At 38.2% G+C, this 67,906-nt stretch overlaps 4 protein-coding genes across 9 annotated transcripts in view; 3 read left to right on the forward strand and 1 right to left on the reverse strand.

Annotated features, from left to right (window-relative positions):
• The window catches only part of LOC133534677 (putative odorant receptor 85d), a 6,735-nt gene extending 3,242 nt beyond the window's left edge, over window positions 1-3,493 (forward strand). For 2 of the 4 annotated variants that reach the window (XM_061873900.1, XM_061873902.1), the window contains 4 exons: window positions 1,116-1,271; window positions 1,539-1,629; window positions 1,710-1,863; window positions 2,292-3,493. In XM_061873900.1, the coding sequence (XP_061729884.1) occupies window positions 1,116-1,271; window positions 1,539-1,629; window positions 1,710-1,723 (261 nt within the window). In that variant the 3' untranslated portion in view covers window positions 1,724-1,863; window positions 2,292-3,493. The remainder of the gene's footprint in view (window positions 1-1,115; window positions 1,272-1,538; window positions 1,630-1,709; window positions 1,864-2,291) is intronic. The other 2 variants (XM_061873898.1, XM_061873901.1) reach the window with 2 other exon arrangements.
• A 5,048-nt stretch (window positions 3,494-8,541) lies between these two features.
• Window positions 8,542-12,241, forward strand: LOC133534666 (uncharacterized PE-PGRS family protein PE_PGRS54-like). Its single transcript, XM_061873880.1, has 2 exons — window positions 8,542-8,656; window positions 10,042-12,241. Exons 1-2 carry the CDS (start codon window positions 8,584-8,586, stop codon window positions 12,054-12,056), a joined length of 2,088 nt encoding a protein of 695 aa, XP_061729864.1. The 5' UTR covers window positions 8,542-8,583; the 3' UTR covers window positions 12,057-12,241.
• A 2,839-nt stretch (window positions 12,242-15,080) lies between these two features.
• On the reverse strand, window positions 15,081-16,313 carry LOC133530682 (uncharacterized). The gene has a single exon (XM_061868704.1). It carries the CDS (start codon window positions 16,311-16,313, stop codon window positions 15,081-15,083), a length of 1,233 nt encoding a protein of 410 aa, XP_061724688.1.
• Window positions 16,314-21,998: 5,685 nt separating this feature from the next.
• LOC133534665 (spidroin-1-like) lies at window positions 21,999-55,974 on the forward strand. 3 transcript variants are annotated; one of them, XM_061873878.1, is made up of 7 exons: window positions 21,999-22,759; window positions 33,027-33,161; window positions 46,226-49,219; window positions 49,283-49,405; window positions 49,790-49,834; window positions 53,324-53,394; window positions 54,994-55,974. In XM_061873878.1, exons 1-7 carry the CDS (start codon window positions 22,687-22,689, stop codon window positions 55,012-55,014), a joined length of 3,462 nt encoding a protein of 1,153 aa, XP_061729862.1. In that variant the 5' UTR covers window positions 21,999-22,686; the 3' UTR covers window positions 55,015-55,974. The 3 variants fall into 3 exon arrangements, with proteins under 3 accessions (XP_061729862.1, XP_061729861.1, XP_061729863.1); XM_061873877.1 differs by having other exon boundaries at window positions 22,004-22,759; window positions 46,226-49,405; window positions 54,994-55,973; XM_061873879.1 differs by lacking the exon at window positions 33,027-33,161 and having other exon boundaries at window positions 22,008-22,759; window positions 46,226-49,405; window positions 54,994-55,597.
• The last annotated feature ends 11,932 nt before the right edge of the window (window positions 55,975-67,906 follow it).

A 67,906-nucleotide genomic window follows, 5' to 3' on the forward strand; every position in this document is an offset into this window, starting at 1 on the left:
ATTCATGGGGCAGTTTAGAAACGTAAGTAAATAATATGTTGACTTTAAAAACATGTGTAGTTCTTCCAAACATTTTTTACATACCTACTTTTATTTAGCTTCATCACTGTGTATACTTATTTGTAGGTTTGCACTAAATATTGTAACTTTAATATGAACCACTTGGTATCTCATTCAGTTGAAATTTGGAATACTTCTGTAACTAAGACGTGAATGTGAACCCATGTCTTGTTGTGTTTTGCTGAATGTGATTCAATTCCTGCAACATATTATGCCAGCTGTCACTTATATCAAAGATAGTCGCTTTCACGATTTTTAGATTTATCGCCACCATTTTTTAATGTATATTTTATAAATTCGTTGTGAACTATTACTTATTTCTTTTCCAACTTGTTTGTTATAATAATAATGTGTATTTTTTAAATGTTTTGGTACACTGCGTGCTGCACACGCTCATGGCCCCGATGGAACGCCAGCGCTAGCCCAGCCAGGCTAGCACCATGCTGCGTCTTATATGTTACGTGTTGTTTTCTTCTTTTATTTTGCCACGAATAAACGCTCTCTATTGTCTATTCTATTCTAATTCCGATGACACTCCAATAATATAGACCTAAGTTAACATGTTATTAGTTACAACAGAACTCCTGGATGGAAAAACACACACATTGAATTTAGGCTCATTTGAAAGGGGTCAAGAAGCACTAGGTAGACATGCACATGAGAAGAAGTACAGTCAGCAATAAAAGTGTGTGCCTTAAAAACATTTTTGACACTTGTTAAACGTTGATCTATCTTATTTTAACAATAAATCCTTAAATGTAAACGTCCCACTTTGTCACTTGCCATAAGGACGCCTTGACAGGTTATTCATATAAAGATACAAGCAAATCTCGTCTTTAGGGCAAGCGACAAAGTGGGGCGTTTTGCCGGCCGCTGTCACAAATATTGGCCGATTTATAGTAACAATGCATTATATACAACTCTCAAAAGCTATATGTCGTATGGGCGTATGTACCCAGAATCCTGTTCTGCTTATTTCGAACGTCTTCAGTTTATTTTTATTCTGTTATTTATTTACTTAGCCATTCAATTCGTTGCGTTGGTCTTTGTTTTAGAGCGAGCAACTAACCCAGGCTCTCTACGATTCCAAGTGGACCTATGGCGACAGGCAAACGAGACAGTTGGTCCTCATGCTCATCATGCGCATGCAAAAACCCTTTCAGCTTACTGCTAAGGGATACATAGCCATGAATCTTGATACGTTCACCACTGTAAGTAATTGAATAGAAAAGAATAACATTAGTTGCATAGAATAAGTACATATTTCCTGTCCACAGAGGTTATCTTTTGTCAATTTGTTGCTTATTTTGCTATATATGTATGCAAATTTAACACAATCTTAATTTTAATTACCAATAATTTTAAACATAAATTTTGCTCCTGACATTTTGTTAGAAATATCTTTGAGGCAATAATGTTTTATCTAATAAATAACAAACAAGACTTCTTTTAAATGTATTAAGGCCCCGTGGATTCAGGTTCTTCTCTCACTCTCACTGAGCGTAAGCGTAAGCGAGATGGCGGCGTATGCCCGGGATCGCGGATATCATTTGTTAATTTTCATTTTATGTAAGTAACAAATGAAATTAATCATTGAATTCGATCAAAAATAAAACTGCGTATTTTTAGAAGCAATTTTCTTTTTTTAGACCTATGTTCGTGATTTTTTTCTGACGAGTGTAAATCAAGAAATCAGGTTTCGAATCGACGAAGTTACTGGAAAAAGGCCTCAAGATTAAATTTCTGGCAACCGTATAGTGATCTAAAATAACTGTGCTGCCTGAACCTACTGCACTTTAATAGGTAGCTCCTTCACGCTTTTCGGTATCTTATTAATGAGGTCCTGGGAATACTCTGTACAAAACGACCTCCATTTCCTTGTGTCCCTCGTATAAATATTTTGGCAGTCGTGAAAGCGTCCATATGATTCTTGACGAAAATGCACGACTCCAAAATATAAAAAGACGGAAGCATCAGGATCTTTAGACATTTGAACATTTCCCTACATGTCTTATAAAGGGCATGAATTACAGATTGCTCGGACACATTTTTTCTGTGCTGTTCTGTAATAAGTTGTATAGTTGTGTATATACTCGTAAAATGTCGGTTTTAGGACTTTTAGGATTCAATTATCTGTTTTACTTAATTATATACATTATTCCATAGGTATAGGCACTCCGTATTGAAAAATACGCTTAAAAAAGAGAAATTTTACCCGACCTCTGTTACAGATTTGCAGCACATCATATCAATTCTTCAATCTTCTGCGCACCATGTATGATCCTAAAGCAAATTAAATGTACATTGTACGTTTGTGTTTCAAACCTCACCAAAGTAAGCATTGTAGGATGGAGACATAAAATAAACAAAAGTCAACAAATAGACTATGCGTTTTATTTGAGAATGCATTTTCATTTTAGCAGTATTTTCTATCTTCTGACATTCATTCGTCCACGTAGAAGCATCTTCATCATCTTAGGGCTACTTGCACCAATCACTACCCTGGGGTTAAACCCGATAAACCTGGAATAATCATGGTAAGTGGGATTAGTGAAGTTATACAATATTTGAGGAATATTAATTTCCTAAGGTTATACGTCCATGAAATTGTATTTGATGAAATCCAATTTGATGCTTGCTGTATTCTGCTCGAGTCTAAGCTCTATGCGGGCCGCTGCTACATTTGGCAACAGTCCTGATGCCATCTTGTCTTTATTGCGTCAATAACAGGCAAAATTCAATATAGGAGCCATTGTCAGTTAGAAATTTCTATTGCGAAACTGGCTTCTTAAGACGAAAGTGGACGGTCGCGCGAAATCGCAAAGCTGGTTAGTGTACTTCTAATTATGCAAAAATATTTTCCATAATGTCGATTTCCAGAGAGGAAAACGGAGACTACGTTTCTTTCTGTGGAGAAGCGGTTGTCCCCTCTATTTTTTCCGACAATTATCCTTTATGTCAGTGGTAACTTTATTTCGACGTTATACATTTACCCCCTTATTCATAAACGTGTACTAAAGTTACGATGCCGCTAATAATCGTTTGTCCCTTTCCATTTTACCAATACGTCGGAAAGGGACAAACGATTATTAGCGGCATTGTAACTTTAGAACACGTTTATGAATAAAGGGGTTAAAAAATACGGACCAATTGCGTGTCAGACCACGCTTTATAGAGGATTCCGTATCTTCATATAATACAAAAAAATATTTGCTGATTTTATGCTCGCCGGTTTCAAAAGTCTGTAACTTTTTTTTTGACTTTCGAAGCGATTATTTCCAAAAGAACGTTCTGAATCAAAAAACGTTCTTTGCGGTCTTAAATGTTATTTTTAAAAACCTAACGAATGATCTGACATGCGTTGATTTTAGTAAAAAATATTTTTTTACTTCTTGCAGTATTTGGAGTGAACTCACTAAAATATATTTGTATAAATTTTAACTCCTGAACTAAATAGCGGCTAACAAAAGGCGTTATATACCTATCTTATAGATTCCGAGTAAAATTAATATTTAAAACACAAAGTTAATTTTATTGGTTTTTACCAAAAATTGGTTTTATTGGTTTTAAAATGAATTTTTAAAAGTAATTATTACAATTAATAATTGTTGATCGTGGACTTGATATATTTGTCGATAACAGTTAAGTATGTCGATATTTCATTTTGGCAAGCCTACGTTTTTTCTAGAAAAATTCTGGATATAGTAGGTAGGTAATTAATTATATTTCATATCAATTTAGTGTCACGAGTGTCACGACTTTCATGACTAAAACGAAATGTTATTGATGATTTGTCACGAATAATTTTAATGGTAAGAATAAATATATTTTTTGGATTATCTTGTATAAATATCTCTCAAGATACCAAAAGTTCCATAAGACCATATACCTGGTGTGGCCTGTAACAGCAGCGATAAACTAAATTATTTTCTGTACTCCTCAAACTGACCAACATCTATTCAGCAACTTTTGAAAATAACTTGTGTTTTGTTTTTAGTACACTTTGAAATTTATTGTAAGACGTAATGTACCTACTGTGAATCTGGGGGCACGGTAGTGTCCCCGCCAAGACGGGTCAAACGAAGCGCAAGGGCCACTACCTACCTTTTCTCGAAGGACTACGTCGCTTATTTGAGTCCTCGTAACTTGGGTTTAGATCATCCCAGATAAACAAAATTCTCGAGATATGATGTCAATAGAGAACCTATTAAACATAAAAAGTTTCAATTGCATAGCTCTTATACTTTCGATTTGTTGATATCTACAAAACCCCCATTTCTCATTTAATGATGATCGTCAATAGTCTTAGGGTAGTCCTGAAGTCCTTAAAAGCTGAATCTGGTATATAAGCTAATATTAGTACACAAACAACAAAAAAAAAATTAATACTTGGTACTTTTAAACTAGGGAATGAAACTTGTATGAGGGTTCCGTAAATTTTGATGCTAGAGGTCAGAAAATTGGTTTATGGACTACTGTTATAAATAATGAAATGCACATTCCCATTCATATTCATACACCCCCCCCCCCCCCCCCCCCCGCCCTCCTTTTTCATATAGCTCTGTAATAGGTTTTTCATATATAATGCTGCCAAGAGGCCGTTTCGCTACCATCACATGGGCGTAACGTGAAATAGTTATTTGTACAAGAGAGCAGAGTTTGAAAATTCTTCGAGTGCTTAATTTGAGTCCCGTGCAAGCGAAAGATTCTATAATAGATCTAATTTAGAATCTTGAGCGTAATAAGGGACTCAGAAACGCCCGAGATGTATATAACTTTGATCTCGTGTAGTACACAAAAAATTTCACGACAGCAGTGACAACATAATTGGAAGGTAAAAAACAACCTGAAAAAGTTTAATCCATGTTCATCTCTATTTCACTCATGTTATCTTAAGGTATTCTAACAATTAATATTGCAGCAGCATACTATTAAAAAAGAGTGTAGACATGTCAAAACGACTAAATTACATTGAGGAAATGCAAAAAGCTGATAATAAAGCTAAAACAATGTGGAGAATAATTACTGAAGTAAAGGGCAAATCGAGGGAGCGAAAAAGATGCAATCTCAAAATAAGGACTGAGTCGGAAAACATCATTACAGAGACGCCAAAAATTGTAGCAAACACTTTCAACATTTTTTTCTCTAATATAATATACATTGTCGAAAAGAGTTCAGAACTCTACATCCCCACCAGCCACGTTAGAACTCATTATACCTTGTGGCCGACAAGTCCAAAACAAGCCTACGATGTCGATGTATCTGACCCCAGTAACTGAACAGGAGATATATAAAACAATTCGCGGCCTTAAAAGTAAAATAAGTTGTGGTGCTGATGAAATACCTTCGACATTATTGAAATTCTGTGCGCGGGAGCTAGCACAACCTCTCACGTTCTTGATTAGCCAATCATTCATTGAAGGTCATGTTCCTGATAAATTGAAAATCTCAGTTGTAAAACCTTTATACAAAAAGGGGGATGTTACAGATCTAAATAATTATCGTCCCATTGCTTTGCTACCGACGATATTAAAGGTTTTCGAAAAAGTAACGTTTGAGCGTGTATACAAATTCTTAGAAAAAAATGACCTGCTAAGTAATAACCAATACGACTTTAGAAAGAACAGGTCAACCGAACTTGCCCTTTATAAATGTGCAGCAATTTCTAAATATAATAGATGGGAAAAGTAACGCCGTGGGACTGCTGCTGGATCTGAGCAAGGCCTATGATAGAGTATCTCACCAAATTTTGTTGATGAAACTAGACGGAATAGGAATTAGAGGCGTAGTGCACGACTGGTTTAAATCCTATCTAAATCAGCGAACTCAATACGTGCAAGTAGAACACCATAATCATTCCACTAAGGAAATAACAAAGGTACTATCGGACTGTATACAATTGCAGGGCTCTATACCCCAGAGTAGCGTCCTTGAATGTATTTTGTTCCTCATTTACGTAAATGATTTACCCAATATTATAAATACTACGAGCGTTCTATTTGCTGATGATGTATCCCTTTTGTTTAAGTTTGATGCTAGTGATGACTAATAGAATAAATGATTGGATGTTGGATTATAACCTCATAATAAACACTAGTAAAACTAAAATAATTCAATTTCACCCTCGTCAAAGAGCGCCCTTAAATATAGAGTTAGCCATGTATAATAAGAGAATAAAGGAAGTAGATAAATGTCCATTATTAGGATTAACTTTAGACACTTGTCTTAACTGGAAAGATCACGTTGCAAAAATTAAAACCAAAATGGCAAAATTTATTTTTGTATTAAGTACTTTGCGGAGAACAACAAGTTTAACGACAGCTACGTCAGCCTACTATGCCTACGCGCATTCTTGTTTGCGCTACGGAATCATAATGTGGGGAAACAGCACTGATGCAAATGAATTATTTGTTATGCAGAAGAAATGCATCCGTATACTGGCTAAAATGAAGTGCCCAGACAGCTGTAGGCCATATTTCAAAGAATATGAAATTTTAACACTATCTGGCTACACTAAATTCACACATATTCAGACGAATTCAAAGTCGCCGAAGAGAGCTCAACCTAGTAATACAGGCATCAAGTACACAATTATTTCGAAGCAGCCCAAACTATGCTGCGGCGATTTTATATAATAGAATCCCTGCCCATATTAAGTTAGAGAAAAACTTAGCAATATTTATTAAGAAACTTAAAAAGCACCTAATAGAAAAATGTTTTTATTCTGTCGATGAATTTGTAGCGGACAGTTGTAGGTACTTAACTTAGTTTAATTTGTAAATATGTATATTTTATGTGTATAATGTTAGGATAAGTAATTATTGTAGTTATTGCAACACCCGAATTGGGTAGCACGTATGAACCTAATATATCTTTTGTACCTCCTACAATGTAGAATAAGTTTAATTATCGCAATAAAACAAAACGAAAGAAATTCGAATCAATCGACAGTTCAACCGACAACTTTTGTTTGCAAAAAAAAAACTTTGTAAGATACGGTCCGAATTGCGGATACAACTATTTGTCAACTATAGTAGAGATCGTTAAAAGTAAAATTATTTACATTGCGTAACAATTGCGTAATTTTTTGAAGTTAATTTGATAGTACCTAGTACCTAAAATATAGATATGGTATTTTTAATAAATTTTAACTTTTATTTCATTAACGAATGAAGACTCGTAGTGTTTTGTAACGTTGCGGTCTGACTTATTTCGGGGGTCTATTATAAACCGTCAATATACCGTTGAATTACGTATGCACTTTTTTTGTCCCGTTTTTTGCTAATGATGTGAAAGGGACAAAGACAATAGAATCCAAATATTTCGAACTTGTATTAGGCCCCGCACGTTGAAATGACATTCGAATATAAAGGTCACTTGAATGTTATTTTGTCTCATTCAGTGAGCAAAATGCAATTTTGCTCACTGTTTTTAAGCAGTAAAACCCTTGTTCGAACTGCTGACGTGATAAATGTATTCACTATTCATTACCTTTCTGTTATAAATTATTTACATTGCGTAACAATTGCGTAATTTTTTGAAGTTAATTTGATAGTAACCTAAAATATAGATATGGTATTTTTAATAAATTTTAACTTTTATTTCATTAACGAATGAAGACTCGTAGTGTTTTGTAACGTTGCGGTCTGACTTATTTCGGGGGTCTATTATAAACACACAAAAACACTGTTTTTAAGCAGTAAAACCCTTGTTCGAACTGCTGACATGATAAATGTATTCACTATTCATTACCTTTCTGTTATACAATAGTTCTTGTAGTAACGAAACGGCCAAGCCACATATTTTGACAAAGGCGTAGAGTTTGTGAAGTGAGAGCTTGTAGAGTTAGTAGCTTGGCTTTCAAATCATGTGAATTTTATTTATTACAAGCTTTGTATTACATTTTTTCAGTCAAAACCTTTGTGACAGAACTTGTAACTTAAGTACGTATGCGTTTGTGGCACTTGCGATTGAGGCATTTCGGTCTTGGTTGTTAAACACCAAAAACTGGTGAAAGAAATATCACAGAAACTTATGTTAATGCCTGGCGACCCGCGGACAGGGGCGATTTTTGCCCAGAGACTAAGCCCTGCAAAGAGGTAATGTCTATAGTTTTTTAAGCTTTTTGTGTTAGATTTTACCTTGTATGTAAGAAATTTGTCTTCATTATTCTGAGGAACACTGAATAGAGTTTTGACTGTAATACAGTAGGTACCTATTGTAAAGACCAATAGTGTTTCACCAAAAAAAAATTAAATCAGCTGTTTAGAAATTTCAGAAAAGTTATTAACTTATCAATTATCTCAGTTAAGTACACGAAAAAGTCATGGTTTTTTAAAATCGTGCTGAAATCGAATTATGTAGTGGATCACGACTAAAGTTATATGTGGGTATTAATTAAGATGGCTCACGAATAATTTAATGCTACTATAAAATTATTATTGATTTTTTCATATAAATACTGGAGCTAGGCACACATCAACTACATCTTTCGGTGTTGAAGAGGATATCTACTGAACAAAGATGGCATTCAACGTAAAAAACTTGTTTATAATAACCTTATTAGTGCCATTTGTACTAGGTAAACCAGGATTAAGTAAGTATTTTTTTTTTAAATCTACATTTAATGACACATTGTAACGTATAGACAAAGTTAAGCGGAACAATGACTTTGATAATCACCGATTTATTTATACAAGGTACAGCAGTGTTTGGCGCATTGGAGTTTTCTATTAACGCTTGTCCCCTTGGCTAGGGCTCCATGAGCGACATTCAAAGTTTATACATCGTTTACATGTAATTTTTACTCATCATTTACCATATTATGCTAAAAATAGTTTATTTTTTATTTTTACATTTATCATTTTAGTGTAAAAGAACTATCAAACTAGCATATACCTTTTAATTCAGTTTGACAAAATGTTCACCAATTTTAGCGGTAAAGTCAGTGTCAAATAGATAGTGGCCAAATATACCAGTCAGCATCCTAATTCATATGGTAACAAAGGTGTGTTACGTTATACTCGTATTTGACCACTTTGCAGTTGAGTTACCCTTGAACAAGATGCATGTAACTGCGTCAAAATATTGAGAGCTCGAAAACACTATAAAAGGTAATCACGGTTTATATCCCGGTCGATTTAAGTCTAGTGAAACTAACCGTGAATAATTCAAAACTATTAACTCGGCACTAAATTTACAATGACTTATAATTTTTTCTCTTATATAATTTCGTAGATAATGCCGCGAGTTTATGTTTTCAAAACATCCTTCACAGTTTAAATCTTATTGGTATCGTCACTTGGACAAAACATCCAAGAATCATTCACATAACATACCCAAACAATCGTTATAAGTCACATAAATCGTTAGGGAGTCCATGCTAAACAGCATAGATGGCACTAGTAGCGATTTGTAAGCATCTATCAATATCTATGTTCGATTTTCAAATTGCAAACGGTCATCAACACAATAAATATTTGTAGAAACCTTTTAATGAAGCACAAGCAAGCACTTTCAATTTATAATTACAGTAGGGTCTCAAAAATCCTGTTCGGACTCACGGAGCGTTCGGATTATATTATGTTAGATATAAAACATAAGGAATTAAGTATATTATTATAAAAAATATATTCAATGAGACTCCAAAATTACATAAACAAAGTAACTAAACACTACATAATTATCATGTTAAATTTGAAATCATTTTAAAAATTCAGTTAAAATTTAGTCTGCCGGATTCTATTTATGGACGAAGCAAACGCTTTGGCCTCAAAAAAGTGGTCACTCGGCAGTTCGGATAACAACGCCATTCGAATAAGCCTGTGTACGGAATTATCGAGGCCCTACTGTAATATCCTGTAGAATTTATTTTAATTATGCAGATTTATTATACTTTAAAATAGCACCAAAACACAATATCTACACTTTATGCGCACACTTAACATAGATAACATTAACAGCATTTACATTTACGTTCAGGTGGAGTCAACAAGGGCGGAGATGACAAGGGCTCAAGTGGAAGTGTCGCCGTTGCGGCTGCTGCCTCTAGTTCAGGTGGAAACGACAAGGGCTCAGGTGGAAGTGTCGCCACTGCGGCTGCTGCCTCTAGTTCAGGTGGAGACAAAAGCGGAGATGACAATGGCTCAGGTGGAAGTGTCGCTTCTGCGCCTGCTGCCTCTCTTTCAGGCGGAGACGACGAGAGTGGAGATAACGAGGGCTCAGGTGGCAATGTCGTTGTTCCGGCTTCTGCCTCTAGTTCAGGCGGAGATGATAAGGGCGGAGATGACAAGGGCTTAGGTGGAGGTGTCATCGTTACGGTTAGGGTTCCTGTTTCTAGTTTAGGCGGAGACAATAAGGGAGATGACAAAGACTCAGGTGGAAGTGTTGTTGCGACTACTACCTCTAATTCAGGCGGAGACGACAAGGGTGGAGATGACGAGGGCTCAGGTGGAAGTGTCGCCGCTGCGGCTGCTGCCTCTAGTTCAGGCGGAGATGACAAGGGCTCAGGTGGAAGTGTCACGGTTGCGGCTGATGCCTCTAGTTCAGGCGGAGATGACAAGGGCTCAGGTGGAAGTGTCGCCATTGCGGCTGCTGCCTCTAGTTCAGGCGGAAATGACAAGGGCTCAGGTGGAAGTGTCACCGTTGCGGCTGATGCCTCTAGTTCAGGCGGAGATGACAAGGGCTCAGGTGGAAGTGTCACCGTTGCGGCTGATGCCTCTAGTTCAGACGGAGATGACAAGGGTGGAGATGATAAGGGAGGAGATGACGAGGACTCAGGTGGAAGTATCGCCGTTGTGGCTACTGCCTCTAGTTTAGGCGGAAACGACGAGGGCGGAGATAATAAGGGCGGAGGTGATAAGGGCTCAGGTGGAAGTGTCGCCGATACAGCTGATGCCTCTAGTTCAGCCGGAGACGACAAGGGTGGAGATGAAAAGAGCGGAGATGACACGGGCTCAGGTGGAAGTGTCACCGTTAAGGTTGCTGTCTCTAGTTCGGGCGGAGACGATAAGGGCGGAGACGATACAAGCGGAGACGACCAGGGAGGAGATGACAAGGGCGGAGACGATAAGGACGGAGAAAACAAGGGAGAAGATGACAAGGGCTCCGGTGGAAGTGTCGCTACTGCGGCTGCTGCCTCTAGTTCAGGCGGAGACGACGAGGGCGGAGATGATAAAGACGGAGATGACGAGGACTCAGATGGAAGTGTCACCGTTGCGGTTGCTGCCTCTAGTTCAGGCGGAGATGACGAGAGCTCAGATGGAAGTGTCGCCGTTGCGGCTACTGCCTCTAGTTCAGGCGGAGACGACGAGGGCGGAGATGGTAAAGGCGGAGACGATAAGAGCGGAGACGACAAGGGAGGAGATGACAAGAGCGGAGACGACAAGGGAGGAGATGACAAGGGCTCAGGTGGAAGTGCCGCTGCTGCGGCTGCTGCCTCTAGTTCAGGCGGAGACGGCAAGAGCGGAGATGATAAGGGCGGAGATGACGAAAGCTTAGATGGAAGTGTCGCCGTTGCGGTTGCTGCCTCTAGTTCAGGCGGAGATGACGAGAGCTCAGATGGAAGTGTCGCCGTTGCGGCTACTGCCTCTAGTTCAGGCGGAGACGACGAGGGCGGAGATGGTAAAGGCGGAGACGATAAGAGCGGAGACGACAAGGGAGGAGATGACAAGAGCGGAGACGACAAGGGAGGAGATGACAAGGGCTCAGGTGGAAGTGCCGCTGCTGCGGCTGCTGCCTCTAGTTCAGGCGGAGACGGCAAGAGCGGAGATGATAAGGGCGGAGATGACGAAAGCTTAGATGGAAGTGTCGCCGTTGCGGCTACTGACTCTAGTTTAGGCGGAGACGACAAGGGTGGAGATGATAAGGGGGGAGATGACAAGGGCTTAGGTGGAAGTGTCACCGTTACGGTTGCTGTCTCTAGTTTAGACGGAAACGACAAGGGTGGAGACGATAAGGGAAGGGATGACAAGGGCTCAGGTGGAAGTGAACATTAAATTACGCATTTTAATTAATATTAAAGTTCTAAAAAGTTCTCCAAAAAAAAGGTTCAAAGTGCATCAAAAGGGCTTATTTCTTCCTAATTACATACACAGTGTCCCTTGGCCGATATTGTTATTACACTTTAATTATACTCTGACCCAGTAACTACGTAAAATAATTTGTAAACATGTTTATTTAATATTGAGGTTTATTTGAACCATATATAGGGTGTTTTTTGACCAGTTAGCCATATTTGAATATGTCATTTGAATATGGAAAAAACGTAGTACTTAAAAAAAAAACATTTTTATCAATAAATCAAATAATATGTTGTACTCCTTTGTTTGAATTCGTGCAATACTGTGGCAAGCATAATGCTGTACAAAGGGATCGTAAAATCTTGTAGCCAATCAGGGCATCGCAAACGCATGAATGACGGCACCGTAGTTTAATGTAAGTCCACTTGCTGATCAAGCGCATCTATGACCAACGCTAAGGTAAACCAGTATGAGCGCACTCCTTAATTATGCAATGGGTGTGGGTATGGGGTTATAGTTATGACGCGCAGATTTGTCGAATCTAACCTTTAATAACATGTCATTACGAGTCAAGACACGCGTCATCGTAAATGACACGATAAGGTTTACGTTACATAAGCTAAGCAAACTACCACGTACCTGCAGTCCATCGTAATCATAATAAGGCGCAGCTTCTAAGCTGCGTGATGATACAAGTACTCTAGTATCATTCAGCTGTAAGTATAACCTAGTGCCTATGGCAACCAAGATCATTTCTGTTATTTTAAGTTGAAAACGTATAATAACAGTATTAATATACATTTTAATTAAAGATAATAAGTGTATCAGATTATGATATGACTATATTTTAGTACTCAAGTATCTAAATTCGCCACAAAAAATCATGAACATAACGTATTGTTTCACGGCAAGTTGAGTAAATCAAAAGTTTCTTATCGGAAATTGAATTACTTATACTCAGCATTTTAAAGGAAAACTATTAAAGTATTTAGTATCGTTTGAAAGTTCATTAAGTCTCCTGTAATTGAGTACAGTCAGCATCAAAAGTAGCGGATGAAACAACGCACCTGATCTGAAAAGTATCTGATATTCCGGATAAATTTTCTAAATTTAGGAAAATCTCTATAATTCACGTCGTAAAGTATATCTTTTACAATCTAAATTGTTCTACATATATGTAGAATCACCATTCTTTGTTAAGCTGTTACAAAATGGTAGATACTTTTGAAGCGTTGTTTGATCCGCTACTTTTGATGCTGACTGTAAAAAAAATATACGTTATTGCTTTAGATTTTTTATATAAAAAAACTATCTACTAAAAATCTGTTATAATTTCATTGAGTCAGTTTTACGTATTTTTAATTATTATTTTTATTATAAAAGCACATAAGTATAGTATACAATAAATTTCTTAATATTTTTATCTTTATAACATGAAAATAATCGTTGCACATGCTTTAGCAGAAACAAAGTTATCGATTTTTGAAAATTACCTCTCACGGTGCCGTTGTATCTGCAAAATGTCAGAATGGCTAATATAGGCTTGGACGACGTGGATACGGGTCTCGAGGTCATATCGCACTGGTTCGCTCGATCGCTGGATGCACCTTGAGCTCTCTCTGTATCTTAATACTATAAATAAATAAGTAAAGACCTAACGCTTAAGGCGAAGGGTAGGGCAAGCTCTTCCCATACAAACTTAGTGCGCGTTTTTCTTCGTTTGTGTTTGCGCTACAGATATTATTTTTGGTAAATTTGCTTATTTTTTTGTTAGCCAGGCTTGATATATTATTTTTTGTATATTTGTGTTTTTTATATTTTTTTATAAAAAAAAAAATTTCTACATCAAAAAAAAATATCCAAAAATAAATAATTTCCAATAATAAATAATTTGTTTATACCCAATATATACAAGCAAAAAATGAAATTAAATGCTATAGTGCCAAAACTAACGAATAAAACTTGCACAAGGTTTGAATGGAGAATGCCTAGCCCTACCCTGCGCCTTAAGCGCAACTCGAGCCACGTGCAAGACAACCTACCCTCTTTTTTATGTCTTGGTTTGGTAGTAAGTGAGATACGATAAGGGTGTCTCGTGCTACTTGATAACGTTGAATATTCGGATTTCAAAAAACGGCTAAATATTAAAAAATACAAATAAATGTGTTATATTTATGAAACTAAGATTTTTTGGGACTTATCGCAGCTTATTTAACCGTATGGCTAACTACTCCAAAAGAACACGGTACCTATATCTTCGGACTACCATTTTGTATAATAATTTTATTATACCCGAACTTAAGGTGACAATCCATTTCTGACTGCAGCTGCACTACTGCTCCGACATTACTGCAGCGGCTTGAACGCGTTGGTGTTATTGTCAATTTCCATAATAAAATCTATGACAATACCGACTGCACGTAATATGGTAATTTTAACGTATTTCCGACCGCAGCTGCACTACTGCTCCGACAGTACTGCAGCGGCCTGAATGCGTCGGTGTTATTGTCAAATTCCATAGTAAAATGATGACAAGACCGACTGCACGTAGCATGGCGATTTTTAGTGTTTGGAGCGCAACTGCAGCTGCGTGCCGCACGTCAAATCTTTCACCTGTACAGAAATGTCTTTGGTCACAGACTTACTTCTTATATCTATGGTCACAGATATTAGTAGCTCTAAGCAAAGAGGATGTAACCACTACATTCTAAGGAGTTTATTACACCAGATTCAGATTCAGATTCAGATTTTTTATTGGTAAAAAAAAAATACAGATTTTTACACGTCAAATAAAAATACCATATTCTTAATTTAAGATAGACTTAAATGTGCGGTATAGCTATAATTAAATTACTATTTCAAAATGTCAGTTATTTACTAAATGTCGGGTAAATAATCGTAGAATAATGTTATAAATTGATTTAATAACAAAATGTCAAAATATCATCAATTAATTTAAATTACAAAAAAAGGATGCGTACAACATTTACCTACTACAAATTATCCCTTAGGTATTTCGAGTTCGTTTATATCGTAACAGGCTAATTTAATAAGTAAAGCCTTTAATTTATTTTTGAAAATTGTGTCACTGCCTACATTTCTAATATCAATTGGAATTTTATTATATATTTTAGGCCCGAAGACGCTGAGAGATGCTCGGGCTTTGGCCAACCGTCGACGCGGGGGCGCGAGTAGATTTCGGGCGCGACATCTATCGCTTCTAATACCGTACGCTGAGTAGTTGTGCTTATTAGCTCTGACGTATAGGCATGCAGTTAGTATGTATACACTGGGCAGCGTCAAGATTTTGAAGTGTCTGAGCAGATCCCTAGCCGGGTGGTCGGCCGTTTTTCTAGCAATGATTCGTAATGCTCGCTTCTGTAGTTTAAATGGTCTATCTCGATCAGCAGATGTGGCCCATAGATCCATTCCTTGTATGAGGATAGAATGAAAATATCCAAAATATGATTTTTTGAGATTGTTGGTAGATAACGTAGGGGCAAGCCTAGACAATGCAAAGCATGCCGAGGCCACTTTATTGCATATTTGATCAATATGGGGAGCCCAGGTCAGTCCTGATCCTGAGTCAATAATAAACCCGAGGTACCTAGTCTCCTGGACCTGTGGGACAGTGACGTTGTTTATTGAGATATCTAGTTGAGTATTATCTTTATTTTTTAGTTTAAAGTGTATTATGTTAGTTTTGTCTACGTTGAGTAACATCCCGTTAGCAGAAAACCATCGAGACATTTTGAGCATTATCATCGATAACGTGGATTTTAGTTGATCAATGTTGTCAGCGTTAACAATGATGCACGTGTCATCCACGAACATTACGTACTCTGGATCATCGCAGGCGGATGTGATGTCATTAATTAATACTAAAAACAGGTTATTGCCCGTCGAGGAGCCCTGAGGAACGGAGCAACTGCCTATAGGTTCCATTTGTGACCTCGAATTGTGGACACAGGTGCATTGTCTACGATTATTCAAAAACGAGGCTATAGTATCATAGAAACTGCCAGTGAAGCCGTAGCGTGACAACTTGTCTAGTAGAAGCGCGTGGTCAATCATCTCGAAGGCACGCGACAAGTCGCAGAATACGGCTGCGACTTGACGCCCGTCGTCGAGGTGCTGGAGAACGCGCGCCACCACGTCGCGCGCGGCGTCAACCGTCGAGCGCCCGGGCTGGTAGGCGTACTGTTGGCGGGTCAGTAGTTGATTACATGTCATATGTTTTGTTATTCTACTACATAGCAGACCTTCAAAAAGTTTCGACACAACTGGAATCAACGATATGGGCCTATAACACTTAAGTGAATGCATGTCGCCTTTACCCTTATAAATGGGGTGAACTTTTATTTGTTTCAAGGTATCAGGGTAGACTCCCGCGAAGACGCATCTATTGAATAGTAATAAAACCAATGAGATGATGCGCGGGGATTATTGTTTTTTTTTGTTTCCTGATAAATTCATTAAATAAACTGTTCTTTCCTTTTTCGTAGTTTTCCGAGAACAGCTATAAGAGAGAGGCAAATATATATACGATTTTCAAATTAAAATTTTTCATGGTAGGCAATAAGTAGATAGTAGCTATGTATGTATGTATATATAAATTATTTACATGACTGATAATAGTGAAAAAACTGGAAAACTAGTTCGCCTTTGTACTAATGATGAGTGTTTTTTTTTTTCCTGTTTTGTTTTCATTTTATTACAATAAAAAGTTTTACTACTACTACTACTAAATTACAGGACACATTTGTAAGTATGCTAACCGTTATTCATCATACAATCATGTACAGCATAAACAGCATAAAAATGTGACAACATAATATTTATATGATGATTCTAAGACTGAACGGAGTGGTCGTATGCAATTTCCTCTCTTTCCTCTTTCTCTCTTTTTCCAAAGTCTGACTGAGAAAATGTTTCGAATGAAATAGCTTACTCTGTATCCTCTATATTTGTGTTAGGATACTACGAAATCATAGTAGATTACATTTTTTAGTCACCACAATGGTCGCGCACTGTGCGGCTTAAGAGGAATTTCCTTTAGTATAAGCTCCCTGCCGAGGTTTTTCTGAGGGTCTAAAGTATGGGTTCTTCAAAAAAGAAGTATACAGGTTTTTTTAAAAGGTCGGCAACGCGCATGTATCACTTCTGGAGTTGGAGGCTTGCTTAGGAGTTTCAGTGATGCTCGTATTCAACAGGATTAATTACTGAATTCTCGCTGGCAATTCACTGTAATTTGGTGTCATAAAATGTGAAAGTGTCGTAATATCATATTATATACACCGTGGGTTGGTAAAACCCGACAGATTTTAAGCACGCATTCCTGAGGAGCAAAAAATGTTTAGTCAAATTTGGCAATAAAATGTTCTACTCGTATTTTTTGTTTAAGCCGATAAAAAAGCCATTTTCTGCGTGCGCATAACGTGTGATGTACACGTTATTTCTTTCTACATAATATTGGCGAAAAAAAAAAACATTACAACGAAGAAGTAAAATTTTCTTCATTCATCTATAGACCAAAATTGCGAGTGTTCTTTTTAGTTGAGTAATGTTTGTCAGAAGGTATGTCTAAACCTAGTCACACAGAGGCAGCGCCGCAGCCAAAAAGGCGCTTCTCACAAAGTTATCGCAGAAACAAATTTTCGCAAGAATTGCCTTTATCTCTGAAAGAAGACCGATTACAGAAAACTTTGTAGGATATTTTAGCCTCTAAATGCGATTAAGAATACAACTTTAAAATCTGTCAGGTTTTACCAGCCCACGGTGTATAATATCGTGACACTTTCTCACTTTGTCATTTCAAAGCCATTCCTGAGCTAAAAGAAGTAATCAGTAAGTTGTACCTAATAGTACAGATGGCAAAGTTGTTGTTTAATACCTCATGGTAGCATATGGATACTCAAACGTAAGAAAGATTACAAAATTGAACCACGAGAGAAGCGACAGTGGTTTTAAAAGTAAAATTGTATTGACAGTTGCGGGGGCTTCAAGGCATGAGGGTTAAACAAACTTTGCTACAGAGTGCAACACAACATTTTTTCATCACAACAACACAAGGAAAATATTTATGATTCCAATTCATTTATTAAATTTTCTTTCAATCAGCCACTTGGCTGACGTAAATAGCTTTCTTCATAAAGGATTTCTTGTATCGCCCGTCCAGTTTCATATGGTCTAGTCATAAACTGTATCTGCCACAACCACGAGTGCCGTCGCCCATGGACACCTGCAACACAAAAGCGATTATAAAATTTAAATTTGTGCTTTACTTAGTTTGAAATAGGAAACTGGACAGTATTCAGTGTAAATTGCGCAATTATAGCTCTTACAAATCAATCTATTCATGTATTCTTCACTGCTAGGTACCTAAAGAAAGTAAAATTGGTTTAATATTTTGCTAACACTAAACGACTGCATTGGAGAATTTATTCTCACGTGTCGCATCGCCATCTCCGAAACTCAGGAATCCCTTTACAGAAATAAAGTAAACCCGGGATAAAAGAGCCTACCTGGCTTTTTGAGGGGATGTTTACCGCAGACTTCTACATCAACAACAACATCATGACTTATGAGCCCTGCTCTCGTCTGGTTTCTATGTGCGGTGGTCACGCATTTAGTCAAGAGGATGTGGAAGATAATTTCAAAATGTTAACTTACCTTAAATGAAGAAATATTTCTCCTCTGCATTAATTTAATTCGAGTAATTTGGTTGTATTTCTACAATTTGAAGTTAAATTGCTACTCATTTAATCGGCAAACAAACGGTCACCACAAATATCTGGTTTTTTAATAATATTGCGTAGCTGCCTTCGATTCGATTGACTGTGACTCTTGCAGAAAGGCAAACTGTTCTTCGTTTTCGTGTACCATGTAGCATTATCGTCACTTACTTCTTCTCGTAAAAAATACAAATATACAATTAAGTAAATTAGTAATTTTATTTATACGTCTGACAGTGACATTACTCATAACTCATTGACTTTGACAATCAACTGACGAACGCTGCCGTGACTGCACGCCACAAACAGCAGCAGTCGGCCGCTGCAGTAATGTCGCACCAGTAATGTCGCAACGGTAGTGCAGCTGCAGTTGGAAATGGACTGTCACCTTTAAACTCCACCATATCATTATTTCACGACTTAATTGTAAATTCTGATTAAAAAGTTGTTTATTTCAAAAATGACTATTTGTGTATACATGTTCCTGTTTTATTTGGAAACTATGGGATTTAGGTAGAAAAAAAAACTGTATAGAGCTCGGAATTTGTAGGTTCAGAAAAATATGGATTTTTGGATTTGACTTCCGGGTCGAAAAATGTTTGACGGCCCGGCTAAACGGTGAGAGATAGTGGGGGGGGGGGGGGTGCTCAACCAAATGTCATAGAGGACCCTGGGCAGTTTTGGAAGCCGCCATTTTTTTTTCAAAATGGCGGATTAAAAATGGCGGACGTTTTACAAAATGGTCCTAGCGCGCTGAAATTTTGGTCACGGAATCTCGGGGCCCTCTAGATTCGTATGGTAAATTTTTTTTTTGAAAAAATCCAAGATGGCGGAAAAAATTGCCACTTTAGTTTTGTATTGCAACTCCGAAACGGTGCGCGATAGGTGGAGGGTGCTCGACCAAATGTCATAGAGGGCCCCGAGAGAAATAAAATGGCATTTAAAAATTTTCAAAATGGCCGACTTCTTTTTTTCCAAGTTGGTCCGAACGCGCTGAGATTTGGCATGCGGCGAGCCTGGGGGCCCAAGATTACCATATGATTTTTTTTTTAAATAATCCAAAATGGCGGCGGACAGGGGCAAATCAAATTTTCGAGTAGGTTAAGCGAGGCCGAAGGGCGAGCTTCAGGCTGGGAGGCCGAAGGCCGACCCCGGCCCGGCCCGGAGCCTTCACCCGACCCCCAAGCGTGCAACCCCCAGTAACTAAAAGCGACGCCGAAGGCCGAAGGCCCGGAGCGTCCCATTGGATCGCCCAGCACGCGAGGGCGAAGGCCGAGCTGCGAGCGTGCGGCCCAAAGCGGAAGTACAACCGCATTACCTTTCCCCTTTGAAAAACAAATATTCTTTATACTAATAACAACAAATATAACAGGAAAATTGCCTTTATTGCTTCACCTTCAACTCTACTTTATTACTTCTACCCTTCAGTTAAGTTTGTAGTACTTGCATCTGAGAATGACAATAGAACTAGTGTACTTATTTAACCAGCGGTGCATCGAATATAAAAAAGATCCTGCGTGATCCTTTGATGTGCCTTCTAACAGTATTATCATGACTCTATTTCCGTGCACGGGCTTTCATTTGAGGTTTGACCGAGTTGAGTCATCTTTTTAAGAATAATAATATTATGAGTATGCCTATAAGCAAATTGCATAGTAGTCTTCCTTCATTTGAGGGAAAACATCTCATCTGGAAGTCAAAGGGTATTTCCGAACCGTGTTCTGAAGGGATATTTCACTTAGACGGCTTCACCTCTAATGTGACAGGAACAGTTACTTCCCTCAATGTAACTGAGCTACCGAAAAATCTTTTCAAAATACTTTCTTTACACAACTTTGTAGAGCATTTGTAGACAACTCTAACGTTAACTACTAACGACCCCAATACAATACAAATCCTCTTTATTGCACCACCTCAAAATAACATTTACAGAGAGACATACATATACATGAAGACAGCGGTTTTATCGCTAAAGAGTGATCTTTACCAGAAAAACTTTAGGTAGCTTTAGGTAATTTTAGGTTACCTATTTAGGTGGTGCATAAAACTAGATTAGAAACTACTAGCTCTAATGAATATACTTATAAATACTAAATCTACCCAATGTTTCAACTCTAATTGATATATTTAGGTAGATATTTAGGTTCCTGCCGAAGCTATTAAGAGCCACAGGGAAGGGATGTCTTGTGGTGGTGTATGACAGAGCCGTAAATTAACTGGTATTATACGACAGAGGAGAGAGTGTTCTAAGCTTATTTTCTTCTTTAAAGCTGAGGTCGATTTTCCTTGCCTCCATTTATTTTTTCCGTTGGGCAAAGTATAACACACAGCATGAAGACTGTCAAGTTGTTTAGGATCCTCAGAATGTATATTTTTAAGTTCGCTTGGTATATGTCATTAAAATCATGGCAAACAATTCATTATGTGTGATAGCCCAAGACCAACACATGCACCCGATCAAATCGGAAACCATCCTCATTTTCGTCAGGTTGAGACAGTTTAACTCTTTAACAGCCAACGTTTTTATAATGCTCCCAGCGTTTTCTGCTTTGTAGAGGAAAGCGACTACGAACAAAGAACCCGCGAACTAGGTTTCCGGCACTCCACACCATTAAGTTGGCGACAATGATGATGACGTCCAATAACTGAATCGCACACTGGTCAATATCATGACCATGCATATGTTAAAAGTGAGTCCGACCGTGCAGATAACGAACAATAAAGCGACGATCTAGACGCCCGCTACCATATAAATGGTAGGACATGAGGCGACGTTTTAGTCTAACCAGAATAATACGGAAATAATTAAATAACGAACATCAATGGACAGTTCAGTCGACAACTTCTTTTTGTAAAAAAAATCTGTAAGATACGGTCCGAATTGCGGATACGACTATTTGTCAACTGTAGTAGAAATCGTTAAAAGTAGAATTACTTACATTGCGTAACAATTGCGTAATTTTTTAAATTCATTGTATTGATTGTATAATAAAATACAAAATATGGTGATTTTATTACATTTTAAAATTTTATTTCGTAAATTAATTATTACGAATAAAGACTCGTAGGGTGTTTTGGACTTATTTGGGGGTCTATTATAAACCGTAAATATACCGTTGAATTACGTATGCACTTTTTTTGTCTCTTTCTTTTTGCTGCTGACGTGCAAAAACGAAGCGTGCGTGGACGAAGACAATAGAATCCAAATTTTTAAAAGTCAGTAATATTGCATTAAAAGCATTTAAAAATAAAAATGATATTGCTTACTTTTTCTGGGAATTAAACCGAATCTTGAAATTTTAATCAAAAATTTTACTCTATTCATTTCTTTTCCGATATCATATTTCTGAGATGACTTATTTTTATGCATTCTTTCGATTGGCATCATAAAAATACAGAATGTTTTTTTTTTTCACATTTGAGTCGGTTCGATTTCCAGACAAAGTAACTTTTTAAAAAAAAATCTTTTAATGCAGTATTACTCAGTTTTGAAAATAAAATAAAGTCTCCTTTTAGCAAAATATCCTGTCTTATATTTAAGGTACTTTCCCTTGATGTGCCATAGTCTTGGGATGCCCTGTATATTATAGGTAGAGGAGAACAGCCGGACATTCAAATGGTTTTTTGCTCCAGCTGAAACGGAGGCGTTTCGTGCTCCGGTGGTACACGTGGTACTATTAATTATACCTTCAAACTCTGCTGATAGTGATAACGAATTTATTGGTACACGACTAAAATTATATGTAAGTACCTATTGAATGTCTCACGATTAATTTAATGATATAATAAAATGTTATGGATTTTGCTTCTTCAAATAAGTCACATCAATCATATATCCCTCATTCGTCCATTGAGAAGGGTAATAGTGAAGGATGGCGCTCAATGTGAAAATGTTGGTTATACTCACCTTGCTGGTGACGCCTTTACTAGCTAAATCAGGAGGTTGTAAGTATTAAACAAAATTACTTTTCTTTATTCCACCATAACTTCTGAATGCCTTAACTTTGTACTATTCGCTGATGACATCTCGCTGCTGTTTAGCCATCTCAATAACTCTAGCGATTTCACCATCATTAAGGAAAACTTTAGTAGAATTTCCGAATGGCTGCAAGATCATAACCTAGTACTAAATAGAAATAAAACACACATAATACAATTTAGGCCATACAAGAAAAATTCAATCGACTTATAACCACTGCTCAAAATCAACGAAACGACAGACGCCACCCTACTCGGATTGACAATCAATTCACACCTCGACTAGAAAAAACATGCAGCCAAAGTCAAAGCAAAACTATCCTCTTTCCTCTATGCATTAAGTATACTAACGGCTTACACTCATACAGAATGTGCATTCTCCGCTTATCATGCATACGCTTAAGCTTGCTTACGCTATGGTGTCATGCTATGGGGAAATAGCACCGACGCACACGACATATTTTTAACGCAGAAAAAATGTATCCGCATACTTGCAAATATTCCTCAACTCGTAAGCTGCAAGCCACACTTTATTAACTTCAAAATTCTAACTTTACCTTCTTTATATATTCTGGAAATAGCCACTTTTGTCAGGAACAACCTTTATTTATTTATATTATAAAATGCGTACGTCGGAATGATAAACTCATCCCTCTAGAACCGACACTTAATATCTACAAATAACCGGCCAAGAGCATGTCGGGCCACGCTCAGTGTAGGGTTCCGTACCGTTGTTACTCTTCCGTCACAATAAGCTAAACTGGAGCTTAAAGTATATTAAATTGTTAACCAAGGGATGAAACGGTACCTTTCACCCGAGTTAAACAAATAGGCAAATTTGCATAATCAGTACCTAATTAAAGTAAGTCTTTTTACTATGAAGGGTAAACTTTTTGCGATAACTCAAAAACATCTAAACTGATCATGTCCGCTATAGTTTTCATTTAATGTCTTTCTGAAGCTCTACTTCCACGATTTTTTTCATATTTTTTGGCCCTGTGGTTCAAAAGTTAGAGGGGGGGGACACATTTTTTTTTTCTTTCGGAGCGATTATCATCAAATATATTCACTTTATCAAAAAATGTTTCTTGAAAACCCCTATTAGTTTTGAAAGACCTTTCCAACGATACCCCACACTCTAGGGTTGAAGCAAAAAAAAAATGTCACCCCCACTTTACGTGTAAAATTAAATTTTTAGATTTTATTGTACGACTTTGTCGGCTTTATTGATTTATATATCCATGCCAAATTTCAGCTTTCTAGCACTAACGACCACGGAGCAAAGCCTCGGACAGACAGACAGACAGACAGACGGACATGGCGAAACTATAAGGGTTCCGTTTTATGCCATTTGGCTACGGAACCCTAAAAAGGCCCATATTACAGCTCAATATTAATATATAACAAAATATCAATAAATATACGAAATATCACAACTAATAACTTATTTACTACAAAATTAAAAACGCTATTAATTCAGAAAGCCTACTATTCTGTTGCAGAGTTCCTGGAGGATAAGTACCTATAATGGAAGAATTGTTATCACCCCATTACATTTGTTTTAAGAACTAGCTTTAAGAATTATTTTTAAGAACATACTTGCTATACCCTGTCAGGGTCCATATGATAGTTTAATCTTTGTAACAACATATGTACCATGGTTTGCAATAAAGGAAATTAGAAATAAGAAATTAACCGATTTAGATGTAGATGTAGCGGAAATGAGAATGTTAAGATGGATGTGTGGTGTGACAAGAATGGATAGGATAGGGAATGAGTATATAAGAGGAAGCCTGAAAGTTGCACCCATAATAGAAAAAGTAAGAGCGAATCACCTAGTGTGGTATGGGCATGTGATGCGGAGGGATGAAAGTCATGTGACAAGAAAGGTATTACAAATGAATGTAGAATGGAATGGAAAAGGTGGATGGATTGTGTGAGAGATGACATGAAACGAATGCGAGTGAACGATGAGATGACGGGTGACAGAAAGATATGGAAGAAAAAGACATGCTGTGCCGACCCCAAATGAATGGGATAAGGGCAAGCAAATGATGATGAGATATATTGTATCATAAAAACAATATGGTGGACTTAATACGTCATATTACGCAACCTTTAGAAAAAAATATCTTACATACCTATCGAGTGGGGTATCAAAATGAAGGGTGTTGAAAGACGATTAATTATATAATTGCAACATGATGTTTAAGTCTTATTTTGAAAGAATAGGGATTTTCAATATATGTCAAAAGTGAGATCAAAATTACTATATGAATGATATGAGCTCACAATACAATAAATAAATGTTAAATTTAAAAACACGACTGTAGTTAGATATTAATATGTTAGTTACTCAACTTAATTAGTGTAAATAGGGAATATTACGTAAATCTCGCGTAGGGGGCGCCACTACCACCATCACAATTTGGGGGTCTACCGCGAAACAAGAAAATCGAAATTTCGTTATCTTATCTCTCTATCAGTCTTCCATATTCGAGTGATGAAGACGCAGATAACTAAATTTCGATTTTCACGTTTCCCGATAGGCCCTTTGTAAACAAACTGTCTTGATGCATCAATGTCATATTTTATTATCTGTGAAAACTTGTCAGAAAACAGTTTATGGCACAGTATGTATAAGTTATTCTATGGTTTAGGAAAGGTGCTAGTGCTGCACTCTGGCGGCAGAACATTGCAGTAATTGAACCTTATCACCGAGCCAGAAAGGTGTCCGTACCAGATTAGAGAAAACGGTCCACTTGAGATAACAAAACCTAGCCCTGTGTCCCACTCGCACATGTTGCCAATGTTAAAAAGATACCAATGTGGTGGTAATTATATCTATATAATACTGAAATTAATCCTTCTTATACTATTTTGGTGCTATATTCAAATTACGATTCTGATATCTTTTAAGTAATTTGCAATTAATTATGATGTTAATATTGTTAACTCATTAAAACAAGCATGTGCACAACAAAATTTAATATGGTAGAAATTGTAGTAACTTTGAATGGTTATATTTAAAATGTTTTGTGTTACCCTATCTGTTACCCAGATCTCTGAGAGTGACGTTGAGACGAGCATTCTATCCATAACTTCTAATGCTATTGGCGTGGACTGTGTGGACCGGAATATGATACTCCCTCTACTTGACCTCCTTCTTCCCATTATCACCAACATCTTTAATAGTTCAATTTCTTCACGTTGTTTTCCTAATTCCTTGAAAGACGCTAATATTACTCCCATTCCAAAAAAATCTAACCCGTCTTCCTTCTCTGATTTTAGGCATATATCAATTCTTCCTTTCCTCTCCGAAGTTTTAGAGCGGCTTGTGCACTTGCAGTTAACTTCATTTCTTAATAAAAACTCTCTCTTCAATCCTCTCCAGTCAGGGTTTCGTTCCGGTCACAGCACGGTCACCGCACTAGTTAAGATTTCTGACGATATTCGATCTGGCATGGATAACCGAAAGTTAACGGTATTGACGTTGCTAGATTTCAGCAACGCTTTCAATACCGTTGATTTTGACATCTTGCTGGGTATTTTAGGCTCTCTCAATGTTTCTCCTGCAGCAATAGAGTGGTTCCACAGCTACTTGGATGGTCGTCGGCAACGACTTAAAGTTGATAACTCTTCTTCTTCATCTTGGTGCAGTACACTGGCTGGCGTCCCGCAGGGTGGTATGCTGTCCCCTTTACTATTTTCTATTTTCATGAATTCTATTAATTCCAATCTCCTTTCTTCTTATCATCTCTATGCTGACGACCTCCAAATCTACTCACAAGGCCTGCTAGACGATTTACCACATCTTGTACATTCCACTAACACCGACTTAGAACGCATTTCTAAATGGGGCTCTTGCTATGGTTTAAAGGTTAATCCATCTAAAACTCAAGTAATTATCATTGACAGCCCAAGAAATATAGCAAGAGCAGCGAACGAAAAAACATAGAAGACTAATCTCAAACAAAATTATTAGCTTAAAAGTGGCCCCACTATTAAAACACGCAGTACTCATAACGGACCAATTGCAACTTGTCAATGTTGAGGTCTTGTTTTCTTCGACGAAACTTCGTTTGACCATGATTAGTCAATTTAAACCACCCAAACTACGATTGGTGTATTATAAAATAAGGCGCTGTGATTGGCTGTAGCATTGACACTTGAAAATACACGACAATGGAAACCAACTCCACGTAGACGGTTTCATGCGATATATAGTTATAATAAATAAATAAATATTATAGGACATTATTACACAAATTGACTAAGTCCCACAGTAAGCTCAATAAGGCTTGTGTTGAGGGTACTTAGGCAACGATATATATAATATATAAATATTTATAAATACTTAAATACACAGAAAACACCCATGACTCAGGAACAAATATCCATGCTCATCACACGAATAAATGCCCTTACCAGGATTTGAACCCGGGACCATCAGCTTCATAGGCAGGGTCACTACCCACTAGGCCAAACCGGTCGTATATAACGTTTTAAATGCAATATTTTTGTATGATAATTTGTTATTTTATTTTAAAGAGTATTAATATATAGGCTTATTATTTGTTCGTTTGTCGCACGTGTTTAAAGGCAATTAAGCCTCCGAACCAATTAATACATTGTATCGTTCATGCAGAAACTCGTATTGAACACGTCGTCGTAGGAAGTTTGTATGGAAATGGAAAAATATCATTGTTGTTTTTACTTTTTTCTTTGTGTAGCCTACTCCACATCAAAGTACGCAAACAAAACAGAGTCACAAAACCTTTTTCGTGTGGAGTTGTGGACCCACTCACGACAGCCGACAACATGGCGGCGCGCGGGCTGGCAACCATTGCTAGCCAGCGACCGCCGCTCTCGCCGGTAATGCGTGCGCCGCGCCGCCCGCGTCTTTCATCAGTGTTACCTACGTCACGGGATCGATCGCTCGCGCATCGTCAGCGCCAGTTAAATCCTATCCGCGTACTTGACTAGTAGCTTATCGTGATACTAGCCTATGGATTCACGGACTAATATAAATGGTATGGTGCATGAACCTAACTAGTGTTTCGGTGAACTGTGTGTGCCTGTGTTAATGCTAACTGCTTGTGTTTAATAATAACTTTTTAACTGTATTTCGAACATTACATATTGTTTATTAAGTGCGTGCATTATTATTTACGATCCTCGTAGGTTTAAGACCCACACTTGCATTCGTTCCATATTTTTTCACCAAATTTAACGAAAAGTTATAAATAGCAGCGAGATCTTTACTTAGTAAAAATGTACCTACACATAAAAAAAGCGCCACCTACAACGACGATTCGTATTTACTATCACGAATTTAAATTATTAAAATAACAACCTGAACAAATTTAAAATGAAAGTTTCTTAATATCAACGATTGTTTAAAATGCATAACATCATCCCCATATGAAATCTGTTTTGATCAAGAGAAATCAAAATAATATGATCCTAGCTAAACTATACGTGAAAGGTAATGCCATATTGTTTCCAGTGTTTGTTGGAACGACTAGCACATCATTTATCCGCACAATAAGGCATATTTCTTTTATTAAAGATATAATTTTAATAATTCTTACTACGACTGTGACAACGAGCCGCCATTTGCGAACTAAATAGCTCCGCGGCACAAAGTTGACGCCCCGCCCGCTTCGGCACAATGTGTGTCATTTTGCAGAGCTAGTTCGTCATCTATGTTTATTATCAATCGCTGAGCAAGAGTCGATTTCGATAATTTGCCTGGGGTTGTGTTCGATGGAGTACTGATTCCTTTCTCTAACCAGCTCAAAAATCTGGGTGTAATCATTGATTTTTCTCTTTCTTGGATTCCTCTCGCCACTAAAATTGCGCTTGCTCAGTCTCTCCTTCTACCTATTTTGGACTATGCTGATATCTGCTATTTAGATCTTACTGAGGAGCAATTGAACAAACTCGAACGACTTCAAAACGTGTGCATTAGGTTCATTTTCGGGTTGCGCAAATTCGATCATATTTCAAGCTTTCGTTCGCAGCTCAAATGGTTACCCATCCGATTCCGTCGCAACACGCATATTCTTTCCCTCCTGTATGCCACTCTGTTTCACCCCAATACTCCTTGTTACCTTAAAGCCCGGTTTAAATTTCTTTCCTCACTTAGATGCTCTCAAAATCTGCTACTTGTTCCCCGTCCTTCCTCTTCAAAATTCTACAACAACTCTTTCAGTTTCCGTGCTGTCCGGCTGTCGAATAATCTACCCATTGATATTAGACGTGCTAAATCACTTCCCATTTTTAAAAACCTATTAAAAGAACTTTATTTGTCTATTTCATGGAGGTCCTATATTCTTTTAAACTCCTTGTCGTTGTTATGGCTTCCTTTGTCATTTATATATGTATATGTATATATTTTTTGTAGGTATATAGTAATAAATGTAGTCTATTTTAACTATATATGTTTAATATATGTATTATATTGTATTTTTACTACTTTTTTCTTTATTTTGCACCACCCGGTAACTTCGCTTCGTTCGCTATCTCACTATTTGAAGGTTGTCTGGAAGAGATCGCTGTTTAGCGATAAGCCCGTCTGTTGTTACCTACCGATGTATGTATTTTCTCAATTTTTGTATCTGTTTTTATGTAGTGTGCAATAAAGAATCTTATTATTATTATTATGTAACGGGTTGTAGGAGTGAAAGCTATGCTGATTGTGAAATATCATTTCACAGGTAAGTCACAGTTATTCAGTTTTTTGATAAAAATACAAGAGTATATTGTCAAACTCATTAGGGTGACTATGATGTCGGCATGATATGAATCGGTCTTACAGAATTATTATTACGTACTTCATGTAAAAGTAAGTTTATTCAAATAGGTATGTCTTTATTTCGGCATGTTTAATTTGGTCGACCTAATGAGGGCTATTATGCAATAAATAACTGTCAAAATTTAAAACCAAAGTTCTTAAACATCACAGACTCACATTTATACATAATTATTTATTACTGAAACGTTGCTTCAAACTATTCCTACTACTATACATATATAATCAATTCTATATAGGTTGGACACACATTTCCATCCGTAGGACAAGGCGGCAAATTTGAAAAATTTTGTTGTAATCACAGGTCTACGATAATGCTTACGATTAAATATAGCTGAAGTGTGCAAAAGGGAAGCCATCATGTATATGAACATCCCATGAGTGCGAAAGAGGCAAACTACAAATGAAAAAACCTGACCAATGACCATTTTTGAGTTCAACAGTGGCCGCCAACGGCCGACATTTATTCATTTTCAAACACATGTAACACCTACATTTTTAAATTAGAAAAAATAAATAAAACTATTAAAAACGTATTGCAGTCAAAATAGTGTCGTGTTGTTTAACAGGCATTTATGATATTCCGGGTGAAATTTTCTATACGATAGGTGTTTTGTTAAATTAAGAGCATAAACAGTGTTAGAAGCCAAACCGGCTAAATATAAGTTGTTATTTCGTTGTGTGTTAATATTTTATACTTTTATTCAATAATCAAGATTAATTTGTGTATAAGCCTTAATTGTTACGCTATGCTAGGACTTAACAAAATGTTTTAGAAACTTTTATTTAATTTACCCTCTAAGTAAGTGTGGGTCAATTTATCATGGCTTACTGATAAGACTTAAGACTTCTCATATTTATGATATGTTACTCTAATTTACGCCTTGGAGTAAAAGAGAAAGATTTTTATGAGATGATCTACGTTTTTTGCACTGCACTGTGCTCCATAGTGCAGAGCATAGGGAAAATACAGTATGATTCTCTCTGAATGCACGAATGAGAAAAGATCCTGGCCCTAACTATACAAGTTTCCAATTTATCCTAATATCTCACATAAGTAATATGCTTATGGTCACTCCAACTAGAACGAGATGCACGGTTCTGGTTTGACTTCTCAAGTGGACACACTTTTTGGCCAGTGTACTCTATCCAGCTTGTTATCTACGTCCGTGGTTCAGTCAGGGTCATAAACAGAAAACGCAAAAGTTTATGCTCATTTAGGATCGTGACTGTACCTGTATATTTTATTTCGATTGGTGTCGGGGGACCTTCATGTCATAATGTTTCCCATTTAAAAGGTCCCGAACTGAACACTTACATTCTAATTTACATTAATTAAGTTGAGTAACTAACATATCTAAAAAATATTTTTAGCTTTTCAGCTTGCTTTTAAATGCAGTCGTGTTTGTTAATTAGTTGTTTGGAGAAAAAACATCAGTTATGAAAGAAATTTGAAATAGAAGTTGAATTAGTATTGATAAGAGTTTGAAATGATTTGGGGAATATGACGCCTATGGTGACACCTTTATAAACTAGTCTACAATTTTAATTTCATGTAATATTTGTAAACAAATGCATTGAAGATTCGCTTAAATCTCCAGTTTATTCTTTTTTGAACCTCTCTTTCTCTCTCTCTCCGCAGCATTATTATTCCCATCTGATTGTGGGGTCTGCTTTCCTGATCTTTTCTTTCCACTTCGCGCGATCGGACGTGTCGTCCACTGTAACGTCGCAGGCACTCATGTCTTTTGCTATGGTATCTGTCCATCTCATCTTGGGTCTTCCTCTTCCTCGGGACCCAGCGATGTTCAGACCCACAGCAACATTCCCGATGTAATCAGAAGGTCTTATCTTTACGTGTCCCAACCATCTCAGTCGACTCTCTTGTAGCTTATCGGAGATATTACGTACTCCGAGGCTACCGCGAAAGTACTCGTTGCGTATCTTGTCGAGTCTCGTTACTCCGCATATCCACCAAAGCATCTTAATTTCGGTGACTTGGACAGACCGGACATGGCTCTGCGTCATGGGCCATGTTTCACTCCCATAGGTTAGAACCATTCTTATTATGCTCTTATAGACAAGGCCCTTAAGCTACACGGGCATCCTCCGATCACAGGTAACGCCAGTCACTTCCCGCCACTTCAGCCAGGCAGCTGCGATCCGGTGCTGCAAATTCACCTCCAATTTTCCCGAGCTGTGCAACATGGTACCCAAATATCGGTATTCGTCACACCGGGTGACTTGCTGTCCATCGATAACGAGAGGGTCTTCGGGCTGATCTGGTTCGTTACACACCATGTATTGGGATTTGGTAATACTCAGCATCAGGCCACCCACCTTTAACTGACGTTTCCAGTCACCGAGAGCTTCTTCTCTCTCCTCTTCTCGAGATGTAGTGCAGATGACTACAACGTCTGCGTAAATAAATTTCCATGGTGCTTTCGTTTGGGCATTTTCAGTGAGTGCAACCATCACCAGGCAGAAGAGGTATGGACTTAGCACAGACCCCTGGTGTACCACTTCGGCGACTGCTATTGGCTTGGTTTGCCACACTGTGGGTCGAATTACCGATTTTACGTTTCTGTACATGTCAGCTATTATGTCAATGTACCTTTCCGGGATATTTTTCTTTCGAAGACTTCACCAGATTGTCGGGCGAGGAACACGTTCAAATGCCTTTTCCACTTTTTTGAACCATAAAACTAATTATTTTTGCTATGTTTGTAATTTTCCTGGATAATAAAACCAGGATAGTGACGACAATGAATGATTTTTTCGACTACGATTAAACCATATACATATTGTATGTGTTATTTATACACAAAAATAAGGATAATAGGCCAAGCCATATATTATGATTATGACTAAGGTGTGGAGTTTGTGAAGTAAGGGCTTGTAGAGTTAGAAGCTTGGCTCTACAAGAGATCTGATAACTTTTTGACAGTTTCATCTTGGCAACATTTTAGCGCTCAGGACGACTTCGACATTTTCCTAAACTTGGCACTTTCTCATCTTATCTTTTTTTTTACTTGCCATTTTCTTACCTGGTCTCTTTCCCAAACTTGTCTCTTTCCTAACTCATCTCTTTTTAATTTGCCGTTTTCTCACTTGGTCTTTTTCTTAAACTTCCTAACTCTTTCCTAACTCGTAATGTTTTTGATGTAATAACTTAGCCTGTCTAAAATTAACTCTGAACAGAGTTTTTAACTTCAAATTGTTACTAAAATGACATTAATGATAGCACTTACACACTCTGTCGGTCGTATGCAAAAGTAAACTTGGTCTGACTCAAGACCGTTACAGGTTTTTTTTTTGATACAGCCTTTTATTATAAGGTGATTTTCTATTATAATCATCATGTCAAATAAATGATGGTTTCAATACCAATTAATTAAATAAGTTTTTTTTTTCCAGTCGCGCCGACGCTATCCAATATAAATAAACTGGAAACAAATCTAAATCTCTTAAAAAAAGACATTGAACGAATGATGACACCTGGAAGTTCAAACGACGTGACCACTTCATCCACTTCGAGCAGCTCGTCGAGCGGTAACGATAATTGAATTGCAAGTCTCACTTCTAATCGTGTTGATCATTTATCAACAATAATTCTAACAAGAATTTTTCGCGCCTATTGTATTGAGATAAATTATTCTACGCAAATATATTTAGTATTTATAAGTTGTGTATTCGGTAGTATCGTGGCGGGTGGACCTTACATTATAGAGTATAAGGTTGAAGTCGTTGTTGTTTTAAAAAGTGTGCAGAAAATGTTACGTTTCTGTTTCCACGTACCTTTTTTTCTATATTTTTACAATAAGCACTAAAAATATTGGTTTAAATGGACTCGTTGTATAATTTCCATTCTGATAATGAACTCCCCATTCCATACATGACAATAAAGCTTGAACACAGTAAAATGTGGGCACAAGTAAATGCTTATATATTTTTATTTATACAATATGGAAACTTCTTCGTATTATAAATAAAAACTATTTGATATCATGAATAAAAACTATTTGATATCATGAATAAAAACTATTATGACAGCGTTCCACTTTGATCATTTGTTTTCACGATGGCGAGCTCTGAACACAAGAAACGTGAAATTATTTTGCGCAAACATACTGAAAAATCCCCATTTAAGTTATAGGGTATTAGCAAAACTTTTAAAATTACCGCAAGCTTCCGTATGTTTAGTTTTAAAAAGGTTCCGAGAACGATTGACAGTAGATCGCAAGCCGGGAAATGCAGGTAAGCAAGGCGCAAAGGATAAAAAAAGAAGCCCATGTCTTGCGGCTTTTTACAGCGAATCCGAAGTTATCGTCCCGTGATGTCGCAAAAAAGGTCAAAATGTCGCAGTCATATGTACAGAAAACTAAGTCTAGAGCTGGATTAAAGTCGTTCAAAGCACAAGCTGCACTCAATCGCGACGCTAAGCAAAATCTGTCTGCAAAACAGAGATCACGAAAGTTGTACGACAATTACTTGACAAAATTTGGATACGTTGTATTGGATGATGAAACATACATCAAAGCAGACTTCAAGCAGATACCGGGGCAAGAATTTTATACTTCTAAGAAACCTAAGGATGCCCCAGAAGATTGCAAGATAAAAAAGAGATCGAAGTTTCCAAAAAAAATCCTTTTATGGCAAGCTATTTATAGTTGTGGTAAAAGAAGTCGTTCATTCGTAACAACAGGCACAGTAAACGGTGAAATCTACAAAAAAGAATGTTTGCAAAAGCGTCTACTGCCCGTTTTACGCAGTCATAGCTCACAGCCATTATTTTGGCCAGACCATGCGAGCTGTCACTACTCTAACTAAAGCAGTAGTTGAGTGGTATAAACATAACGATGTCGCAGTGGTACCTAAAGAGTGCAATCCTCCAAATTGTCCTGAACTGAGGCCGATTAAAGAATATTGGGCAATTATGAAAGGAATTCTAAAAAAAGGAGGCGGAGAAGTTAAATCGGCAGCTGAATTGCAAAAAAAAATGGAAATGGGCTTGCAAAAGATATCCTGACAGTGCAGTGCAAGACTTAATGAGCCGGATTCGACGCAAAGCACGCAGTATGGCATATAGAATGCACATTTAATAATTGTGTATATTTGTAAAAATGGTTATTAGTCTAGTAAATAAATGCAATAAAAATGTCCTTAAAATATGTTCTATAACATTTTTATTTTTGTTACTTTATGTGCCCATGTTTTACTGTGTTCAAGCTTTATTTTTACCAAAATTACTAATTGTTCCTTGTAAGCCACAGTCCATAACTTGTCGCTACGCCTATCCTTTTTAGGGTTCCGTAGCCAAATGGCATAAAACGGAACCCTTATAGTTTCGCCATGTCCGTCTGTCTGTCTGTCTGTCTGTCTGTCTGTCTGTCTGTCCGAGGCTTTGCTCCGTGGTCGTTAGTGCTATAAAGCTGAAATTTGGCATGGATATATAAATCAATAAAGCCGACAAAGTCGTACAATAAAATCTAAAAATTTAATTTTTTTTAGGGTACCTCCCCTACACGTAAAGTGGAGGTGAAATGTTTTTTTCGCTTCAACCGTAGAGTGTGGGGTATCGTTGGAAAGGTCTTTCAAAACTAATAGGGGTTTTCAAGAATCATTTTTTGATAAAGTGAATATATTCGGAGATAATCGCTCCGAAAGAAAAAATAAATGTGTGTCCCCCCCTCTAACTTTTGAACCATAGGTCCAAAAAATATGAAAAAAATCGTGGAAGTAAAGCTTAAGAAAGACATTAAATGAAAACTATAGCGGACATGATCAGTTTAGCTGTTTTTGAGTTATCGCAAAAAGTTTTCCCTTCATAGTAAAAAGACTTACTTTAATTAGGTACTGATTATGCAAATTTGCCTATTTGTTTAACTCGGGTGAAAGGTACCGTTTCATCCCTTGGTAAACAATTTACTATACTTTAAGCTCCAGTTTAGCTTATTGTGACGGGAGAGTAACTACGGAACCCCTACACTGAGCATGGCCCGACATGCTCTTGGCCGGTTTTTATTTTTAAGTATTTTCATTTAAAAAGGTACAAGAAGAAGGGCGAAGTGTTTAACAGAGAGCTTTTCAGGTTATTACAGGTCTCATGTTAAATTGCTGATTAATGACGCATATCGTCGATACACTATCATTTTGGACCTATGTAAAATCTAAAGGTAGAAAGAGGTCCACGTGTAAGAAATATACCTACGCAGGGAAGTCGGTGGTGGGGCAAGAGGCAGCCAATGCATTTGTTTCATACTTTGCTTCTGTGTTTCTGGATGACGTGCCTAAGGTAGATCCTGATGAGGCCTCGTCGCAAGCAGCATCAAGCACGAAGACTTGTGATGCGGCTCGTGTTTCCGTAGAAAGCCTGTCCATTTCGGAACTTCGTTGTGCCACTAAAAAGCTAAGGCCTCGTTCTTCTGCCGGTCCTCCATACCTTGTAAGAGACTACATATCTGCGCTTGAGCTTCCGTTGCTTATGTAGCAGTATTTAATATTAGCATAAAACTTAGCCAATACCCTGCGAGGTGGAAAATTTCCCGAGTGACACCCGTACCCAAAAGAGGGAATGTATTAGAAGTCACAGAGTATCGACCAATTGCGGTGCTTTCAGTATTTGCTAAACTGTTTGAGACAATGATTGAAAGTCGCATTAGCCAGCAGATTGCAGTGTACCTGGTTGACTCCTAGCATGGATTTCGGAAAGGCCGTTCCACCATTACTAACCTCATTGTGTATGTAAATGGATCTAAGACACAAGGTGGACTCAGCTTACTTCGACTTTAGGAAAGCCTTTGATCTGGTCAGTAATGATATCTTGCTACAAAAGTGTTCTATGTTAGGATTTACACCAAAGCTCTTGAGGTTCCCCTCCAGCAACTTGCGCAACCGTAGTCAGTTTGTCCAGATAGCTGGATGCCAAACAGTGCCTGCCTACTACACACGCTCCGGAGTAAGCCAGGGTAGCACCTTGGGTCCTACATTATTTATCATCATGATAAACGATTTGCCTAATGTATTATCCACCGCAGAGTGCCTGCTATTCGCGGATGACTTAAAGTTGTTTAGGAGCGTGCGAAGTTTGGCAAACTGCGAAGCGCTACAGCGTGACATAGATAATGTTGCGGCCTGGAGTATTGCGAATCAGCTTCCCGTCAATGTCACCAAATGTAAGCTGATTACTTTTTCCAGAGCTCGAGAGGCTATTACCCCATCACATAACCTGCTCGGGATACCACTGGAGAGAGTGGATATAGTCCAAGATCTTGGGTTGACTCTAGACGCGCACTTGGATTTTCGTTTGCATATAACCGAGATCTGTGGACGTGCTAATAAAATGCTAGATTTTATTATGCGAGTATCGTCGCAGTTTTCTAGTCCTAATGTTGCAGTAGTTCTGTACAATGCGTATGTTCACAGTAGGTTGGAATTTGGTGCCTGTATTTTGGATCCTCACAAGGCAAAGTACTCTCTCATGGTGGAAAGGCTACAGAGAAAGTTTGCTCGCTATATGTATAAAAGGATCTACGGATACTATCCACTTCTTTTTCCCTCGATGTTTGTGTCGGGAATGGTGGGATTGGATACGCTAGAACTGCGACGAAAAATATTATTAGTGATCCATTACTATAATTTGTTGCGAAACAGAATCAGTAATGTTAAGGTGCTTGAGCAGATAGGATTGCTCGCTCCAGCGCCGAGGACGTGCGTATTAAGCACCAGCGAGGGCGACGCTTTTCCGCCGCAACGCCGGAGTTGACTGTTCGCCGTGGGCGGGGTGCGTACGCGTCAGAGCAACAATGCTTCCACCAATCGGGCACTCTCAGTCCTAAACGAACTATCAATCCAAAGACCTGATGTTGATGTCTTTTATGACTCACCAGGCTCGTTTTCCACAGCTTTATATATGACTTTTGAGTGATTGTACCTAGTTTGTAATGTTTAACTATTTGCGGATATTGTAAATAATTCTAATTATTAATATTATTATTTAACATGTAAGCGCTTTGGTGTTGCATGAATAAACAATAAACAATTGTAAGTACCCTTAAGAAATACTACTGAAGTCTATACTTAGCCGTGTTTTATTTTAAATGCATGTATTTTATTTTCCTCGAATTCGAAATGAAAAGTAGTGTTTAACTCGAGTTAAAGGCGCCATTTCAGTATTGGACTATTGGCGCTCTCATGGCGCTCGAGCGCCAAACTGCCTCGACAGAAATGGGTGCCTTTCATTCGTGCATTTCCTTATTTAACAATCTACTATTAAACTTTCAATACTTTAAAATCGAATATCTTAAAACTGTACATTTACATGATGAATTAAAAAAAAAACTTAAAATATTAAATAGAGTGTATTTTTGAAATGAATTTTTTCGGCTAGCTTTTTTCTGTAGTTTTTGAGAAAAATATGTTTTTTTTTAATTATTAAAGTTCCAATTAATTTTTAAAAATTCGCAGAGATCCATGTTTACTTACTGCTAATTGCGTCAGGTGCGGAGGCGTTCATTTTATTCGTTGTGCAATATACAATATATTTGATATTAAAATCGTTGTGCAATCCTTCAACTTGAAGGACATACAGACATCCTGGAGGTTAGTCGAGAACTAACACGAAGGAATAAATCATCCTGAGGGTTGGTCGTGAACCAACATAAAGGAAAATCGGTTCGTATTTCGAACACCGATTTCGCCCGAGAGTTGGTCGTGAACCAACACGAAGGTATCGGGAAGGTAGGTAGGATCGGATAACGCACAACGAAACAAAGGAATAAATCATCTTGGGGGTTAGTCGTGAACCAACACGAAGGAAAGTCTGTTTGTATTTCGAACACCGATGTCGTCCGGGGGTTGGTCGTGAACCAATACGAAGGCATAAGATCGGATAACGCACAACGAAACAAAGACATTCATATTGGTGCATTTTTCATATAATTTGTGGGAAATTTATTGCCTTAAAAATGGGAATTATGTTGGGTTATAGAGCCGAGGGAGGCTTTCTTTTTATTTGGTTTTAGATGGCCCAACACATAAAATATTTTTGAATATCTAATATCCAATAATGTCTGACAGAACAAATTTTACTCACACCTAACTCATAGTAGGGCATTAAATGAAAAAAGAAGTATAAATCCTCAAAAGTATAAGCGCCCATAGGTTGAATGTGAATCAACAAGAGACTCTCGCAAATGTTATATTTAACACAATAGTATATTGTTTTTATACTACACTACCCACATAGACCAATCGTATATGGATAATAGACCAATCGTAGCTTGGGTGGTTTAAATTGACTAATCATGGTGAAATTAAGTTTCGTCGAAGAAAACAAGACTTAAACAGACGGGTTGCAATTGGTCCGTTATGAGTATTGCGTCTTTTAATAGTGGGGCCACTTTTACGCTGATATTTTGTTTGAGGTTAGTCTTCCATGTTTTTTTCGTTCGCTGGGGGAAGGTTGCTTTGACAGTTTTAATCAAAATACATCGTTACTCTTAAATGTGTGCGATTCTACCTGTACAAGAGGGAAACTACATGGTTATTATGAAATTATATTTTAATAAAAATATTTTTAGCTTTCCAGTCTGCTTTTAAATGTAGTCGTGTTTTTTAATTAGTTGTTTGGAGAAAAAAACATCAGTTATGAAAGAAATTTGAAATAGAAGTTGAATGGTATAAAAGGCATCAGCTAAAAGATTATAATTTAGTATTGATAATAGTTTGAAATAATTTGGGGACTATGACGCCTATGGTGACACCTTTATAAACTAGTCTACAATTTTAATTTAATGTAATATTTGTAAACAAATGCATTAAAGATGCGCTTAAATCTCCAGTTTATACTTTTTTGAACCATAAAACTAATTATTTTTGCTGTTTGTAATTTTTTCTGGCTAATAAAACCAGGATAATAACGCCAGGATGGTGACGACAATGAATGCTTTTTACAAGCCTTTAGTAATGTAGGCCGTATAGCAAAAGAAACATGTTTGTCATTCTGAAGTTGTCAATATATTCTGTTCTGCTGGTCTACGTTCGTGCCTTATTTATAATCTTCTATATTCCGATTTTACACTGGCGACGAGGATATTCGGAGTAGCGTGTCTGCGGTTTTCTTTTTCTCACCATATATATATATATATATATATATAAATTAGGGCGGAAAAATGTCGATTGGTAAAATAAAAGAATTTGACGTCAAAAACGGAACATGGTCGGCTTACATTGAAAGAATGGAAATGTATTTCAAGGTAAATGATATCAAACCGGAGCTTCAACTGCCTACATTGATAGCTACAGTCGGAGATGAGGCGTATGAGCTGATAACGAATCTCACGAGTCCGAAGAAACCATCGGAGCTAGCTTACGAAGCAGTTGTTAGTTTAGTCAAAGATCATTTACAACCGACTCCGTCAGTCTTAGCCGAACGCTACAGATTTAGACTAAAGAGACAGGGCACTGAATGTATCAGCGATTATGTGGCGGAGTTAAAGAAGGCAGGCCGGTTTTGTAAATTTGAGTCTAATTTGAACATTAATCTGCGGGACCAGTTCGTTTGTGGTATCAGAAGCGATCAAATTAGACAACGTTTGTTTGCCGAAAATGAAGATTTGAGCTTCACAGACGCAGTTAAGAAAGCGACGACTTTAGAGGCGGCAATCAAAGATTCGGCTGCGGTTGACGGTTCGGCGGGAGCGGCCAACGGCGAGGGTGCTGCGGCGGCAGCTGCCCCAGTACACGCCATTACCGCAGCATACGATCGGCGTATCAACGCTGGCGGCCACGGACGACGTGGCGGGACGCGCGGCACGCGTGGTCTTGGTGGCTCACCAGGGCGGAGCTCGGGTAGAGGCACTCGCGGACATGGCGGCTCACCAGGGCGGAGCTCGGGTGGAAGCACCCACCAGTGCGGCGGATGCGGCGCGAACAGCCATACCTACCAGACCTGCAAGTTCCGGAACTACGAGTGCAGCCGGTGCAGGCGCACTGGACATTTACGTCGCGTCTGTCCAGAACTGACGGCGGAGGGGTCGCACGCTGAAAGGACTAATCTACATCATTTATCATCTTGATTTCTCTAAATGCTTCGATAAAATAGATCATTCAATTTTACTTCAGAAGCTTTTCAGGATCGGTATACACGGTGACCTCTTTAGGTGGTTAAAGTCTTACATTAGTAATAGAAGTCAGGCGGTTGCACTCAAGGGCTACAGGTCGAAGTTTCTACCCGTTCCCTCAGGGGTTCCCCAGGGCTCTCACCTGGGCCCTTTTCTATTTGTCTTATATGTAAATGATATTGATACTATCTTTCAGTCTTCATCCCACATACTTTATGCAGACGACACAAAAATATATAAGACTATTAGGAATTATGATGATTGTGTTGCGTTACAATCCGATTTGTCACAATTTGAGGACTATTGTCAGCGAAATCACTTAATTCTAAACGCAGAGAAATGCTACACTATCACATTTTCCCGTAAACATAATCCTATAACTTTCGATTATAAGTTAGCTGGTAGCAGTGTCTCACGGGTGTCGTCGATCCGAGATTTAGGGATTACTCTGGATGCTAAACTCTCCTTTGTTGAACACATAGATAATATTGTGGCGAGAGCATATAAAAAATTAGGAATAATTTTGCGTTTAAGTAAACCATTCAAAAGTACATTCACGTTAAAAGTTTTGTATTACTCTTTCGTCCGTAGTATTTTGGAGTTTGGCAGTGTTGTTTGGAGCCCACATTTTGGCATTCATAAGTCACGACTTGAAAGGATTCAAAATTTTTTTTGTAAGTCCCTTGATTACAGAACCGGCCGCTATAACTGTGATTATTTTTCGTCAGCAGCTAAACATAGTCTCCCTCCATTGGAGAAAAGAAGAGCATATCTAGATGTTTTATTTTTATTTAAAATTATTAGAAATCACATAGATTCTAACCTTTTATTAGATAGCGTTTCCTTCAAAATCTCTCGTTTCCACTCACGTTCTAAACCCACATTTTCTATTTCCTCCTGTGGCACACAGTATGCTAAAAACTCTTTCTTTAGGCGCACTTGTTATTTGTATAATGAATCTCTTAACGATATAGATATTTTTGTTCATAGTTTGTCCGTGTTCAAGAACAAAGTTCGGCAAATTTTGTTTTCTTGAAATTGATCAATTTGGTTCCAGTCATATTTTTCATACTTTTGTATGTTTTCTTAACTTACTTGCATGTAGTACACAACTAAACCGGTAATTTATAATTGCGTAATTTACATTTCCATGTAATAGTTTTCTTAGTAATGTAGGAAACTTTAGGCCTATTTTTAGTTCATTTACTTTAGACATATTTGTAAAAGGCTGTTTGTTTTCTAAATAAATAAAAAAATATATATATATTAGGCGGGAAAATGGAAGATGTCGGAGCGGTGTATCGCACGTTGGAGCCCCTGCAGGAGGAAGATTTTCATTACTTAAGCGACTATCCACCGGTGAGAATACCTGTTTTCATAAATAATTGTTCACTGACTATGGAAGTCGACACGGGTTCGGCTGCCTCATGCATAAGTAGTGAGACATACCACACCTATTTCAAGGATATTCCTTTGCAACCACCCAATGCAAACTTTACGTTTTATGACGGAACACCACTGAATCCTATCGGAATGATAAAGCCTAAGGTTCGTTATGCAGCCACAGAGAAAGAGTTAGAGTTGTTTGAGATTAAGGGTGGTAATAGGTCGACATTGGTTAGTGGAATTGAAAACAGGCATTCCGATTTTTGATAACTGTCATAATATAAGTGTAAGTAATGAAAAATCTAAATTAAATTATAACATTAAATCTTTATGTGACAGGTATAAGGAGTTGTTTCAAGGCGGCTTGGGGCGGTACACGGGCGGTAAAGCGACGTTGCGGTTGCGGCCCGGAGCGGTCCCGGTATTTCACCGCGCGCGTCCGCTACCCTACGCGCTCCGCGCACGCGTTGACGCCGAACTGGACGCTATGCTCCGTGACGGCATCATCGAGCCCGTTGATTGCTCCGACTTGGCCTCTCCGTTGGTACCGGTAAACAAGCCTGACAGCTCCTTGAGGATTTGTGCGGATTACAAGGCGACTGTAAATCCGGCGTTATTAGTAGATCGCTTTCCACTACCTAAGATTGACGATTTGATTGTTCGATTGGGGGAATCACGTTTCTTTTCTAAAATCGATCTGTCGCATGCGTACAATCAAATAGAGTTGGATTCGTCTAACAACTGCACGGTTATAAATACACATCGCGGTTTATTCAAATACAACAGACTTGTTTTCGGTCTTGCATCTAGTCCAGGAATTTTCCAACGAATTATGTGTACCGTGCTAGGCGGGATCCCCAACGTCGAAGTGTTTTTGGACGACGTAGTAATTGGGGGCAAGAATGTGGCGGAGCACTTACAGGCTTTAGAGACAGTTTTTAGGCGGTTGTGTCAAAACGGTTTAAGATTGAAGGCTACGAAATGTGTATTCCTAGTGAGCGAGATTAAATATTTGGGATATGTCCTAAGTAAGGACGGGGTCAAAACGGATCCCGATAAGATAGAAGCAATTACTAAGATACCCAGACCCAGTAATGTGACCGAGTTGCGATCTTTTCTTGGGTTGATTAACTTTTATGCAAAGTTTGTCACGCATTTAAGTGGTCGGCTCGTACCCTTCTATGATTTACTTAAGAAAAACGTAGGTTGGCACTGGTCGACAGATTGTGAGCAGGCGTTCGTGGAAATTAAAACAGTGCTATCCACTGCGCCGGTTTTAGCTTACTATGACCCAGTTCGTCCTCTAACTCTGACTTGTGATGCATCAGCACGGGGTATTGGTGGAGTTTTGTCGCAACCAAACCAGAGTGGAGCGGGAGAACGTCCAGTCGCTTACATTTCGAGGACGCTAACGGATGCAGAGAAAAATTACTCTCAAATACACCGGGAAGCGTTAGCAATTATTTTTTGTGTCAATAAGTTCCATCAGTACCTATATGGTATATAGGTATTTCACCCTTAGGACTGATCATAAACCTTTGGTATCCATTTTCGGGCCCAATACAGGAATACCAGCTATGGCCGCTAGTCGAATGGAACGCTGGGCTCTGATTTTGTCAGCATACACGTTCGCTATCGAGTATGTTCGTACAAATGAAAATGGAGCAGACGGTTTGTCTCGGTTACCGGTAGCTCAGAGCGGGAAAACGAGCCCGACGCCTCCCGAGCAGACATACTTACATTTTATTCAGCAGGCTTTGTTACTCAACTATGGTGAGGTTTGTTCACAGACTGCTCGAGATCCCATAATGGGACGGATTTTAAGATACATTAGAGAGGGTTGGCCCGCCGATTGTGACATAATTGGGTTACAACCATTTTTTAACAGGAAAGACGAACTATACGAAGAGTTAGGTTGTGTTATGTGGGGTCACAGGTTAGTGATTCCAGAATCATGTAGGGAACGGGTATTACGGATGCTCCATGAGCCTCATATGGGTATAGTGAAGTCTAAAGCCTTAGCTAGGAGTTATGTTTGGTGGCCCGGGGTCAACGAGGCAGTAGAGCGCCTGTGCCGCGAGTGCAACGCGTGTGCAGCACAAGCGGATGCTCCACCAAAGCAAGCGCCTTGCATGTGGCCTTGGCTAGATCGACAATGGTCTAGAATTCATCTAGATTTTATGGGCCCAATTGCCGGAAAGACATATCTGGTAGTAATTGACGCGATGTCCAAATGGGTGGAAATATTCCACATGACTAGTACTACTGCTACCGCTGTAATTGCTACCTTGAGCGAATTATTTAGCCGGTGGGGGTTACCCAAACAAATCGTTTCAGATAATGGACCACCTTTCTCTAGTACCGAAATGCGAAATTTTACCCAGGGACTCGGTATCGAACATATTTTTTCTGCACCTTATCATCCAGCTTCAAACGGTTTGGCCGAAGTTACAGTAAAAACTCTTAAGAGAGTAATCAAAAAAGCTATTTATGAAAAAAGTGATGTAAATAAGGCCCTTTGGACTTATTTGTTATAGGAATACGGTTCATCCTACTACCAGCCAGAGTTCAGCCATGTTACTTCAGGGTAGGAGTCTTCGTACCAAGCTGGACACTTTGAAGCCCGATACTAAGGCCGTGGTGCGTCAGGCGCAGCAACGGCAGATGTTAGCTGCGGGAGGAGCACATAGGGAACTAGGGCTACACGTAGAGGTTTGGTATAGGTAGTACCTTAAGGGGGAAAAATGGGCTCCAGGTCAAGTAGTGCATAGGACTGGGTCGGGTGATTATAGCGTCAAGGGGGCTGATGGATCAGTGGTACATAGACATATCGATCAATTGAAGCGGCGATCAGGTAGACAATCTCTTGTGTTTTCCTTGCCAGAAACTTTGGAACCGGATATCCGTACAAATCCTGGCAACGAAGGAGTTCGTAAACTTAATGTATCCAATGAGGAGACCCGGACGGACTCAGTCGGGCGGTCAACGGGATCGACGTCAGACGTGGTGGTGTTCCCGGAGCAAGGCACCACCAGGGTCGCCTATTTTTCAAGATGCTTTACCTAGCGCACCAACATCGCCAATTGCTTCTTTACCGAACACACCGTCACCGCCCCACGCTCGTCCTTTTAGGCAATGTCGCCTTAAAGGAATTACTAGGTTAGATCTTTAGCTATTGTTAATGTACTCATTAAGGAAGTCCCTTTTAGTTTGATGTGTTATTATTAACTATTGTGGAGGAGTGTAATGTAGGCCGTATAGCAAAAGAAACATGTTTGTCATTCTGAAGTTGTCAATATATTCTGTTCTGCTGATCTACGTTCGTGCCTTATTTATAATCTTCTATATTCCGATTTTACACCTTTATTATTATTTATTAACTTGCCCTGTTAGTATGTATGGGACAAATCTTGCAAGTAAAATTTCCATACATATGAAAGTCGGATGACAATGCAATATTATGGTACCATCAAGCTGATCTGATGATGGAGACAGGAGGTACCCATAAGAACTCTGTGATAAAACAACGCAACCTAATAGTGTTTGAGGTTTTTAGAATTATCTCGATGAGTATTCGTTGCCTGTGGAAAAAAAAGTACAGTCAGCGATGAAAGCTTGTCCCAAAAATGAATTTTTTGCCAAAAACTTATTTCGACTACGGTTAAACCATATACATATTGTATGAGTTATTTATACACAAAAATAAGGATAATAGGCCAAACCATATATTTTGATTAAGGTGTGGAGCTTGTGAAGTTAGGGCTTGTAGACTTAGAAGTTTGGCTCTACAAGCGATCTGATAACTTTTTGTCAGTTTCGTCTTGGCAACATTTTACATGAAAATGTTTTTGATGGAATAACTTAGCCTGTCTAAAACTAGCTCTGAACAGAGTTTTCAACTTCAAATTGTTACTAGAATGACGTTAATGTTAGCACTTACACACTCTGTCGGTAAACTTAACAAAGTAAACTTGGCCTGAATCAAGACCGTTACAGGTATTTTTTTGATACAGCTTTTTATTATAAGGTGATTTCCTGTTATAATCATCATTATGTCAAATAAATGATGGTTTCAATACCAATTAATTAAATAAGTTTTTTTTTCAGTCGCGCCGACGCTATCCAATATAAATAAACTAGAAACAAATCTAAATCTATTCAAAAAAGACATTGAACGATTGATGACACCTGGAAGTTCAAACGACGTGACCACCACATCCACTTCGAGCAGCTCGTCGAGCGGTAGCAATAAGGACAAGGGGTCAAGTGATAGTGTTGCCGCAGCTAGTGCAGCCAGTGGAGAAAACGATAAGGGACAAGGATCAGATGGCAGTGCAGCTGTTGCAACTATTGCCACCGCGGCTTCTAGTTCAGGAGAAGACGACAAGGAACAAGAATCAAGTAACAGTGCAGCTCTTGCAACTGTTACCCCCGCAGCCTCCAGCTTAGGAGAAGACGATAAGGAACAAGAATTAGGTGACAGTGCAGCTGTTGCAACTGTTACCACCGAGGCCTCCAGCTCAGGAGAAGACGATAAGGGACAAGAATCAGGTGACAGTGCAACTGTTGCAACTGTGACCATCGCGGCGTCCAGCTCAGGAGAAGATGATAAAGGGCAAGGATCAGGTGACAGCGTAGATGTTGCAACTGTTGCCACCGCGGCCTCCAGTTCAGGAGAAGACGATAAGGGACAAGGATCAGGTGACAGTGCAGCTGTTGCAACTGGTGCCACTGCGGCCTCCAGTTCAGGAGAAGACGATAAGGGACAAGAATCAGGTGACAGTGCAGCTGTTGCAACTGGTGCCACTGCGGCCTCCAGTTCAGGAGAAGACGATAAGGGACAAGAATCAGGTGACAATGCAGCTGTTGCAACTGGTGCCACCGCGGCCTCTAGTTCAGTAGAAGACGATGAGGGTCAAGGAACAAGTGACAGTGCAATTGTTGTAACTGTTACCACCGCGGCCTCCAGTTCAGGAGAAGACGATATGGGGCAAGGATCAGGTGACGGTACAACTGTTACAGTTGTTGCCACCGTGGCCTCCAGTTCAGGAGACGACGATAAGGGACAAGGATCAGGTGATAGTGCAGCTGTTGCAACTGTTACCCCCGCAGCCTCCAACTCAAGAGAAAACGATAAAGGACAAGAATCAGGTGACAGTGCAGCTGTTGCAACTATTACCACCGCCACCTCTAGTTCAGGAAAAGACGATAAGGGACAAGGATCAGGTGACAGTGCAGCTGTTGCAACTGGTGCCACCGCGGCCTCTAGTTCAGGAGAAGATGATAAGGGGCAAGGATCAGGTGACAGTGCAGCTGTTGCAACTGGTGTCACTGCGGCCTCTAGTTCAGGAGAAGACGATAAGGGACAAGAATCAGGTGACAGTGCAGCTGTTGGAACTGGTGCCAGTGCGGCCTCTAGTTCAGTAGAAGACGATAAGGGTCAAGGAACAAGTGACAGTGCAGCTGTTGCAACTGGTGCCAGCGCGGCTTCTAGTTCAGGAGAAGATGATAAGGGACAAGGATCAGGTGACAGTGCAGCTGTTGCAACTGGTGCCCCCGCGGCCTCTAGTTCAGGAGATGACGATAAGGGACAAGGATCAGGTGACAGTGCAGCTATTACAACTGTTACCACCGTGGCCTCCAGTTCAGGAGAAGACGATAAGGGACAAGGATCAGGTGACAGTGCAACTGTTGCAACTGTTACCCCCGCAGCCTCCGGCTCAGGAGAAGCCGATAAGGGACAAGAATCAGGTGACAGTGCAGCTGTTGCAACAGTTACCACCGAGGTCTCCAGCTCAGGAGAAGACGATAAGGGACAAGAATCAGGTGACAGTGCAACTGTTGCAACTGTGAGCACCATGCCGTCCATCTTAGGAGAAGATGATAAAGGGCAAGGATCAGGTGACAGCGTAGCTGTTGCAACTGTTGCCACCGCGGCCTCCAGTTCAAGAGAAGGCGATAAGGGACAAGGGTCAGGTAACAGTGCAGATCTTACAATTGGTACCACCGCGGCCTCTGGTTCAGGAGAAGACGATAAGGAACAAGGATCAGGTGACAGTGCAGCTGTTGCAACTGGTACCACCGTGGCCTCTAGTTCAGTAGAAGTCGATAAGGGTCAAGGAATCAGTGACAGTGCAGCTGTTGTAACTGTTACCACCGCGGCCTCCAGTTCAAGAGTAGACGATAAGGGGCAAGGATCAGGAGAGAGTACAACTGTTAAAGTTTTTGCCACCGTGGCCTCCAGTTCAGGAGACGACGATAAGGAACAAGGATCAGGTGACAGTGCAGCTATTACAACTGTTACCACCGTGGCCTCTAGTTCAGGAGAAGACGATAAGGGACAAGGGTCAGGTGACAGTGCAGCTATTACAACTGTTACCACCGTGGCCTCTAGTTCAGGAGAAGACGATAAGGGACAAGGATCAGGTGACAGTGCAGCTGTTGCAACTGTTACCCCCGCAGCCTCCAGCTCAGGAGAAGATGATAAGGAACAAGAATTAGGTGACAGTGCAACTGTTGCAACTGTGACCACCGCGGCGTCCAGCTCAGGAGAAGATGATAAAGGGCAGGGATCAGGTGACAGCGTAGCTGTTGCAACTGTTGCCACCGCGGCCTCCAGTTCAGGAGAAGACGATGAGAGACAAGGATCAGGTGACATTTCAGCTGTTGTGACTGGTAGCGCCGCGGCCTCTAGTTCAATAGAAGATGATAAGGGACAAAGATCAAATGACAGTGCAGCTGTTGAAACTGTTACCACTGCGGCCTCCAGTTCAGGAGAAGACGATAAGGGGCAAGGATCAGGTAACAGTACAACTGTTACAGTTGTTGCCACCGCAGCCTCCAGATCAGGAGAAGACGATAAGGGACAAGGATCAGGTGACAGTATAGCTGTTGCAACTGTTGCTACCGCGGCCTCCAGTTCAGGAGAAAACAATAAGGGACAAGGATCAGGTGACAGTGCAGCTGTTGCAACTGTTGCCACCGTGGCCTCTAGTTCAGGGGAAGACGATAAGGGACAAGGATCAAGTAACAGAGCAGCCGTTACCACCGCGGCCTCCAACTCAGGAGAAGACGATAAAGAACAAGGATCAGGTGACACTGCAGCTGTTGCAACTGTTACCACCGCGGCCTCTATTTCAGGAGAAGACGATAAGGGACAAGGATCAGCTGTTGCCACCGCGGCTGCTAGTTCAACTGGAGGTGGTAAAGGAAAAGGATCAAATGTTAGCGCAGCCACTACCCGTTTAAGGTCTACTGCAAACGCCATATATTCTGGTGCACCCTTTGGTACGTTTCGTTTAGCTTGTCATACATTATTATCTTATCTTTGCCTTTTGCAATTTTTTATTCAGTGTTTATTTGAAACACATACTTTGTGACGATAGAAATAAGAGACAGATTACCAAATACGACAGACTGTTAGGATTTGACACATAACCATATATTTAAATAGTTGTTATTTTTATAGTTATATTAATTATTAATAGATATTTTAACTAAAAATAAATCAAAGTACGAATAGGCTGTAATAAATCTTAGGAACTCCTAGATTACTGAGCAATAACAGTATACCTATTGGTTTCTTTTCTTGACACTTTATCAAATGTCTACGAGAATGTGTCCAATTATAAAGTATAATCCATTAATATACTTACTTACGTATTTTTATAGGTAATCCGGTGAATTATGCTGCATATCCTGTCTTGGCTTACAATGGTAATAATTATACGAATTACAATATGGCGATTACTGAAACGTTGGCTTTCTGGCATATTTCCGGGGACCCATTATGTTTTATAACATCAATTTCTCTATTAACCCTTCTAAAATTATAGTGCCTGTAGCTAGAGCTTCATATTGTTATATTTGGAAATCAACCTTACTTACTTACATGATTTTTTATAAATATGTTTTCAACACACTTGCTCAAAACGACGTTTTTATTCCACCAATTTTTGGCTCATAATCCTACATATTAAACACGCGTGTTTTTTCAGTATATAACACTTGGGCTTTTTCATTATATTATCCGACTGAGTTATGAAGATTGCAAATAATATGCATGGAAACGGAGCCTTCTTAATTTGGTTGAGTAATACATGTTTTTTACCAACTATTAGGTTTAAAATTTTAAATTACATAAATGAATAAACTTAACATTTTATCGATTTGATCTCCATCCGTCGAAAAGAAATACGAAAATATTAGCTTTTTTACATTTTTAGCGTTCCGTAGCCAAATGGCAAAAAACGGAACCCTTATAGATTCGTCATGTCCGTCTGTCTGTCCGATTATGTCACAGCCACTTTTTGTTAATTAGTTGTTTGTCGATTTCGTTCACGCCTTTACCTTGCGCGCGCATTGGAATCGTGCGTTAAAAAAAATAACGCACCAGCCATTTTCCGTATTTGTCATAAAATTGGAATGAATAGTTTTGCATGGTTGTTGTTTATATATTGACGAACATGTCATTTTCAAGCACTGAAAATGAAGAACACATAAAATTGACGCTGCCAGTAATACTATTTAATAAAGGTAAGAGCTGAGAACGATAGCTTTTTACTATCAAATTCGGGTGAAAAATAATTGGCGGCATATGAAACTTATTCAATGGAAAAACAGCAAAAACACCCAGTCTTTATTGGAAAACGTGTTGGTAGCTTATTCCAATGAAATGGCAAATAAGTGCCTACAAGCCCAGCACGCTTTGGTGCAATTATTTGATGTTAAAACTGTAAGCCACCATTTTGAACTTTTGTAGGTACCTTTACTGTTTTGACAAAAAAATCTGATTTATTAGTTTTGTTTTTTCCTCGCAAGTGTGTTGAAAAACGTCGTATGAAACGCGTGTGCATTGGTCATTACCCACATCGGCTTTCTTATTGCGCGCTCGCTTAAAGCTCGCGCGCACATTATAATCGCCTCGTGTGTAGTGACCAAGTTAGCACACTTGTATCATAATGTACTATTATTTTTGTTGGAGATAAGAATCAAAGTGAAACTATAGAAAATAACTAAAACTACAACTTCTACTTGATGACCAATTATCTTTTCATCACACTTGCTCGAAAAAGATCTTATTTCATGCAGGTCTACAGAAGGGCAAAGGCCTATACTGTCCTCGGAGGAGTTATGGATTGTTAAAAAAAACTATAACTCCCTAACGAATTAACAAGATATAAATGAGTATTACTTTTAAAATATGTACGTTTATAATTTAGTGTTTTTGTTCATGTTTAAAAATATTTAATATTATGATTAAATTAATTGTTTAAAATAATTTTACACAATTTTCAATTGTGGCTGAACGTCGGATAGGTCTGTGCCTACGATGCGTAAACTGTCAAAACATGACAATATAATATGGCGGACGAATGTTTGAAATGTCGCCATATTTCCCTTAAATTATTTCCCTTAAAATTTAGTTTTTTCCTCGCAAGTGTGATGAAAAACATTGTGTTGTGTGTAATTTCGGGGGTATAGTACATTGTGCAACGAGGGGGGTAAGTGAAATCTTGGAAGCGAGTTAAATACCCGAGGTTGCAATATTCTTATCCCCGGAGTTACACACAATGTTTTTCATCACACTTGCCAAGAAAAAACGAAATTTTAAGCGAAATAATTCATTAATACATACGGTGACATTTCAAACATTCGTCCGCCATTTTGTAATTTCTTGACAGGTTAGGCATTGAAGGCACAGACCTATTCGGCATTCAGCCACGATTGAAAATTATGTAAAAATATTTTACAATACATATAGTGCTACTTTATCGCACTAGTGCGAAAATTTGCATATTACGTTACTGTGTCGAACATTTAAAGAGCCATATGTACTGTAAAACGTTGTACGATACATGTGCGAATAGGTAATTCGCAACTCGTGTCGATTTAAAAAAATCCCTTCGGTCGTGTTTTAATTTATCGCCACTCGTTTTGAATTTCCTATTTTTCGCACTTGTATCGTAATGTACTATTAAACTACTATTAAATTAATCAAATTAAATATTTTTTAACAGAAACAAACATATTAAATTATTAAAGGCAGTATTTTTAAAGTAAAACTCGTTGACGCTACGTGGTTTATATGAATTAGTGGCATAATAAAAAAAAACAGTTATAACTCCCTAGGAAGATGGCGACTCCCTAGGGAGTTATAGCATTTTTTTCACAACCCATAAATCCCGCGGGAACAATATAGTCCTATGTCCTTCAGTACATCGGCTTAAAATAAGATCTTTTTCGAGCAAGGGTGATGAAAAGAATATTGTTAATCGAGTCTTTAATTCACTCCAGCCTACGGCTGTGGTGAATATATACACTCTCGTGCAATATTTCACTCACTCACTCATTGCACAATGTACTATTTTATCTGTAATAAAAAAATAAAAAGGAACTCTTATGGTGTGGCCCCGTCCGTCTGTCTTTCTATCACATTGCTAAATATCTTTAGAACTAAGTACTTAAACTATCGATTTGAAATTTGAAATATTTATGAACAAAGGCTTTAAGAGCTTGTTACATCTTCCTAAATTTAGTACTGACAAGAGGAACGCTGCAATGTATGAGAAACGATAGGATATATTTCTTATGGTGTCACACGTAATGCGGCTCTTGTCAGTTCAAAATTAAGAAAGAAAAAGAGAAAGGAAAACAAGTTGTTTACCCAAATGTGTTGAAAGTATATATATTTAGCTTCACTGCGTATATTTATTTGTATGCTTGATTCAAATCTTGTAACTTAAATTTTAACCACTTCCTGTACCCCTAGTGTAAATATTTTCGACAGCGAAACGTGACGTACGCGTTTGCGTTAAGTGTCATTTTGTATCAGATTTTTGACTTTCCAAAACGTCCCGCTTGGCGCGCTGTTCAAAAACCCATACAAAATGAGACTTAACGCTAACGCGTATGTCACGTTTCGCTATCGACTGAATTTACACTAGGGGTATCTGATTCAGTTGATAGTTGGATTACTTCTGTAATTATTCCGATGGCAAAGTAATAATATGCTAACATGGAGCTGACCTGATGATGCAGTCGGAATGTAGCCAAAGGAACTCCTCGAAGAACACAAAAACATCGAATTTAGGCTCATTAGAAAGGTCTTAAAAAGTACTTGATGGACATGCATATGAGAAGTACATTCAGGAATAAAATTGCGTGTCGCAAAACTTTTTTTGAATGGAACTTCTGTTTTTACAGGCTATCCAATGTATAAGCGCTTGGTCATACCTGTTCCAGCTCGAAAGGGCTGCAACTGCCGACCTAGAATGGTAAACATGCTACAATCGAAACTTTATAAATTAAGTATTACCAATTCCATTCCCCTACCCTCTTTTCATTTTCTCCTCTCACCTACTCAAAGGTTAACTGGAAGAGATCCCTCATAGGGATAAATTCGCCTTTGTTCTTCGCTTTTCCTGATGGTATATTACTTTTATTATGTGTTGTTGTACAATAAAAAGCTTACTACTAGCTACTACTACTACTACTAATACAATTTTAGATGTATGAAAAAAAATATTTTATTTTGCATAGTCTATCTAAGCTACATCTGCACCGACATGAATATAGCGAAGTGTGGAGGCGTCATTATGAACGAAATATATTATGTTCACAAAAGTTTGATGGCTCCTCTACACGATTACCCAGCGCTGGACCAGCGAGATGGCCATGCGATGGCCATGGCTCCTCTCCATGATGGCCCAGCGCTGGACCAGCGTGATGGCCATGCGATGTCGATGACTCGTCTCCACGATGGCCCAGCGCTGGACCAGCGAGATGGCCATGCGATGGTTTAAAGCACATAACTATGAATGGGCCACCTTTGATGTGCGGACAAAACACTGACACCGCAGTCATCCCAACGCCATCCCGCCGCGCCATTAGCCATCCGACTCCACTACCAACTCTACACGCTGATCCATCTTACAGAGCCAGTATGATGGGCCATTGTGTAGAGGAGCCATGACATTTTATGACGCCATTCTCACACTTTTTCAGTACAAATAGACACCTTATCGTAAATAATCAACAGTAAATAACGATAGTAGAACATAATGAAGAATATTTTTGTTTTATTCGCTTGTATAAACTATGGAAGGTGGAGGTAAGGAATGAAATCTCCATATTTTCACTAAAGTATAGAGTTTGTGAATTTAGGGCTTGTAGAGTTAGAAGCTTGGTTCTACAAGAGATCTGATAACTTTTTGACCGTGCGAGCCTTATGGTTTCGTCTTGGCAACATTTTACATGAAAAAGTTTTTGTAAGTGCTTATAACAATCTGCCATCCCCTTATTTAAAGGGTTGGGGGTGATTAAAAATCGTGAAATACGTGTTCTGGGCACAAACTTTGATCTCCTTTTCCCCTAACGCCCTTTTCCGCCCCTTTTTAACCTTACGGGGTGATTTTGGGTTTAAAAACTATTATTTATCCATCCCCATAACAAAAACTATCTACATACCAAATTTCAACTAAACTGGTTCAGCGGTTATTGATTCCCCATACAATACATCAGTGAGTGAGTGAATGAGTCAGTGACGAAATTGGGGTTTTATAGACATGAATAAAATTTAAATTATGAGAGCTATGCAATTGAAATGTTTTTTTCTTAACAAGTCCACTATTGACATTATATCCCGAAAATTTTGTTTATCTGGTATAATCCAAGCTAAGTTATGAGGGTTCAAAAAAAACGACGAAACACTTCGAGAATAGGTAGGTAGTGCCCTTGCGCTTCGCTTTGCTCATCTTGGCCGGAGCACTGCCGTGCCCGCAGATAAACTGTCGGACTTTGAGTAATTAATTAAAATTATTTAAACTGAAAAATTGTAAATAAAATACTAAATATGTGTCTTCTATTACTTCCAGGTTAAGAAGTTCCGTTACTGAAGATAAAACACAACAACGTATCGACGCATCTACTTACAACAAAAACGATGGACCCGATTCAACCAAAACTGATTTAAATGTAATTATTTAAAAAATAACTTTGTTAAGCATAATTAATATATTCAGAACAATTTTTCCTTTTAGCTAATATAATAAAATTCATTTGCAGTCTAGAAAACATGATTGTTGTTGTTGTTTCGCTTTCATATTGGTTTTGTAGTAAAATATTAAATACTAAAAGAGGTATTATTCTTGGACATCCTATACATTTTCAGAAAATAGGGCAATTTGGTTGACAAAAATCAGCAAATGCGCAATAAAGCTGTACTTTTTGACGAAAAATTCTAAAGGTGATGTGAAAAGCAGTACCTTTGTTGAACTTTGTAGTAAAATTGTCTCCACCTTGGGCGTTAGCACTTGAATTGAATCCCTCACTACGCTCAGGATTCAATGTACGCCCAAGCCGTACATATGTAATCTTGCTCCCTTGTGACATATATTGAAACATGAACTATTCGGCTAACACCAGTTTGACACTGACTTATTCGCTAGCGTGTGCGTACCTTACTTTTTATGCTTCTCGCTCGTACTCGCATATTTACTGCGAGCAAAAGAGTATAGAAAGTAAGTTACGCAGACGTTAGCGAATATGTCAGTTTGACTTTGATCCGGCAGTCGTGGTAAGGCTACTGGGCGCTTACGCAAAGAGACAATCGTCAATCGTCTATGGTCATCGAAATGTAAGTAATGTATATATTTGTATAAAATTAAACAACTGTTACACGTGTATTAATTTATGTAATAACTATTATCAATCAAATACAAGGAACTAGAAGCAAATACAAGAAATCTAGATTTTTCACAGCTGCCGCCATATTGCCCGCCGAAAGCAATATTTTGATTTACATTCTTGATGCAACACCTATTGAATTAAGTTTACATTCGTCACCTCTCAAAAACATTAGAGTACTCTTATATTGTTCTTTATTTATTAATTATTATGTAATTTAGGATGTTTAATTTTTTCGAATTTTCGATGTTGATCTGACTTCGCTCTAGTTCTTGTTCTCACTGATAAAAAAATATTATATGCCAAAAAAAAATGTCGGTCAATTTTTAGAGGTTGCACAACATCAACAAAGATTTTTTCAAGTAATCAACGACTCTACATCGGAGGGTAGAAAATGGTTTACGCGGCTAACATCAAAGCGAGAGTAGTGTGATACTGAACCTTCCACATATAAAGAGACTAACTCGGATTTTGGTTACTCGACAAATGTTGCAGTCTTCCATCTTTTTCAAAGGAAAAATGCTTTTACCGTGTTTTAGACGCAAAATTCAGTTTTTTCACTCGGTTTTAGTATCAGTTCAATTCATTATATCTTGTTATTTTAGAACATAGTTAATTTTCAGGCAATGTATGGAGTTCTTCCCTACTTTTCTCTCTCCTCTATCTTTTCAATTTGTGCAACCTTTAAACGTTATTCGATTTTTTTGAAAATTGAAATAGATAGTTTTTAGAATGGGGAGACCCATGGACCCATGGTTCCTGGACCCAGAAACAAATATCCGTGCTCATCACACAAATAAAGGCCCTTACCGGGATTTGAACATAGAACCATCGGCTTCATAGGCAGGGTCACTACCCACTAGGCCAGACCCGGTCGTCAATCAAATGTATGCGTATAACAACAGTGCAAGTAGTTTTAATAAAAATAAATATAAATATAATTTTATGTGTAAAAACTTTATTTTCTTACAAAGATTTATAGTTGGCATTCATTTAAAAATATGGTGAATTGCTCCATTTGACGCTGTGACAGCGACTATAGGCAAAAAAAAACCTTTCACAGGTAGGTATACTACCTGTAGTGCTTTACAATTTAAATCTTGTCAAATGAATTTGCAGGGAAGATAAAACAAAAAAAACATATAGGTAAATAAAACTTTTCCAGGCAAATTTGACGGGTTTGTACGTCTGCAATTATGTGAATACTCATATAATTGCAATTATATTGAATATTGTTGATACGGAGTGAAAATAGCGGGCGATGCGTTTTACTTTTTCATTTTGTCGCTATGGCTCTTCCCCTCAAAAGTTGGCCGACCACTGAGTTAGGTGTATTTTTTAATAAGTTTATTGCACACGAAACAGGATATGAATCGGTACATAATTGGTGTGACATCGGGTGGGTGCATAGCATGGTTACATAACAGAGTTTCCAGGAGTCCTCACATTTGTATGTCATGTGTGACAGTTGGAATAAAGAGAAGGAAATATGATCTAAACATATATTGTTTTGTTAGGAAACTAAATAAAACTACATTACGTTACAGTTTTACAGAAACATAGACACAGGTTTAGATAGAGTTAACCTTAACTACCCTTAGAAGTAAGTTTTGAGATCAATATATACACATAGGTGTTTTAGTATTCATTTTATAAAAGTCTTCTGACCATTGGTGGAAGTTATGGATTGCAATAAGGTTTACAAGTTGTCTCTCCATAGTGTAGACGATGGCACTTTATAAATATTTATTTTGAACATACGTCTGCCAGCGAAATTACATATTTAAAACAACGTGAAAATTCACCGCCTTGGTCAAAATTTGAACTCCTAGTGAGTTAAAGCGCAGAATAAGTAATAGTGCTACCGTATCGAAAATAAACTTTCTACAAAATCGAAGTTTGAAAGCGATTCAGCGACTAATCACGCTGTCCCTCTCTTATCTATCTCTTTCAGCTATTTAGGATTGTCAAAATTCAAGTCATTATCTTATCTGTGATTGTGCATGCAACGGGACGTCTATTTGTGCCAACCCTAATAATTGCTCGTAGCAATGCTGTGCCGAATGGAGCCAAGGATACCCGAAGGGATCAGTTTCGCCCCACTGGTTGATGTGAAGTTTCAGAACACCGGTCCGGTCGCTGTAACCAATTCTACCTTTAATTTGATCCCGTATACGTGTGTACTTAACAAGTAGCATGGCATACACTCACGACTGTCATGTCAGAAATTTTAAATTGTATAGTTTGTCCATATCTGCATATAATAAAATCGTGTACATATTAAAGACAGCAATATTAAAATAATAAAACCAGCCAAGAGCCTATCCGGCCATGCTCAGTGTAGGGTTCCGCGTAGTTATACGTCTGTCACGATAGGCCAGTTTTTTTTTAAAGTACTTAATTGTATTTCATAAAGAGAATAATATTACGTACTGTTTCAAAGGTTTCGCTAATAAATGGCCTTAAATAAATAAATAAATAATTGACTTTCATTATTTTGGCATACAAGGTGTTTCTAAACGTTTGCTTATATGTAACCAAACGGCTGCGTTTCCACCAGAGACATGCGAGGATGCGTAGCGAGGGATGTATTTGTTAAGAACTAATAGATATTGCCAACTAGAGCTGCGCTAAGTGAGGATAGGTAAATAGTGATTCTATTGGTTCATAACAAACACATCCCTCGCAACACATCCTCGCACATCGCTGGTGGAAACGCAGTCAATACTTATTAACTGGAGTAGGTAGTCTTATATGTTGTATTTACGTACAAAAATGTATACCGAATTTTGCAGGTAGGTGAAGAAATAACACATGCATGTGTGGTAAACATACAAAAAAGATCTGTGTCGAAACACGACGAGACACGCGCACATTTAAATAAAAATTAACACATTCTCGTTTTTTTTTCTTTTTATATATATCTTATTTATTTTATAAGCCGTACATCTTATAATTAAGTCGGCCTACACATTATCGTTTTGTTCCACACAAACTTATCAGTCATGGAAATCTCTGCATACGATTTTTTGCACATTATGCAAGGTTTTTTACAGAGACAGGGACTGTAAGGTTAATACTTATGTTTTTTTTTCGAGTTTGGGACATAATGCTTAATGCTAGGCAAGGTTCTTTGTTTGAAGCTGACGAGAATGCATATAAAATTATAGATAAAACACCAATTTTGGGCAAATACAGACCGTGATTTGAATATCAAAAGGTACCGTGAAAATTGTGCATCCAAGCCGAGAGGATAGAGCCGGTGACAAATTCGGGAAGATAAGCGTATTGCGAATACAAAGCAGATGGCGATGGCGTGCTCCATATAAACACACTACACAGATACAAGGAGATGGAGATGGGCTGCACCCGAAAACAAATCTAATTTGAAAATATACTATAACAAGGGTGTCGTCAAGCTCACCATACTTATTAACCTATCGAATGAGCTAATGCTTTTACGGATACTGGAAAGCGATATGTAAATGTACTACATACCTATACGAGGCCTGGATGTTAGTGAGATGACGATATGAGTTGTGCTGGTGTCCGACTTTTTTACCTACATATAACATGAGTATCACATGATTATCCACCTGGTTTCTTGAGCTTAATGTCGCCTCCAAACCTCCCCTTATAGCGACCCCATTCCTCACACAAAGTTTACCTTAAGTTCATATTAGCCTCACTGGATCACTGTTCACTCTGAGTACTGATAACGTGGGTCACAATATACCCGAGACACATAATTATTCTAATAACACCATAAGATCGTTCTTGACTTGATCTAAAAGCAAATATCACTGCCGCGTCGATTTGTTCGCACACAACCTCCTTTTTCCTACTGTCGTTCTCATCTACCCTCTCAACTTCCCTCAAAAAATCCCAATAACCTAGAAGCGGTTACTTAAGTTAAACGTGACTACTAGCGCCATCTACTCCATGACGTTGGCAAATATTAGCTGGTTCGCAATACGTTCGCGACACTCCCGCCCAGAAAGACAATGCTACTCTTAATTAAAATTAGATGTCTATAGGCAAACATATAAATAAACCAACAATCAGATAATAAGAACACTTGTGAATAACGATGTGTTTGAGCCGTCCATTCTCGAACCGCATGGTTCACCCTTTGCGTCGTGAATCGGCGCGGCCTGACACTTTGTGCAATTTCTGATGACGTTACAGAAATGTGCTGAGACACTGCGTTTCTGATATCGATCCAATCGTGCATCTGGTCTGAGTTGAGTTGTGAGTCTGGTCTGAGCATTCATCAATGTTTGTGCTGAGCCAACTATTAACAGGATCCTAAGACTGATCTGAATACTGATCAATTTCCGTACTAAACTGATTGAAAGCAGGATCCTGAAACTGGTGTGAGCGTCCATCGATGTCTGAGCTGAGCTGAGTGGGATCACGGCTGCGACCTGTCATATTTGGTCCATTACTGGTCTCTCCGTCAACCCATGACCAATGTTATTTCCTACACTCCCGCGCGTACGGTTCTAGATTGTTCCGAGCAGTCCCTAGTTGCAATTTAGGTCACAAGAAGAGACCGCGTCATGCGGCCCATGTGTCAGAGAGTGGCAATGCGATCTGATATCAAATATCGGTATTGTTAAACAGTGAGAACTCCGTTCGCGATAGGTCTATCCCATCTATAACTACCGTCTGTGATTCGCTCTGTCACTTTGTCACTTTGCTCCTTTGACATCGTTATTAACATAATAACCTATTTCACCACTTCAAGTGTCACAACTATTACTACAGTAGACGTAAACAACTGTAACTGTTTTGAACACTGCGACGACCGCGTGATCGAAAAGAACATACGTTTTTATATGCAATGATAGTTACCACACAGACAAATGCGGCCGTCTTATCCGAACGGGTGTATGTAACCTAAATTCCCACTACTTCTCTTTACTGAATATTACTCGCAGTAATCTACTATGTTAAATATTCGCTTTAAATCTATTCGCTTATCCATTAAGGCCACTGTTGACATTTCCATCTCTGGGTGCACCCACTTCATGTCCGGCAGCCCTCCCCAGCCAAGGGAGAATCACGCTATTTTTATATAATCACAAATCAGAATGTAAAATAGAATCTATCTACAACTCGACCACACTCCTTTTTTTTATGCTAATTGGACATTCAACAGACTTGTCAAATCAGGCTCCCACTTCGAACCGTCAAATCCAAAACAAGTGATGTGATATTCAAGGCACCTTTTCTTACCGTTCATTTCGATTTATCAAGCAGATATTGAGTCAAAATGAACTCTGTTTGTTTGTTTGTTTGTTTGCAAAGTGGTTTTTATTCTTCTTATCAATCTCTGGTGCGTTTATATCGCGCCTGGTGTGAAATAATCTAGTTTAAATATGTTGGGACAGTCAAGCAACTGTTTTAAACTGTTTTATAGGCTTAAAGTATTATATCGCGTCCGTGATTTTATTCACGTCTATTTACGCATAAACATTTTTGCCACACTTTATTCTGTCTAAATTGAGCTACACTGATACCGCCTTTGGGGGGTGGATGCTGGCGAGTACCTCGGTATTAATTCAACGCATTCAAAATGCTTTTCTTTTCTGTTTCTTGCCGTTCTCACATCACACCATTTTTAAACCGTTATAAACTATTAAATATGTCTGCCAGACCTACCTTGCACTTTGCATCATTGCTTTTTGGAGTCATTCGTGATTTACAGCCGTCTTATCTATTTGAAAAACTTAAGATTTCGAAGGGTCATATACGTGGTGTCCTCAGGCTTAACGGCACGCAACACAGTAAGTCCGCTTTTCGTGGCAGCTCCAAACATATCCAAATATGTTTACTCTTTGATTACATCCCCGTGCACATGCTTCAGTCCTGCTAAGGATCGTAGAAACAGCAATACATATACTGTATATCCGAGGTACCGATCCATCTTCCTCATTCCGATCAGATCTTAAATTAAGCAAAATATCGCCAGCCTTCCGCACCACAGTGTTTTAACTGCTGTGTCCATCAAATTGACCCACTCTGTTTCTTTTATTCATGAATAATCACTTCACAACTTAAACAACCATGCGAGACATATAGATGGGTACTCAGTAGCAAATTCTCAACGTGTGCCAATTAATAAAGAATACAGTGGGTGCGGCGTCTGTATACTCTTTAAGGCTTTGCGCTTTATTGACTTCGCATTCGCAAAGGCTTTTGATTTCTTCAACTGGAGTAAAATGTTCAGAGTTATGAGAAATGGGGATACCGCAACACGTAATCCTTTTATAGTTGAACGAGGAGTGCAACTGTTCACTGAGATCTGTGAATAAACAATGAGTATTGGAAGGTTGTGAGGGTGATGTCCAAGTTGGTGGCTAACTAATCAATAAACTCAGTTTTGCAGATGACATGACTATATTAGGTTAAGTGTCTGTGGAAAATGAATTTCGGTTCTGCTACAAAAGATTGAGTATGCCAGTAATGAGTCCATTTTCAGGATCCAGATCCATACCTTATGATCAATAGAAATGAGACGAAGATGATGCATGTCGATCTTCCTGGTAAAATTAAGAGAATCAATGAATTGCACGATCTTGAGGCAAGTTGTTGGTTGACTTGGTATCTTAAATAAGTGACGATGGCATCTGCGACTAAAAGGTGATCAGAAGAGCTCATATGGTCAAAGCTGCGGTGAAACGACTCGCCAGGATATGCATATGGAATACCATAAAACAAGGATCAGACTAATGCGGGCGCCTTGGTTTCTCGATCATATTCTTTACATGTCCAAAACCAAGACCATTGAAACTGAAACCCATCATAGGACAGATGCATTTGAGATATGGTGCTGGCGAAGAATGCTTGAACGTTACTACGGTACAACTGCTTCAACTCTTGACAAACTCGACATCACCGAGGTTATCCACTGTTTGACCCATAGCGTTCTTAGTTTCTTCGGCTATCGAGGCCGAACCAAGAAAGGAAGAGCCAAGGAAGCGTAGGGATGGACGTATGGTCACACGTCGTTGGGCGAACAGAATAACATTAAAGATAAATCCACATTACAGGCTAGCATACACCGCCCAAGAAAGAGCGGCTTCGAGTGCACTGGTGAAGAACCACACAGGACTGGTGTCCACAGTGACTTATGACGATACGGCAACGAATAAATCTGTCTTGTGAGTTGTGACTATTGCTACTGTAGGAGTCGTACATAAAACAATTACGGCTCCTCTTCCCGCAAAATACCGTAAAACTAAGTTATTCAGAACCATATTTTATATTAAAGATTGATACTTTCTGAGTAGCAAAAAATATTAAACAATCTACAAGATATGACCAACGATATATTTTTCTGGAAATCTATATTAATTTACACAACTATATTTCTTTCAGTTACATCGGTATTACTTCTGCAAAAATATGGAACTTTACAATCATTCTCACAAGACACTATAAAATGATTTGGTTTTCTTGCTTTTTGCAATTTCATAAAACTATGCCTCAATTCCTAAAAACAATAAGCCTAAATCCGCCTAGATTCCTACCATTACCCCCCTCTGCGGTGGCAGTGCGAGGCAAGTCGTATTGCTAGACGGACCTGTGCTGCATTTCACGCGCGAGCAAGCGATATTCTATTTCGAACGCATAGCTCTGCGCGCTCGATCTTTTGCAGTGGGTGGTGCGGTGAGGGGTATAAAGCTCCGCCCACACGCGCGAGGTCATTGGCGTCGAGTGCAGCCTTAACACTACGATATTTCACCGCAATATTAAAATGAATCAAGAAAGATATCGAACTTCCTTATATGACATCTGATTCTAATTGTGATTATGATTCTTGGGATCATAGTGTAGCTCCAGTCTGCATTTCAATCCGATTAAATCTGATAAACAAGCTAACAAGCTGAGGTGTCCCGATCAATAATTATCAATAATTATTTGGCTTATGATTAATCTCTTCCTTTTAAAGGTTTAATGGTCTGAGCTTTTGCATACTAAAATAATTAATATTAAAGTCCTTTTTATTGTTTCTAAAGATGATATTATACAACATAGATGATATTATATCTGAATTACTTCTGTCATTACATTTATTAAAATAACACAATACTTGAGAAATTCTGATCTTATTCAGAAATGTATCCACCATGGTCTTCTACCGCCTTTGTAATTATTACTATGAGTATGAAGGTTGAAGGTACTTAATATGTACATCTACGACGAGTAGACTCGATTGAGTTGGCGACATCAATTAACATCTACTGCTCGATTCCACTTTCATTTAACAAAATTAAAATAGTTATGCATGGCTAGTGACTATTCTTTAAATTATCTACCACTCCCTTACCTGTTTTTGTTCGAATAAAATAGATAATAAAGAAACCACTAGCCCATTCAATTAGTATGCCTTTCATTTGAAGTCTTCTCAATAATAATATATTTTAATATTTTTAACCCTAGGTTTGGGTCATCGCATGTACATGACATAGATACATACACAATTCAGAAGTTAAGTTAATATGTATCTAATTAGTTTATACCAAATCGCTAATCTGTGACTGTCCATACTATGAACCAATGGTTGAATAATAATAGGAAATCATACCTATAGGGTATGGATTAGGTGCAAACATATTATAATAGCCTGGTGGCTTTTACTAAACAGTTTTGCCTTTGCAATTTACTGTTATACAAGTTGATATTTACTGATTCTGATACTGGTTGAAATGTTAATTGGGATTGAATCAAGATACTGTGCTGAGTTACATGAACAGATAAAGTAAGTGAATATTATTTAAACATAATATATTCGGCAGTTCTTTATTCGTTTACAATCCTTTTAACCGTTTATTTTTCAGGACAGCAATATCATGCATGCCAACTGTTAAATCTAGCGAGAGCCCCATTATTGGCAGTTTGCTGGTGCCATTGGAGTGGCTGCGCGATTCTGATTGGGTCTGATGGTCCTGGTCCTTTGAGTTGAGCCATGTACATATTATGACATCAAATTGTAATCTGATTTGAGTGCCTCCTGCATTTTCACTAAGGCACGTTACAGGTTACTACATCTAAATGATACCTATAACTTCTAAGAAACCAACCCGTACCAATACCTTACAACTGTAACAACAAACAACAATGAGGCAAGACATTCCTTAACATCTCTTATGTTATGAGTGGTTCTAGTCCTTCAAACGAAGTGAAAGGGTTAATTTCGAATTTTGAATTACACGCAATGCGAATGCTTCTGATTTTAGCTTAGTGAAGATATGGATGCGCAAAGCATACGATTATAATAGCCTAGTTTGGTTGTTTGGAAGATATTGCTCTTCAGCGATAAGACCGCTTGTTGTGCACCATAGTTTGAGTTATGTGCTTAATCTGTATGTTATTTTCGTTTTTATATTGGTGAGCAACAAAGAATATTTTTGTACTGTATTATTTTATTAATCTTGATAAAATAATTTTTGTTTCATTCTAAGAAAATATTTATGTATCATATAAGTATAACGAACGAATGTTAAATCTGGTTCCTACCTAATATGTTAAACATGATACATTCGTTTTCTAAAAAGACACGCAGTATAAATTGTTTCCATACACCACGCACACTTGCGCGCACGACGAGTCAAATCAGGGCTGAGCTGATAATTTGTGATAAAGTGGATATTCTGCAAGCAATGCGTGTTATACAAAAGCATCATGATTCATAAGAGATTATGGTCCTTTTCACAAAATATTATAAACACCAATATAACTAGATCCCGAAGTTACAGAAAATATACCAAATCGGAGGTCAGACCTGAACTGGTTTGTAAGCAACAACAGTCGGCAAGGCATTATATTATATCAACTACCCGCATGATAAATAAACTTTAAATTTGATACTATTAACTATAACAACTATTCCGCCAAACAGAACAATGAATGTGAGATTTTGATTCTTATTATTTTAATATTAAAATGTTAATTATTTTGTTAATGAATTGTTGATCAACAGCATGATTTGAATCTGTGATAAAGTCGCTGTTTGAAAGGATGCATCCTGGGTCACAACACAAATTGACCAGCAAATTTTAATTCAAAATGTCGTAAATGTTTATTAGTGCATGATTTTATTTAATTTATATCAAAGATTGGTCAGGCAACTAAATCTAAACACGTAGGTAAAGTACCTTGTCCCCTACATAATCAAATATAAATATCAAAATTAACATAACGTATAGGTACCTAAATATAGATTATAGTTAAACCTCTTGTTCAACTTAAACTTAGGTTTGAGCAGTTTGACCTGTTAGGTATGAGCAGGTATGGTAATGGCACCATTCATAGGACATTTAAGAGAACAACTGGATAATTGCTGACACTTCACTGATAATTGAAAAAATTTCTAACGATTTGGGCGTTAAAATTTGAGTTGAATGTCCTTTCACCTTTTATTATTCAGTAGAGATAACTATATTTTCTGATGTGACAATCTTTGCCACTCTCTCATTCTTTTAACATAGAAATGTTGAATCTGTTTAGTAACGTCACATATAATCATGAGCGTAAAAGTAAAATCTTGAGCGTTGCGAGTGTTTCAAGGCACGTGAGTTGAAAACAAACTTTGCTGCTCTGGTAAAACACAAACATTTTTATCACATCAATTAGTGACAAATACTGGTTCTAAAACATAAAAATTTAAATATTTATATCATTCAAAACCATAACTTGAAATTCCATTCCACTGCTTATAGCTGCTATAGGGCTAATAAACACACTGTTTTCAAAGATTAAAGAGAGCTTTTTAATTCAGACTACCCTTTGTCGCAAAATATTAATAATCGTGAAAGTATGTATTTATATATCTGCTTTTTATAAACTATATTATGATACCTACTGACACTTCCAATCTCTTATATATCAAATAGCAAGAATGTTCAGTTAAAATGTATGTAGGTACTCACTCAATTGCCTATGTGCTCAGGTGAACCACTAACATTCGCCTGCTGAATACCTTTTTGGTAGAAATAATATAAATATGGGCTTCATGGTTGAAATAAAACATTAAATTGAATTAAATAAACCAAATATTGTAGCTCTTTAGTTGTACGCGCGTAAATAAATTAACTTTTCATATGTTAGAGATAAACATATGTTACTTTTGATGATGATAACAGTGCATGTGAATAAAAATTCCCAGCATGCTCCACCATGTCGTCAAGCTCACCATACTTATTAACCTATCGAATGAGCTAATGCTTTTACGGATACTGGAAAGCGATATGTAAATGTACTACATACCTATACGAGGCCTGGATGTTAGTGAGATGACGATATGAGTTGTGCTGGTGTCCGACTTTTTTACCTACATATAACATGAGTATCACATGATTATCCACCTGGTTTCTTGAGCTTAATGTCGCCTCCAAACCTCCCCTTATAGCGACCCCATTCCTCACACAAAATTTACCTTAAGTTCATATTAGCCTCACTGGATCACTGTTCACTCTGAGTACTGATAACGTGGGTCACAATATACCCGAGACACATAATTATTCTAATAACACCATAAGATCGTTCTTGACTTGATCTAAAAGCAAATATCACTGCCGCGTCGATTTGTTCGCACACAACCTCCTTTTTCCTACTGTCGTTCTCATCTACCCTCTCAACTTCCCTCAAAAAATCCCAATAACCTAGAAGCGGTTACTTAAGTTAAACGTGACTACTAGCGCCATCTACTCCATGACGTTGGCAAATATTAGCTGGTTCGCAATACGTTCGCGACAAAGGGTGAGCATAACATGGACTGAAAGTTTTTATTATGATATTTTACATAAACTCACTTCGATGTATTTATTATGTTCTCATCACCCTTGCTCGAAAAAGATCTTATTTCGTGCAGGTATACTGAAGGATATTGTTCCCGGGGGAGTTATGGATTGTGAAAAAAAGCTGTAACTCCGAGTTATACGAGTAGCTTTTTTTTAATTTTGTTACCAATTCATATGAATTAACTAGGTAGAAATGAATTTTACTGTTAAAATATTAACGTTTATAGGTAATTTAGTATTTTTCTTCATGTTTATAAATAATTAATTTGATTAATTTAATAGCCGTATAAAA

The sequence above is a fragment of the Cydia pomonella genome, chromosome 2 (assembly GCF_033807575.1).
Source record: "Cydia pomonella isolate Wapato2018A chromosome 2, ilCydPomo1, whole genome shotgun sequence".
NCBI lineage: Eukaryota > Metazoa > Arthropoda > Insecta > Lepidoptera > Tortricidae > Cydia > Cydia pomonella.

Excerpts from the sequence above, each read along its gene's own strand:
- LOC133534666 (XM_061873880.1), top strand. The coding sequence starts at position 8,584 with ATGGCATTCAACGTAAAAAACTTGTTTATAATAACCTTATTAGTGCCA. Across the intron at positions 8,657-10,041 it reads ACTAGGTAAACCAGGATTAA|GTGGAGTCAACAAGGGCGGA; the intron begins GTAAGTATTTTT and ends ATTTACGTTCAG.
- LOC133530682 (XM_061868704.1), bottom strand. The coding sequence starts at position 16,313 with ATGACATGTAATCAACTACTGACCCGCCAACAGTACGCCTACCAGCCC.
- LOC133534665 (XM_061873877.1), top strand. The coding sequence starts at position 22,687 with ATGGCGCTCAATGTGAAAATGTTGGTTATACTCACCTTGCTGGTGACG. Across the intron at positions 22,760-33,026 it reads ACTAGCTAAATCAGGAGGTT|TCGCGCCGACGCTATCCAAT; the intron begins GTAAGTATTAAA and ends TTTTTTTTCCAG. Across the intron at positions 53,395-54,993 it reads GCAACTGCCGACCTAGAATG|GTTAAGAAGTTCCGTTACTG; the intron begins GTAAACATGCTA and ends TATTACTTCCAG.